General features: G+C 30.2%; 4 protein-coding genes and 1 long non-coding RNA gene across 5 annotated transcripts; 2 read left to right on the forward strand and 3 right to left on the reverse strand.

Annotated features, from left to right (window-relative positions):
* Positions 1-9,218: 9,218 nt before the first annotated feature.
* On the forward strand, positions 9,219-12,980 carry LOC146720956 (uncharacterized). The gene has a single exon (XM_085487574.1). It carries the CDS (start codon positions 9,219-9,221, stop codon positions 12,978-12,980), a length of 3,762 nt encoding a protein of 1,253 aa, XP_085343700.1.
* Positions 12,981-22,464: 9,484 nt separating this feature from the next.
* On the forward strand, positions 22,465-26,857 carry LOC114937895 (uncharacterized). The gene is made up of 2 exons (XM_085487571.1): positions 22,465-22,843; positions 26,208-26,857. Exons 1-2 carry the CDS (start codon positions 22,513-22,515, stop codon positions 26,855-26,857), a joined length of 981 nt encoding a protein of 326 aa, XP_085343697.1. The 5' UTR covers positions 22,465-22,512.
* Positions 26,858-28,828: 1,971 nt separating this feature from the next.
* LOC114937900 (uncharacterized) lies at positions 28,829-34,844 on the reverse strand. Its single transcript, XM_029311574.2, has 6 exons — positions 34,550-34,844; positions 34,007-34,205; positions 33,506-33,701; positions 31,365-31,553; positions 30,777-30,907; positions 28,829-28,891 (listed from the first exon to the last, which is right to left on the reverse strand). Exons 2-6 carry the CDS (start codon positions 34,040-34,042, stop codon positions 28,829-28,831), a joined length of 615 nt encoding a protein of 204 aa, XP_029167407.2. The 5' UTR covers positions 34,043-34,205; positions 34,550-34,844.
* A 223-nt stretch (positions 34,845-35,067) lies between these two features.
* LOC114932920 (uncharacterized) lies at positions 35,068-36,723 on the reverse strand. Its single transcript, XR_003819981.2, has 4 exons — positions 35,922-36,723; positions 35,636-35,829; positions 35,333-35,544; positions 35,068-35,184 (listed from the first exon to the last, which is right to left on the reverse strand). It is a non-coding gene; the product is annotated as an uncharacterized LOC114932920 (long non-coding RNA).
* Positions 36,724-44,297: 7,574 nt separating this feature from the next.
* LOC146720957 (uncharacterized) lies at positions 44,298-47,113 on the reverse strand. The gene is made up of 2 exons (XM_085487572.1): positions 44,844-47,113; positions 44,298-44,472 (listed from the first exon to the last, which is right to left on the reverse strand). Exons 1-2 carry the CDS (start codon positions 47,111-47,113, stop codon positions 44,298-44,300), a joined length of 2,445 nt encoding a protein of 814 aa, XP_085343698.1.
* Positions 47,114-63,797: the final 16,684 nt, after the last annotated feature.

A 63,797-nucleotide genomic window follows, 5' to 3' on the forward strand; every position in this document is an offset into this window, starting at 1 on the left:
TTTTTGTTAAAGCTCAAAGGTAGTGCAAATTTTAAAAATTTTTTTTGGGGGGAAAAAAAAATTTATTTAAAATATAAATACCTACCTCAGTTAAAAAAAATACCAAAGAATGCCCCTTTTAACACTCCGCGTCACACTCGGTATAAACGCAATGGCCCGTACACTTTTATTTTTCCCCGTTTTAGCTTGGGGAGAACATCGATGCAAACGCCCCTGATTCGTTTTTAAAAATATAGTAAAAAAAATTTATTTTATTATATAAAAATTTTAAAATAAAATAATATAGCCAATTCAAAACCCCAAAATTATATAAATTATTCAAAAAAATTAAAGCTTTAGTTTTTTAAATTTAAAACTTGATTTTTTATGAAACGCTAGGCTTTAATATCACTTTCCCAAAATTTTCCCTCCCAATTTGCAAAAAAAAATTTTTTTTTAAATTTTTTTTTAAAAATATTAAAAAATTTAAATATATATTATATATAAATTTTGTTTTGAAATACAAAAATGACTTTTTAAAATTAAAATCTAACATGTTTTTTTAAAAAAAAAAGAAAACAATTTAAAAAAATTTTTTTTTTATTTTCTCTTGATAACGATATGAAAGGTATGCTAATAAAAATTTTTTGAGAAAAAAAAAAATACTATTCTTTAGAAAAATTTTAATATCGGAGACGCGGTAAAGCTCGCAAAAAATTTTAAACTTTCATTCGTCAAATTAAAAAAATTAAAAAAAAAAAAAAAAATATATCGAAAGATATCAAAAAAAAATAGCGAAAATATCAAAAAATAGCAAAAATTTTTCCGGGGAAACCACGTGTACCTTTTAAACCCGGCGTCCGTTTTTTTGAAAACCTTTAAAAAAAAATTTGAAAATTTCATGAACGAAAAAATTTTTTTCAAAAATGACCAAAATCAATCGAAAGCGCGTTTTTTTTCCCATTTAAAATTTAGACCTTTTAAAAAAAATTGATAGCTCATTGGGGTTTGGGGATAAATTTTTCAAGTTATTTTTTGGTCAAAAGGGTCACTTTTTTTTTTAAATACGGGGTCGTACTTGTCCGCGGTCACCCATCCCCCAAAGTATTCTGTCCCAAGCTGCTTTCCCCTTTTTCCGCGGTCCCCACCTAGTATAGGGGGTTTTTTAGTTTTTAACCCTTTTTAAACCAAACCCCAAAAGAAAAATTTAAAATTTTTGCTCTCTCCAAATCTCTCTCTCTCTCTCCCCCCTCCCCTTCCCCCCTCCCCCCTCCTTTCCCCCCCCTTTTTTCCCTTTTCTCTTGCTTTCCCCCCGTCTTTTTTCGCTCTCCTCGCCCCTCCTTTTTTTTCCTTTTTTGTCTCTCGCTTCTCCTTTTTTTTCTTTTCCGCCCTCCCCGCGTTCTTCGCTTCTGCCGCCCTCTCGGTTTTTCTCCCCTCCTCCCACTCTCTTGGTTCTTCGCTCTCCCCCCTCTCGCTTCCCCCCGGTTTTTTTCCCCTCTTTTTTTTCCGTTTTCCCCCTCCCCTGTTTCTCCCTTTTTCTTTTTTTTTCTCTCGCCCCCTCGCCCCCTTTCTTTTTCCCCGGGCTCTCCCCCTCCCCTCCCCCCTTCTCTCGCGCCTCTCGGCCTCTCTCGGCCCCCCTTTTTTCCCCCCCTTTTTTCCCCCTCGTTTTTTCTCATTCCTTGTTTTTTTCCCCTTTCTCTCGCGTTTCCGCCCCTCTCTCGTTTTTCTCCCGTCTCTCTCGCTTTCTTTTTGCTTTCTCGCTCTCTCCCCCTTTTTTATCCTCCCCTTCGCTCTCTTCGCCCTCCTTTGCTTCTCTCGCTCCCTCTTTTCTCTGGGCCCTCCCCCTCCGCGTTTCTCGCTCTCCCCTTTTGTCTTCTCTCGCTTCTCTCGGTTTTTTTTTTTTTCCCCTTTTTCTCACGTGTTTTTCCCTCCTTTCCTCTTTCTCCCCCTCTCTCGCTTCCCTTTTGCTCTCCCTTTTGCTCTTCCCTCCTCATCGCTCTCCCTTTTCCCCCCTCCGGCCCCCTCTCGCTCCCCCCGCTTTTCCCCCCCTCTCTCTCGGGGTTTTTTTTTTTTTCTTTCCCCCGGGTTTCCCCGTCTCCCCCGTTCCCCTCCCGCTCTCTCTCGCTTTCTTTCGCTCTCTTCCCCCCCCTCCCCCCCCCTTTTTTTCCTCTCCCGCTTCTCTCTTCCCCCCTTTCCCCCCGTTCTCGCTTTCCCCCTTGCCCCCTGCCCCCTCTCTTCCGTTCTCTCGCTCTCCCCTCGCTTTTCCCCCTCTCCTGGTTTTTTTCCTCTCTCCCCCCCCCTTCTCACGTGTTTCCTTTTTCGTTTTTTTTCCCCCTCCTCCGCTTTTTTTTGCTCCCCCTCTCGCCCCCTCTCCCCCCGCGCTTCCCCCTCGGCCTTCTCGCCCCCCCTCGTCTTTCCCCACTCTCTCTGGGGTTTTTTTTTTTTTCTTTTTGTTTTTCTCCCTTTTCTTGTTTTTCTCCCCTCTCCTCGGGTTTCTTTCGTTTCTCGCTCTCTCCCCCCTTTTTGGGGCGCCCCTCTTGCTCTCTCTCGCCCTCTTTTTCCCCTTTTTTCGCTTTCCCCCTTCCCCTCTGCGCTCTTCCGGTTCTCTCGCTCTCTCTCGTCTTCTCTCGCTCTCTTTTGTTTTTTTTTTTTCTCCTTTTTCCCCCTTTTTTTTTTTTTCCCCGCTGGGTTTTTCGCTTTCTTTCGCTCTCTCCGGCCCCCCTTTTTCCCCTTTTTAAATTTTCCCCTTTTCTTTGCCTCTCCCCTCTCTCGCTGTCCCTCGCTCCCTCTTGCTTCTGCCCCTCTCTTTCCCTTCTCTCGCTCTCTTCGTTTCTCCGTTTTTCTCCCCGGTTTTTTTTTTTCTCTCTCCTTTTTTTTCCCGCTGTTTTCCCCGCCCCTTCCCCCTCCCGGGGTTTTCCCCCTTTCCCCTCCTCTCTTTTTCCCTTCTTCCCCTTTCTCCCCCTTTTCCCCCTCTCTTCCCCTTTTTTTTTTCCTTTTCCCCCACTCTCCGCCCTCCCCCTCTTATCGCTCTTTTTTCGCGCCTTCGGGGGCCCCCCGCTCTCTCCGGGTCCCCCCTTTTTTTCTCCTTTCCCGCCCCCTCTACCTCGGGGGGCCCCCGCTCCCCTTGTCTTTCCCCTCTCTCTCCCCTTTTCCTCGTTCTCTCCCCGCTTTTCTTTTCCCTCTCTATCGCTCTTTTTCGTCTCTTTTTGCCCCCTCTCGCTCTTTCTCGCTCTCTGTTGCTCTCTCCCGCCCCCCTTGCGTTTTTCTCCCCCCTTCTCTCTTTCTCCGCCCCCTCCCCGGTTTTTTTTTTTTGGGGTCTCTTCCCCCTTTTTCTCGCTTTTTTTTCGAAGGGCCCAAAAAAAACGAAAGAGTGTTAAAAGGGCATAGGAAACGAAGAATTGGGGAGAGCATAAAAGCGATAAAACGAAGAAAAAAAAGAGTAGGTTTTTTGGAAAAATTTTTCAAAAAAAACTTCGGTTTATATTTTATACTTTTGTTTATTTATGTTAAATTTTTTTGGGATAAAAACCCATAACCCTATTTTTATAGACGCAAATACATATTTTTTTTACGGGTACACAATTATTTTAAAAAAGGGATATTGCTTGTTTTTTTCTAACTCTAAAAAATCAAAACATAAAGATTTTTTTTAATTTAAAAAAGGGGTATGTAAAAAGCATTCCCCACCCTTTCTAAACCCTTAAAAAAAAAAAAAAAAAGTTTTTTTGTATATACGATATACAAGCATTCCTACATTTTATATTTACTAATCAAAACAAAAACATAAAAATTTTAAAAAAAAAAGAGAATGTTTTATCACTTTTCCCAAAACCGTGCGATAACGGGGGGACTCTCTCCACATTTTGGATTGTTAGTAAAGTGAAGTTTGGACTATAATATTGGTAAAAAGACAATATTTAAAGGAAAAATTTTTTTTTTTTGTTTTAAAATTTTTTTAAAATTTTATATATGCAAAATCTTAAAAAATAATATAAAAAATTTTCCCTATTAAAAATTTTTTTAAAAGTAAAAAGGGAAATTTAAAAATTTTCTATTATAAAAAATAATATAAAACCCCTTTAAAAAAAAATTTGTATGTAAAAATCGAACATATTTTATTAATATATTTTTAGATTTTTTTAAAAAAACCCCTAACTTAAAAAATACCCGGGGGAAAAAAAATTTCATATATAACCCAAAATAAAAAAATATTTTAAAAATATATATAAGAATAATATGATTATTTTTATACAAAAATAATGCCCCCAACGGTACCCTTTTAAAAAAAATTTATTATTTTCCCCGCTTTTTGTTAACTTCACCCCTGGGGCGAAAACTTTACTTTTTTTAAACGGCTTTTTAATTATAAAATTTTAAAATTTTTTTTTTAAAAAAAATTAAAAATTTTTATATAATAATTAAATTTTTTTAAAATTTTTAAAACTTTCCTTTTTTTTTTTTTAATTTCATTTCTCTACAATTTTTGTTCATAATTTTTAAAAAAAATTTTTTAAAAATTTTTGTATTTTTTTTAAAAAAATTTTAAAAATTTTTTTTAAAGGGGGGCGGGTTGGCATTTTATGCGATATTTTGGGGGTTTTGTTAAAAAAATAAGTACAGGATCAAGAAAATATTTAAAATTTTTTTTTTTATTTTTTTTTAAAATTAAAAAAAAAACAAAAAATCAAAAATGGAAAATTAAAAAAATAAAAAAAATTATCAAATTCCCCATAAAAATATTGTAAAACAAATAATCGGGGTTTTTGGGAAAAATTTTTCCCTATCGATGCTTTAAATTTTTTAAAATTAAAAATTTTTCTTCTTTTTGTCCTGGGGGGAAAAATGGAGGATTAAAATTTTCCCCCGGGGAAAAAAAAGAGCCTTTTTCGCTATGCAAGAAAAATTAAAATTTTTCCTAGCAGTAAAAATTTAAAAAATGATGGCCTGGGTTTGCACTATTTTTATAAAATATTATTTTATGTTCTTTAAAATTTTTTGGAAAACGGGGATGCTCATCATGAAAAATTTTTTAAAAAATTGTATCCTTTTTTTTAATTTTTCCCCCAAAAAAATTTTATTTTAAAATTTTTTCCCAAAGGGGAAAAAAAAACCAAAGGGAAAATGTTTTGGGGGTGGGGGGTTTTCAATTGTTTTTTCTAAAATCTTTTTTTTTGGGGGTTTTAAAAAAACCCCGAAATGATAAACTATAAAATTTTTTTTTTGAGAACCCCCTTTATTTAAAATTTTGGGGTACAAAAAAAAATTTAAAAACATTTTCCAAAAAATTTTTATTAATAACATTCCAAAAATTTTTTCCCCTTTTTTTAAAAATGTAGAACCCCCGAAGAGAAAAACCCCCTCAAAAAACAAAAAAAAAGAAAAAATTTAAAAAAAAAAAAAATCACACCAAACGAAAAAAAAATTTTCAAAAAAAAAATGTATAAAGTTTTAAATTTTTTTCTAAAAAAATTTAACCTTTAAAAAAAAATTACATCTAAAAATGACATAAGGGAAAAAAAATTTTTTTGTTTCAAAGATTTTTTTGTCTGTAAAAGACATCAAAATCAAATTTGAAAGTAGATAGGGGAAAAAAATATTTGTCTCCAAAAAACACGGATTTTTAAAAAAAGGGAGTAAATGTTTGTCTGAAAAAGGAAACCCCCCTCCAAAGTTAAGTGTGAAAAAAAATCCTTTTTGGGGAAAAAACATCACATCTGAAGAAATAAATTTTAAATAAAGTTTTTTGTCTAAAAAAAACATTTGCGTAAAAGCCCCCCCCTTTTTAAAAAAATTTTGGAAAAAAGTGTTTTTTTTGAAAAAGCCCCCATTTGAAAAAAACATCCCATTTTTTGGGAGAATTTTTGGGGAAAAAAAATTTTTTTTCTAAAAAAAACCCCCCGTTTTCCGGGGAAAAGTTTTTTTAAAACTAAATTTAAAAATAGGTGTAAAAAAAAGTTTTGTCTAAAAAACCCCCTTTCTGAAAAAAAATCAACTGCAGAATTTTAAAAGTAAAAAAAAAAGTTTGTCTGGGAAAAAACATCGTGTCTGTAAAACTTAAATTTAAAAAAGTGGGGGGGTTTTAAAAAAGTGTTTTTTCTAAAAAAATATTATGTCTGAAAAAAACATTACATTAAAATGATAATGTATAAAAGATTTTTGGGGTTTAAAAAAAGATAAAAAATTTTAAAAAATTTGTGAAAGAAAAAAAGCTTGGGGTCTCCCGAACTTTAAAAAGTGGGAGAAAAAAAAAAAAAAAGGGAAAATTTTTTCCCCCAAAATTTAAGACTAAAAATTAAAAAAATTAAACTTTTTTTTTGGGGTGAAGTAAACTTTTGTTAATGGGGGTTTTTAAAACCAAAAAAAATATTCATAAAATTAAAAAAAGCGTGCAAAAAACCCGAAAAGCATAAAAGGGGGAAATTTTTTAAGAAATGTACATCCAAAAAAATTTTTTAAAAAATTTTCCCAAAAAAAAAAAAATTTTAAAAACCTTTATCCCTTTATAAAAAAAGGGGCGTAATGAAAGGGTTTTTGGGGAAAAAATGTATTTTTTTGTTTTAACAAAAAAAAAAATTTTAAAATGTATAAAAAATTAAAACAAATTCCCCCCTAAATATTATAAAGCAAAATAATATGTTTTGGAAATTTTTCCTATCGATCTTTTTTTAAAAATTTTAAAAAATTTTGCTTTTTTTTTTTTGTCCTCGGGGGAAAAAGGGGGAGGAAAAAATGCCCAAAAAACAATAGACCTTTTTTCAGTTATGAAAAAAACATATAAAAATCTTGCATAAAAAAAACATCGAAATCTGAATCACTGGGTAGCGCTATTATGATCTAAATATATTATATATATGTTTTTTAAAATTTTATGGAAAACTGCATTCTCATCAAAAAATTTTTAAAAAAAAATTGTATCCTTTTTTTTAATTTCAATAAAAATAATTTAAATTTCCTAAAGAAAAACCCCAAAAACCAATGGAATAAATTGTGGTGTTTTTAAAAATTTTGGGCTTTTGCTATATCATTTTTTTTTTGGTTTAAAACCAGAAAATTATAAACTATTAAATTTTTGATGAGAAGTAAATTTATTTAAAATTTTGATATAAAAAAATTTTGAATTTTTCCAAAAAAAATTTTTTAAAATTTAAACTTTCCCAAAAAAATTTTTCCACTTTAAAAAAGTAGTAGAACGCAAAATTGTGAAAACCCCCCAAAAACGGTGCAAAGAAAATATGAAACTAAAAAACCCCAATATGACTTCGAACCAAAAAAAAATTTTAAATTTTAAAATAAACTTGAAAAAAAAAAAAATTTTAAAAAATCGTGAAAAGCAAAACGAAAGCTTTTTGCAAAAATTTTTATTAAAAATCGTGCAAAAAATTTTTTAAAAAATATGCAAATGATAAAAAGATAAGAGTGAAAAAAAAAAAAATTTTTAAAATTTTTTTACAAAAAAAACCCTAAAAGGGGGAAAATTTTTGGGGAAAAATATATACGTTTTCCCAAAAAAAAAATTATCAATAAAAATTTTAAAACCCCCACAAAAATATATAAAAAAAAAGCCAAAAAAATTGTATGCTAAAAAAAAAAATTTTTGGAAAAATATAAGCGATGTATTAAAAAAAAAAAAAATTTTGGGAAATTTTTGCAATCAGGGAAACCCATTTTTTAAAAAATCCTCTACGAAAAAAAAGGGGCCCCCTTCAAAAGAAGAAAAAAGACTTCAAGAAAAACGAAAAATTGGGGGGTGTATACACGCTAGGAAAAATACATAAAAATTTTTTGAGAAAAACTTTGGCTTATTAAAAAAAAAGCAGAAGAAAATTTTAAAAGGGGGTCGCGCTAAAAAATTATTATGATTTTTTTTTCCCCAAATAATTAAATCAAGCTTTAGGGGGTTAAAAAAAAAACCCCTACTGCTTCCAAAAAAAAAAATTTTTTTTTTAAAAAATTTAAAAATTTTTTAAATTTTTAAAGGAAGCATTAATAAAAAATAAAAATGGACAAGTAACAAAATTTTTTTTCCAAAAAAAGACAAAATTACACGTAATAAAACAAAAATTTTTTTGGAAAAAAGGGGATCTCTATGTAGAAAAAATTTTAAACATTATAATTGAACGTTTTAAAAAAATTTTTAAACCCAAAAATATCAAAGTGTTAAAAAATGAAAAATTTTCTAAAATTTTTTTAAACAATGAAAAAAAAATTTTTTATATTCATATAGACAATCAATAAATTTGGGGCTTCGAAAATATTTTACATTGATCCCAAATTTTGGGGAAAACTAAATTGTTGCTTTGCATTTTTTGTCCCCACATTATAAAAAAATGATAAAATACAAAACTTGCTTCTCGCTTGACATATTATTACGATAAACTTTTAAAAAATTTGGGCAAAATTTTTAATTTTTTGGTGATTTTAAAATTTTTTTGGAAAAAAAATTTTTGTAATATATGTAGGGAAAAATAGGGGTTTTCCGATTTTAAAAATCGAAACAGTTTAAACTTAAATGAAGATAAAAATTTTTTAAAAATTCGAAAGCTTTTACCAAAATTTCCCCAAAAAGGCCCCCCGTACACCTCAATTTTATGTTTATTTTGTAAAAAATTTTTTTTTAAAAAAAAAATTTTTTTTTAATGTGGGAAAATTAAGAAAAGTCTTTATATCAGGAAAACAATGGGAAGAAATTAATAAACTATTTGCATATTGATTTAAAAAGTACAGATTATATATTTGCCGATACTGTTTGACATACTTTCGTAAAGGGCACTTTACCACCAATATGTATTTGAATATTTATACGTTGACAAAACACCAGACGTAATAACTACATTAAATGAATATGAAAAAATTTTGATACAAAGAGCAAAAGCTTTTCAAGTTGTACAGAAAATGGGAACAGTATCAATCAAAGAAATACATTTACCACAATCACATCTTCAAAGTAAAGTTAAAGGCAGAACGTTTTCACTTACCATTGCCAGTAAATAAAAACGATAAAAAAATTTGTAACCCAACAGACGTATTAAATTATGATCACGAATTATACTTGTAGTTCGTGGTGTTCCAACTAAATCTAAATAATGTGGGAAAATTTAGTAAAATGTTAAAAAAAATTTATGAAGTATTAACATGGTTCAAAAAACACAATCCGTTATATACAGCAATTGAATTACCAAAATCAAATGATGATCTATTAACTGACAAACTAAACGACGTCGAATATCAATTGAATGATAATGTGGAAACAAATTCAGCAACTTAGTGACACAGATTACGGATCCGGACACGTATTACGAACAGTTTACTATTTATCCAATTATGATAAAAGAACAAATGAGAGTGCAACAGCGTTGTATCAAATGTTAAGAGTTGAAAATATTCCAATAGATGGTCGAGATAAAACTTTGGATCTTTTGTGCTTTCCCGATTTATATCCATTTGGAAAAAATGGTCAATATGAAGAAAGACCAATACGTCTGTCAGATAGCGAGTTTATCAAATCACGATTAATGTCCAAACATTCTCAATTTCGTTTAAATATACAGTATATATTTTATTTATTGAATAATGCAAATATTCGACAATTAAATAGTGGTATTTATCATAAAATGAATATAGTGAATTTGAGAGAACGATTTACAACAAAAAGCTTCTTGAATGCAATGTCAGAAAATAAATTAGAAGGAAACATAAGTACAATATTTTCAAGACTTCGCAACAGTGAACAATATTGGCGCAAACCTAGATGTGATTTAAGTTGTATGATCTATTATTATGGACCTGCTACCTGGTTTTTAACTCTAAGTCCAAGCGAATGGCTGTGGTCACATATGATTGAATATCTTCGAGAAATAAATCCTAATATGTCCACAAAATCTGCAAATGAACTTATTGCATCTGATCCCGTGTCCGTATCTAGATATATGGAAAATCAATTTCACGCTATGCTCGATTTCATATGTTCGAGTGATCATCCGATTGGTGAAGTAACACATTACTTTTGGAGACGTGAGTATCAAGGTAGAGGTACTCAACATTTTCATTTATTAGTATGGATAAAAGACGCTCCTTTAATCGGCGAATCTTCTAATGAAGAAATTGTTAAGTTTCTATTGAAATATATATCATGTAAATTACCCGATAAAGATATTTCACCTTTATTATATCGAAGAGTCAATACTCATCAACGTCACGTTCATAATAATTACTGTTTACGATGTAAGAAAAGTAAAAGGGGTGTTACTCGTGTTTGTCGATTTGGATTTCCACGTCCAGTCACCAAAAATCTAATTTTAAAAGATCTAGTATCGTCGATAGCAGGAAGAAGAACTTTAAAAGCAAAAAGCAGATTATACGATCTTCCACGAGAAGAAAAAGAAAAGAATATTAATGATTACAATCCTGTAATTTTAACTGCATGGGAAGGTAACATGGATATGCAATTTATTGGTGAAAAATCAACTTTGTTAAATTGGTACTGTACAAAATATACTACAAAATCTGAGTCGAGTTATGCAAATGATACATTCGAAGCAGTTAACTCTACGAAATCATTACGTAGTCGTCTTTGGAACTTTGCAATGCGTAATTTAAATAACAGAGAATGTGGTGCTCTAGAAGCATGTGACACACTTCTCGGTATATCACTATATGGAATAGATCCATGTACAACAATTAGATGGCTAGATGTTAATCAAATTAGAAGCCGAAAAATAAAAACACTTAAAGAAATTAAATTGTTGGACGCAGATTCAACAGACATTTTTTGTAAATCAATGATTGATTATTACTATCCAACTAGACCACAAGAACTCGAATCGTTGAGCCTTTATAATTTTGCGAAATGGTATGATATTACAAAGAAAATACCTGCCAATAATTTTTATACTTTGAAAGGTGAAGGTAAATATCCACATTATATTAAGAAAAGACAGCGTGGATATCTGGTGAATCATTATAAATACAATGTTGAAATGCAACCAGAAAAATATTACTATTCGTTATTATTATTATTCAAACCATGGAGAGATTTATCAGAAATAAAATCAGAATATTCTACTTATGCAGAAACATTTTTAAGTATATGTTCGCAACTACCAGAAGCAATATCTTATCATGAAAAAATTGTTAATGATCAAAATTACTTGAAAAATATTAAAGAAAATATTGAGAATTATTTAAATGAAATAGTAAAATCACAAGAGGAAAATAAGCAATCTAATAATGAAACAGAATTTCTTGCTTTGGAAGCAGGAAATGCTATGCAAGAATTTAGAGATGTTTTAGCTAAACCAGACGAAACAAATATCGATGATTTAATTTCTGGGCTAAATGATGATCAAAGGAAAGTATTCGATACCATTACAAATACCATTAAATCTGATTCGAAATGCTTGAGACATTATGTAAGTGGCGAAGGTGGAACAGGCAAAAGTTATCTCATAAAAACTATTAAATGTTGGGTGAAACAAAATTTAAATAAGGATGTTGCGGTAGCTGCACCCACGGGTATTGCTGCCTTTAATATTGATGGACTTACTATTCATAGACTTTTTCAATTACCAGTGGAGCATGGCTATATTCCTAAATACAGACAATTATCCGACGTTGTTTTAAAAACATTAAGAGATGAATTAAAGAATACTATTCTTTTTATAATCGATGAAATATCAATGGTATCAAATATCACTTTTATATATATACATCTTAGATTAACAGAAATATTCAACACGTTTGATGACGATGATGGATGGTTCGGGAAAAAGCACATATTATTATTAGGTGATTTATTACAATTGCCACCAGTACGCGAAGAGTCTGTTTTTATTAATATGAGTAAAGCTAAGACAGAAAAATATTTGGAAACATTAGGAGCTACAAATTTATGGAATGATTTGTTTACTTATGATGAACTTAGGATTAATATGCGTCAAAAAAGTGATATCAGTTACAGAGATTTACTTTCTAGAATTCGACTTGGAATTTTAACAGATACTGATATTGAAACATTGAATTCCAGAAAAATAAACTTTAAATCTACATCATGTAATGATAGATTAGAAGAATTATGTAATTATATTGCAAAATTGCCGTGCGATCCAGTGTGCTTGTTACCAACATGTAATTTATGTAATGTTCTTAATACCGCAATGTTGGAACGCATACCTTCTGAAAATATATCATTGTTAGCACAAGATAGTATTGATTGTCCACAATATTTAAAGAAAAAAATATTGAAAATTATTGGTGCAGATGATGAGGATAGTACGAAAACTGGTGGACTGTCAAATGAGATAATTGTGAAAATAGGGGCAAAAATTATGCTACGTAGAAATATCGACGTCACATTAGGACTTGTTAATGGAACTATTGGTACAATTACGAAATGTTTACGTGATATTGATAATAAGAATGTAAATACATTAACAATTGCTTTATCGAATGGAAAAGAATTCGATATAGAACGTGTAAGTGTCAAATTTGAAGTAATGGGCAAAGCATACATTATTCGAAAACAATTTCCATTGTCACTTAGTTATGGAATAACAATTCATAAAAGTCAAGGCTTAAGTTTGAATTCGGTTGTTATTGATGCAGGAAATCTTATTTTCAGTTGCGGTCAAACATATGTGGCATTGTCACGAGTCACATCTATAGAAGGATTACATTTGATAAATTTTGATCCAGGATCTGTAAAAGCTAATGAATTAGCCATTGTTGAATATAATCGTTTAAGAAACTTATATCGTCAAGATATAGAAAGCATTATTATGCAAAAAAATCAATGTAATAAGATTAAAGATCGACAATGGACAGTGTCTGTCCGATTTCTTGCTGGACAGGCAATTTATGAAGAATCAACAAATCTTGAAAATATTTCATTAACGTCCATTAAAGGCTTTATCAAAACAGATAATGTTTCCTGCTATGCAAATACCGTTTTACAATGTATTGTACATAATACTGTTATTAGAAAATTATTATTACAACACGATTAAACAGATGTTATGAAGCAATTAATTAACGATTATATTGGTGACAAGAATGTATTAAATAGTATGAGTATAAGACAATTTCTTGGTAATTCATTTTTACTGAATGTTCAACGAGATGCGGCAGAATTTTTAATAGCGCTCTGTGCAAAGATTACAATTCTTAAAGATATCATTGAACACGACTTTTCTACAACAATCCATTGCAAAAAATGTAATTACACAAACGTTAATAAGCAAAAAAATATAATAGCTACACTAACTATTCCCACAAATCTAAAACAGAGCATAGATATGCAATATTTAATGAAACACAACTTTTCTCATTGGATATCTGTCGAAGGAATGTGTGAAAATTGCAAAGAAAACAATCAATTGCTTATTAAATATGATATATGTTCTTTTAAAAAAATAATTGTAATGCAATTGATGATATTTTTATCAAATGATAAAGACACATCTAGAATTATAAATAAATGTAACATTAAAGGTCTTTCAACTGCCAAAATATCTATTGGAACAAACTTTTATAAAGTCGTTAGTGCAATATTTCATCATGGAAATAATTTACATGAAGGTCATTACACAAACATGTTAAGAGACTATAAAAGTAATAAATCAAAATGGTTTTATGTTAATGATGAATCCATTTCATGTAAACAATGGCCACGAGGTGGTAAGAATTTATATATATTGTTTTTAGAACAATGTGAGTAAATTTTATCTATTAATATGTTATATAATATTCTCACATATCAGTGATATTAATATATATGTATAAAAAATAGAGGAATTAATAGAATGTTTATTAAATTTCTAAATTATAATAATTAATAAATATTCCTTATAATTATAAAGATACACTAGTGCTCGATACAAAAATGTAAACATTTAAATAAATTATTAAGCTTCACGATATACTTATTAATGAAATCATTATTGATTAAAATCATACATTGATATGAATAATTTGACATTTTAAGAAAAAAAAATTAATTTAAAAAAAATGTGTAACATATTACACAAAGAATTTTATTTTGAATTTAAAAAATATACAAAAATCATTAAATAAAATCCACATGTATATATAAAAAAAGTAGTGTGTGCGTGTGTGTGTATTTATATAATTTTTTAATTGCACGCATGTATACTGACAATATATATACGTTTGTATCTTAAAACAATAAAATGATTAATGATCAACGATTATCCACATCATCCATGAAGTACCACCATTGGCATATTAAGTTTTTAAAAGTGAATTGTTGTCTGGCGCCATATACTACATTATATTATTTAATATTGTATCTAAGAGTAAAAGAAGAATCACAATGGATAAATATAAATATATAAATAATAATCCAATAAACAGTGGCTATCTTATCATTCATATATGACTTTTAAATTTTTGGGATACTATAAAACTTTTTCTTGACCAAAAAGATTATGAATCAAAAATAAAAAAATCAAGACAATATTTATTATTTCTGATATATTTCTAATATAAAATTCTAATGTGTGGCATATTTCCTATTTCTAAAACATAGTTTAAATTTTTTAATTTTTCCAAGTTCTAGAAACAAACATTTAATTGTTGCAGCCAAAGTCATTACAACTTTTAATAATAATTTTCCAAATTATTTGAAAATCAGCTTTTAAAAAAAGGATGTGATATTAATTTTAGATTTTCTAAAATAGATAGTAGAGAATTACAGCAATTAGTAAGTGATATTAATCTAATATTTGTGAAAAAATGTCTCGCGAGAAATTAATGAAAGAAGAACACGCAGGCATATTTAGAAATGTTCAAGAGAATTATCTACAATTTTGTATAACTGCTACCGAGGAAATTAGTAAAAAATTATCCATTAAAAATAGATTAAAAATTTTCCAACAAGATATAGTATTCTACATATAGTATTGATAAAGAAACATTATTTAATGATATTTTCTTTTTTATTTAAATCCTCGGTGGTATTAATAACAATGCTTTAAAAATTATATAAGGAATTATATAATATTACATCTACATTTTACAAGTAGCAGAAAAAGAACATTTATCAAAAATAAAAAATAAATAAATTTTGATGAGATGTGAAAATAAATTTCAAAACACAAGTATCTCAATATAAAGTTTCTTTTGAATGCTCTTAGATAACTTTCCAATTGTAATTCAGAAAAAATGTTTTCTATGCTATCAGATATAAAAACAAAAAAAATTAAAATAAACTTTTGTGCGAATATATAAATGTTAGTTGTGTGTTAAAATCAATGATAAAAGCAAGAAAAAAATTTCTTCTGGACATGAAGATTAATAAATGTAAAGCATTTGTTATAAAGGGTACAAATTATATTCTATTTGTCCTAAAAAAGAAAGCATAGTTCAACGTTATATGTTACCGATAATAATCCTAGTATTTCATTAGCTAATGATGTATAGAATGATATTTTTCAAAATAAAATAAATTATATAAATGGACATTATTATTTTTATAATGTAATAATAGTTTTGCTCACTTAATTATATATATGTATATAAAATAAAATTTGTCTGTAATAGATGTCGTACTTGTAAAAAATCAGTATGTAAAAATATCATCTTTAAAAGACATCACACTTGTCAAAGACAAGTGTGTAAAAAATATTTTGTGAAAGACATTACATTTATAAATAAGAAATATAGTACAATATTATGTAATATAATGTGGTATAATATGGCTCCAGGCGAAGGTCCATTTAAAAAAAACCTAACGCGCCATTGATGGTACCTCATATAGGTGGTGTGGAAAATCATCATTAATTTCGTTGTTTCTAAATACAAATGTATACATGTGTAATCCGTATATGTTTGTGTCAAAAAAGAATTAAAATTATTACATATATACAAAAATTATATAATATATAGGTAGTATTAAAAAATATTATATTTCATAACAGATTATTATTAAAATATAATTTGAATAAGTTAACTTTAATAAGTATTAATAAATATAACTTTAATATATGTATTAATATTAATAATCTTTTATCGCTTTACAAAAAGCAGAGATATAAACATATATTAAAATCTATTCTTTGTATGTGAGTATCAATTTGAATTGAATGTGAGTGTGATGTTATATTACTAAACATGATATATATATATTGTATATACTAATAATAAAAAGAAAAATAATGTCAATATTATAAACATACCTATTTTATTGTTCATAATTGCACTATTTCTTTCTTTTTTTCTTTATTTATTCTTTATCCTCTTTTATATTGTATGTTTAATTTCCTTTGCATTTATCCTTTGCATGTGTATCCTTTGTATGCATCAATTTAAATTAAATATATGATGTGTTAACTTAACTGAAAATAATAAAGAAATACAACATAAAGTATCCTTATTCAAATTAATATTCAAAGTTGGAATAGGATTGTTTTATAAAACTTATCTGAAGAAAATTCTGCTTTTTGATTCCTTCTTTTCTCTAATTTAATTTTGATAATTTTCTCTTATATATATAATGTGGACATACTGCATAATAAATCTTCTATTTCATATGGTACAATTTATCTTCTAATGTAATTTGTTTTGTTTTATATAATGAACACGTGAATATATTTCATTTACATAAATATTTTCATTTCATTAAGATTCTGAAATTAAATAAAAAAGTATAAAAAAAATATGATTCAGAATATTTGCGATAATAATATTACATGTACCTCTCATATAAAATAATAAAAAAATTAGAAAAAAAATTTTAACAGCATGGGGTTTTGAACCTGAGTTCTCATGGTTACTAGCCCCGCACTTATCCACTCCGCCATACAGCCCCAATCGAAAACATAAATTTTGTCGTATATTTTTTAAACAGTAAGTAGGTTAGAACAGGTGAGCCAATTGTTGAGTTTGATTCACCCTAGACATAGTCGTACGTATGTCGTACTATTTCACTTTTAAAAGGTGGCGGGCATTACATTTTGATTCAAATTCACTTTGTTTACTACGATTGAGGTAGCAACGCATAGATATGTCTCGTAAGTATAATTTATTATTAATTTTGTATAATAATTATAATTAATCACTTTTTTATCTTGCCGTACATCTTTTTTAAATAGAATTATGTAAAATTATTATATTTTTTTTAGAAAAATCAGAAGATCTATTAATGGAGACGGACAAAGAGCCGATGCTGCTCATTCTCCGGCAAATGCTGGAGGAGCAGCGACATACGCGGCAAGAGCTGCAGGCGATTCAACGCCAGCAGAGGAGCATTGCTCCACAGCGGCAGCTGCAGCCACAGCAACAGCAACCGCAGCAGCAACAGCAACCGCAACAACAACCGCAACAACAACCGCAGCCGCAGTCGCAGTCGCAGCCGCAATCGCAGCCGCAGCCGCAGCTGCAGCCGCAGTCGCAGTCGCAGCCGCAGCCGCAGCCGCAGTCGCAGTCGCAGCCGCAGCTGTACAATGAAAGTACGTGTTGTCTATAATTTTTTTCTAAACACACACGTATACATGTAATATATACAATTTTACTATTTCAGATTTATTCAGATATAGACGAGGAGCCGGGCGAGCGAGGGCCCGATGGTATCGGCAACGAGGGGGCCATTTTCATGGCCGTGGTCGCGGACAGAACGGCCGCGGTAGTCACGGTGGCCGCAGTGGTCGCGGTGGCCGCCATACAATAATTAAAAATTATTATTTAAATTAATATTATTATTATAATTATTACATTATTATTATTATTACTATTATATTATTACTATTATTATTACTATTATTATTATTACTATTATTATTATTACTATTATTATTACTATTACTACTATTACTATTACTATTATTACTAACTATTACTACTAATACTACTATTATTATTAATATTACTTTATATATTTACATTAATATTATAAATATAAAAAAATATACATTTATTTAATGCATTTTATTTAATAATCTTTGCAAAAATATGTGAAATCCCACAAAAAAAGACATCACAGATGTAAAAAAAAAAGCGCTAAGTTATATCTTTCGCCAGCAAAAATAGTTCTTTATATTGTAATAATAAAAAATATTATCTTCTCAAAAATTATGTTTATAGGAAAAATAATTCTTTGCAAAAACTAATCACCATCAAAAATATTTTCTCAAAAATTATATTTATAAATTATATTTTATTTTTGTTAATAATACTAGAAAAAAATTAAAATATTAGCATCAAAAAGTAGTGAAATCAAAAAATTGCGCTAAATAATTATATTGATAATACGAGAAAAAAGGTTAAAATATTAGCATCAAAAAGTAGTCAAATCAAAAAGTTGCACTAAGTAAGTGACAACATAATATATAATATTTAGATAAATTTCTTATAATGATACAAATGTATAATTATTGCTTTATTTTAAAACGTTTATAATATATACAATAACAAAATAAATTCAGTAAAATATATATATATATATATTTATTCATCTTTATATTTAAATAACATGAATAATTATGTAATTAATTTAAACTGGAATGTATATACATTGTAAAGTTATTATATATTTTTATAAAATATTTAGATAAATAGATATATATAAAAAATAAATTATTTATCTCTAAATAATTATTTAATTCAAATATATTTAAACGTATATTCAAAAAAGGTAATATAAGGCACAAAGAATTAAATTTAGGAAATTAAAAAAATTTAAAGTTAAATAAAAATTTTTAATTTAAATTAAAAAATAAAAGTAAAAATAAAAGTAAAAAAAATGTAATGTACAAAAAATACTTAGCGCTGTTTTTGTATTATAGCCCTTTGACTACGAAACGTCCTTAAAAATGATGATTAGTAACGAAATGTGTATATACAGAATATATCACACACAGAAGTCGCATCCTATCTTTGGAGAGTGAAATGATGAAGTCAAAATAAGTCGAAATTAAAGAATCATGAAATTATATTTGAATCTTTTTTATAAAAAAATTCATAATGAAAATAATGCGCTTTAAACATCTATCTCGAAACTTTGATTGCGATCAGGAAAACATTGCAAATGCTTTAAAACATGTATCAGAATAAAGAAATTTTTATTCATTTATATTTTGATTGATCAATTAAACACTTTGAAATGCTCCATATACATTAATTAATATATGTATACATCAGGGTTGGGAAAGTTACTTTGTAAAAGTAACTAGTTACAGTTACAGTTATTTCATTGAAAAAATAACTAGTTACAGTTACAAGTTACCGATTTTAAAAAATAACTCGTTACAGTTACAGTTACTCTAAAAGTAACGAGTCGTTACTTTTCAGTTACTTTTTAAAAATAATTATACATTGTTTTAAATATAAGGAGCTTACATTTTATGCACAATTACAGTCAAGTATTTAAAAAAATTCTTGAATGTAATATTGATCGATTTGCTTGCGACTTTGCAATTAACATCAATGTATGAATGATCTTTATATACAACAGTAAAAATAGTTATAGTAAGTTACTAAATGGTAATCGCAAAGTCGCAAGCAAATCGATCAATTATTACCTTTAAGAATTTTTTTAAATATTTGACTGTGATTGGTCGATCTTAATTATGTGTTATATTATTTTATGTACACAAAATGAAAATTTTAGGTAAAAGATTAAATCATATGAAGATCCATATGCTACTGTTATCAAAATTTAATTTAATAATATAACGGCTACCATACTTAAACAATACTTTTAGCGCATGTTTCCAAAAAAAGTAACTAATAAAGTAACTATTAAAATAGTTACTAGTTACTAAAAAAATGTAACTAAGTTACAGTTACAGTTACAGATGGAAAAAAGTAACGAAGTTAAGTTATAGTTACCGAAAAAAAGTAACTGTAACTGTAACTTCGTTACAAGTAACTCGTTACTTCCCAACCCTGGTATACATATATTAATAACATATATATGTATATGTATACGTCTTTAGCATATATTAATGTATAGTAAATTCATTTTTATAATTTTCACTTAGCCCATTCACATTGCCCAATCGTTGAATCTGTTTAATATGACAATTATTGCATGTTACATTATATACATATATTTCATACATGTATATCGATATGTTCAGCTAGCCACATGTCATTCGAATATCGAGCCACGTAATATGTTTATAGATTTCTATTGAAGCGTATTGCAGTAAAAAAATTAGTCTATACTTTGATTTATATTTTATTTTATTTACTAATGTGTTAAAATAACAATACAAAAACAGCGCTAAGTATTTTTTGTACATTACATTTTTTTTACTTTTATTTTTACTTTTATTTTTTAATTTAAATTAAAAATTTTTATTTAACTTTAAATTTTTTTAATTTCCTAAATTTAATTCTTTGTGCCTTATATTACCTTTTTTGAATATACGTTTAAATATATTTGAATTAAATAATTATTTAGAGATAAATAATTTATTTTTTATATATATCTATTTATCTAAATATTTTATAAAAATATATAATAACTTTACAATGTATATACATTCCAGTTTAAATTAATTACATAATTATTCATGTTATTTAAATATAAAGATGAATAAATATATATATATATATATATTTTACTGAATTTATTTTGTTATTGTATATATTATAAACGTTTTAAAATAAAGCAATAATTATACATTTGTATCATTATAAGAAATTTATCTAAATATTATATATTATGTTGTCACTTACTTAGTGCAACTTTTTGATTTGACTACTTTTTGATGCTAATATTTTAACCTTTTTTCTCGTATTATCAATATAATTATTTAGCGCAATTTTTTGATTTCACTACTTTTTGATGCTAATATTTTAATTTTTTTCTAGTATTATTAACAAAAATAAAATATAATTTATAAATATAATTTTTGAGAAAATATTTTTGATGGTGATTAGTTTTTGCAAAGAATTATTTTTCCTATAAACATAATTTTTGAGAAGATAATATTTTTTATTATTACAATATAAAGAACTATTTTTGCTGGCGAAAGATATAACTTAGCGCTTTTTTTTTTACATCTGTGATGTCTTTTTTTGTGGGATATATTTATACACATTTCTTCAGATGATAAAATTAAATATCTGCACTGACAAGTTATAATCTTTACTTTGTTACAAATATATGGCAGTTTCTAAAATATGTTATTTGGTTGTTCTTTTCTGAGCAACCTTAGGTTTGCTTATTGTTACATTTAATTGTTATATTTATTTTATTAATTTAATTAATTTAATTTAATTAAGGAATATTGTTACAAAAAATGTTTCAAGCATATTAGAAAAATTGAAATTTACTTTTATGATAAAAGCACGGTAATCTGTCCAGCACGGTAAACACAGTCTGTGTCTTTAAGGGGGAAATCTACTGTAAAATTTTCAAAAAATCAATTTTTTGTTTATTGGCTTAAAAATACTTTGAACCCTCTAAAATAAGGTACATTAGGTGTTATAGCCGGCTAAATTTTTCTTCATTGAAATTTCGACCTTTTACCGAAGTGCTCCGAAACGCGTACCTGCGGCAAATTCCTATCTGTTCAGCGGGTACAGCGTAGTGACTTGTAATTCAATTTCTAACATTTCTAATACTCCAAGTCGATCAACAGATGTCACTAGGTATATTTTATAGTCAGTTAGAAGCGATTTCAAGTATTTCAGTAAGGACGCCGGTAGTGCGTAATTTTAAGGGCCAGTGTGTCGAACAGCTGTCATCGTTTCGGCGTTTCCCGCGTGGCTAACGTATAGTTTTTACACTTTTATCAAAATGAAGCCTGCTTCTTTCGACCGAAAGGATTCACGCGAAACTCCCGATCGACCTTCACGACGTAGGAAAAGACCGCCGCCACCAAATCGCCATACGATAAAGAATGAAACGGAATCGACAAGTTCTTCCGCGAAAAAATTAAAAACGATATCGGTGGAAGTGGAAATTAATAATGGTTATGGATACCGTTTGATTAAATTTTTATTCTTGTTTCAAACGCTGGGTGAAATGATCATGTGCAAAACGTGCGGTGGAAATGTGACTTTTTCGGAAAGTAGTATCCGTGGACTTGGATTCAAATTAGTCGTTAAATGCAGTAATTGTGAATCTTGCTACATAAACTCCTGCCCACTTATAAACAACGCTTACGAAATCAACAGGAGCATCGTTTTTGTAATGAGAATCATTGGTGTCGGTTACGAAGGAATACGAAAGTTTTGCAGGTATAATGGATCTCCCGAAAATGTTCAATAAAAAAGTTTATTATGATATCGTCGATAGTGTTCATACTGCATCGCAAGCCGTTGCCAATTTACTGTTTTCTGCTGCTGCTGCTGAAGAAAAAAATTTGACGGAAAGTACCGAAAATGCTGACAAACCAACAAGAGGATTAACTGTTTCTGGCGACGGAACTTGGCGTAAGCGAGGTTATTCATCGTTGCAACGCGTAACGACTTTGATCGGACGTTATACAGGAAAAGTCCTCGATCTCCTAGTAAAATGCGCGTATTGTAAGCAGTGCGAGTACTGGAAGACACACGCTGACGACTTCGATGAATGGATGGAAACACAAAAATGAGTGCACTGCGAATCACGTTGGTAGCGCCGGAAAAATGGAGGTGGACGCGACTAAAGAAATGTTCATGAGATCGGAGAAATTACACGGCGTGAAATATACCTCCTATGTCGGTGACGGCGATTGCAAAACTTTCAAAAGGATAACAGAATGTAACTCTTACGGCGAAAATTGTATTGTCGAAAAAAAAGAATGCGTTGGCCATGTCCAGAAAAGAATGGGAGCACAACTGAGGAAACTAAAAAAAGATACTAAAGGACTGGGCGGCAAAGGAAAGCTCACAGCAAAACTAATAGATGAACTTACAAGTAAAGCTACCCAACTTTCACTCACCGATTTCTTTGTAACTTTTTATACATATACTACATTGAAAAATATTTGACACGTATTTTTTTATATCGGCCCAAACTGATGTTTAGACATTTAAAAAAAATTTTTAAGTTTAAGACCAAATTACCAAAAAAACAGGTCGAGTCGGAGTAAAAAAATAATATCTCTGCTTCTGCTTAATATTTTTTGATGCGGTAAACAGTTTTCGAAAGGTAATTAACTATTCTTTCTAATGAAAATTAACAATTTATTATTCCGTATTTCTGAATTAGAGGTATTTTGGATCAAAGATGAAATTTAATAGAACACCCGTTTTCTGAGCCTCGCTATTTATTCCAAGATAGGGTGGTCAATGGTTTATATTTTTTGTTTAAAGCTAGATCCATTACCTACAATCCAATGCTTACAGAATGCAAAAATTCCAAACCGTTTACCCACAAGCGCAATTTCAGTGAAGCCATAATCCTTTTTTCCCCCGAAAAAGGGAGAGCTCACTCGCTCTTTGCCGAACCCGGGAATAACCAACGTGGAGGTGGCGAGGACCTATTCCCTTTTGCTTCTTTTTTTTTTGTTTTTTTTTATTTTTTTTGTTTTTTTTTTATTTTTTTTTTTTTATTTTTTTTTTAATTGTTTCATTCTTTTCACTTTTTCGTTTGTCTTCTTTTTTTTAAATTTAATTTGATATTTTGTTGTGGTTTATTCGGAAATTAATCTAAATTATGTATTGTTCACAGTAGTGGGGGGTGCTTTTCAAGGAAACCGCAAAAAAGTGCTCCATGCACATAGATTTAGTGCACCAAGCACATTTAATTATTGCGGTATCTTCGCAAACGTCACAAATGGTACCACAGCCCTTTAAGCAGTACTCGACGGGTGTTTGGCATTTTTCTGGCTTCTCTTCAATGTAGCCACTCTTCCACCAAGCATATTTAAAGAGATTTACAAATCTTGGCGAGGAGAATTGGTTGTGAATCAGTGATTGGATTTTCAAAATGTTGTTCCTTAAATGTAAGCTGACGTCGTAGTTGTATAAAATAATCAGATCAGAAAATTGTTTCAAAAAGTTTTTCCACGGTCTAAAAGTGTAAACGTCAAGTGGCTGTATAAATCCAGTTGCTCCGGGTGGAATGGTTAAGATTTTAACTTTCTTCTGTCCTTTCTCAATGGTATCAAATATTGTATCTTTTTGTCCTGTCCAAGAATCCAAAAGAAGTAAAGAATTTTCTTTAGCGCTTGGCAGGAATACATCTCTGTACCAGCTTGTAGAAAGTTCTGAAGTCATTTTCCCGGATTTTGAAGCAAATGTCACAATATTTGGTGCTTTGTAAATAGTTTTTTCAACCAGTGGACCAAACTTACCTTTCGACTCCTGCAAAACTATCATTAAGGGGGACTTTAACTCTCCACTTGCCGAAATAATTGGCTGAATCGTGTAGCTATGAGTTAAGGAGTTAAGAGATTGTGCGAGAGATTCAACTTTTAATGTACCTCTAAACGATAAAGTACGACCTGCGTGTGACTCTAAATTAAAACCTGATTGATCAGAATTATAAACATTTTCGACTCCGATGTTCTTAATTTCTGATCTAACTTTCGAAACATATTCACTGGAGCTTTGTACTAATTCTTTTTTGTTCTCTATTTGCTTTTGAGTGACAAACTTATTAATTTTTCTAGAGACAATTCCGTGTTTTAATTTAAAATTATGAATCCATCTTCTCGAAGCAGTGAACTGTTGAATATCTAAATTGACTCTCACTCGTGCCTTTAAAGCCCACCTTTTCAGATCCAAATCATGTACAGCAACTGATTTATCCAAAGCATTGTTAAAATCTTCTAATACAAATTCAGAAATTTTTAATAACTTTTCATTTCGTGTTCCGCCCTCATCTATATGATGCTCCCAATTATATAAATATTTAATACTTGGTATCTTTTTAAATTTGTGTTGAACTACTTTGAAACTTCTACACCCTCCCTTTCCCGAGCGCCAAAATTCAACGGCTCTTTTTTTATATTCGATGTCAATATCGGAACACATTTTAGGTCTCTTGCTGTTGGGCTTGTAATCTTCAGAACTATAATCAATTTCTTCATCAACCATTTTTGCAACTGGATACACACTCGTATCATTGTAGTGTAAACATTCAAAGCTTTCAACAAAAAAATTGGTGTCAATGGAGTCTTTAATTAACCCTTCCAGATAAGAAGCGAGACATCTTTCTTCTTTTGTAATCACTGATTGCACTTCATATTCTGGACAGTCAAAACTCTGCTTCAACAGACTAATAACGTTTCTGGGATTCAGCGACATTATGTTAAAAAGGATACGTTAATAATGAAATTCCAACAGATATTGAAGTAAATTATAGTGAAATTCTGTAGAGTGAATTTGGAGAATTTGAATCTAGTATTATAGTGTGTATAGCATAAAACTGGTATCAAAGTAAAAATAGCATTTAAACCAAAGTAGCCACAGAATCGCGTCACAAAAAATTGGTAAATCCCCAATAATCGGTATTTTGTTTATTGTGGTAGTGAGTTAGTGAGAATGAGAACTAGCAAATGACTCTGATTGGCGAATGAAGGCTTGTGTTGATGAATGACAGCTGTGGATAGGTAGATAGCTGTGTCTTATCGGTAATATCGGTATTTAATCACGGCTTTGAAAAGAGCGATCTCAAAAATAGTTGGATAAGAATTAATCGTTAAAAAATAAATTATTTTTAAGCGCTGTTGCTTACGTAAGAAATAAAGATTTACCTGCTATTTTTCATCAATTCGGTTTGTTTTCTCTGCTTGTGCTTGGAAGAAGTGTTCAATACATTTAGGTACAAAGATCCGCTTTCGGGGGAAAAAAGGATTATGGCTTCACTGAAATTGCGCTTGTGGGTAAACGGTTTGGAATTTTTGCATTCTGTAAGCATTGGATTGTAGGTAATGGATCTAGCTTTAAACAAAAAATATAAACCATTGACCACCCTATCTTGGAATAAATAGCGAGGCTCAGAAAACAGGTGTTCTATTAAATTTCATCTTTGATCCAAAATACCTCTAATTCAGAAATACGGAATAATAAATTGTTAATTTTCATTAGAAAGAATAGTTAATTACCTTTCGAAAACTGTTTACCGCATCAAAAAATATTAAGCAGAAGCAGAGATATTATTTTTTTACTCCGACTCGACCTGTTTTTTTGGTAATTTGGTCTTAAACTTAAAAATTTTTTTTAAATGTCTAAACATCAGTTTGGGCCGATATAAAAAAATACGTGTCAAATATTTTTCAATGTAGTATATGTATAAAAAGTTACAAAGAAATCGGTGAGTGAAAGTTGGGTAGCTTTACTTGTTAGTGTTTATTACGGGTTAGCCATCCAAAGGAATAAAGATTCTATGCCGGATATGAAAAAGGCTATATGGGCTACGCTGAAACACAAAGCATCGACAAACGAGAAACCACAACATGAGGATTGTCCGCAGGGTGAAGACAGCTGGTGTACCTGGCAACAAGCCAAAGCTCAAGGTAATCTGTCCGATTATGAACACAAACCGGCTCTCTCTAGCGACGTGCTGAAGGCCATCACACCTATATACAAAGAGCTGAGCAACGAAAATTTGTTGACACGTTGTGTTGGAGGATATACACAGAACAGCAACGAGAGCCTGAATGCGATGATCTGGTCGTTAGCTCCGAAACAAACATTCAGCGGCGCAAAAACCGTCGATATTGCGTCGTATTGTGCTGCGAGCATTTTCAATGAAAGCTACTCCAGTATCCTCAAAATGATGGACGTTATGAACATCAAAATTGGACCAAACGCCTTCAATTTATGCAACACCGTGGACGAGCGCAGAATATCACAAGCAAACGAACGGTCGTTCGACGCTTCAAAAGAAGGAAGAATCGAAAGAAGAACGGCGCGATCGGCACTTGAAGAGAATTTTCTTGAAGAAGAAGATGTACTATATGAAGCAGGAATGAGCGATTAATGGTAAGAAGCTTAGAAATGATTTTTTCATTGAAAAAACTAATGCCGAAACTTTAAACGCGTTTTTCTCGAAACTAAGTTTTTCAATACGGTGTACACGATATCTCAAGTTCTAATGAATAAATCGACTTGAAATTTTAACCATATATTCTCTGGAATAGTGTCTCTCGTCTGACGGAGCATTTTTTTGATATCGTTTTTTGTTTAATTGTTATAACAATAATAACATCAAATTTGGGCAAAAAAATAGAAAAAAATTTCAAGAATTTTTTTTCGGCGCCAAAATTTTTTATCGACAAAATCCTCCGTCAGACGAGAGTCAATATTATGTAGATGATAACCATATTTTGTTTTTTGTTTCAGATCACCCAGACGTGAGATTTTATGTACACCGTTTGGGCACCTAAAAAAACGGACCTGCGCTTGAAGGAGTGCCACGACGGCAATTTTGAATATTTCGACTTGAAAATTTTTTTACAAATACTTGAATATATAATAAAAATGACGGTTTAATTTAATTTAATGTACAAGTCATATTTTGTTAGAAAAAAAATCCGGAAAATCGGCCTGTTTTTTCCCTTGTCACAGTAGACTTCCCCCTTAAATCGATTATGATGGATTCGAATTTCGAGGAAAAAATTGTCAAGCATATTTTTTTCGCACATTTATATCAACGATAGAAATTATATCTGTATATTAATCTATCAAATTGTGAAATCAGTTTCAAATTATTGCCGTAAAATTATTAATATTAATAAATATTGTTAAGTATACTTCATTTTTCTATGAATGCAAGTTTGAAAGTCATGGATTTGACAATGAGTACATGAGGTACCACGGGTTTTAAACAGCAACATCTGCAGAACGATTATAAAATAATTATTTGTCATGCATACGATATAAATATCTCTTTTCGTATACGGTGGTCACATTTTAAAACATGAAAATTTAAGATTTTTTATTTATTGAAAAGATACACACATAAAACTGTATCACGTAAAACAGTTCCGGTTGATTTATAAATATTGCTTGAATGCTACGATAAATATTTCCTCATTCCTATCAATTTACTAATTATATATACTCCGATGAACATTGGGAACAAAGTTTCCAAATCCATTACATTTCATCCTTTTGTGTTTCTATTAATATTGTTTAATTAAAAAAAGAAACGGATATAAACACATAACATTATATGTGCGCATATATATGTATGTACCATACATATACAGAATGTTCAAAAAGTATAGAAGCACCTGAATTATTCCAAAAATATACAAGATAAAAAAATGTTTTAAACAAAAGTTGCAGGACTTCAAATAAAGCATTATGTAACAATATCAGTATGACCTTGAACAGCGTCGTCAAGGTCACGTAAAGATCACTTTAAATTTTTTAATGGAAACTTTTACTTTTTATTACATCTTCTTAAAGTTCAGCTTTAGAATTTTTCAAAACACAATAATAAAGTATTTTTTTTAGTTATTAGATCTGAAGTTTATAGAATTTTAACATAAAATACAAAAAAAATCTGGTAAAACATTCAGTTTTCGGTAATTTTACTTTAATATTTTTATGTACAAAACAATGAGACCAATTAATTGATATAAGAAAAACACAGGGTTGATTTTAAAAAAGTAAGTAATTTGCAATATATTTGTTTTTATATGAATAAAAAAATATTTTGTTATAGTGTTTTGAAAAGTTCTCGAGCGAAGCTACAAGAATATAGAAATGCAGAGAAAGTTACATTAAATATACCGGGTTTTTCAGGAAGAATAATTAACATTCTAGAACATAATAAATACAGATTATTTTAAGTTTATATAAGCATGTATTTTGTTCTGGACGCGGTTATAAAAATACAACGTGATCAGTTTTAAGAACGAATGAATTTATTTAAAAGTAGCAAATTTTAAGTTTACAGTTATATTATACATATAAAACAATTAAATTTTATAATTTTGAATAATTAATAGTAACATTTTGAAATTCTTCTCTCTTTATTCTTGTTTGCTTTTTTCTTGATCTGACACTAAAAGATATTCTAATAAATAAATAAATAAACATATATGCACATATATGCATATATAAAATGTAATTATTGTATAATATATATGCAATTTTATATATAGTATTGTGTATATAGTTATATTATATATTATATACAAAGTGTTTCAGGAAGAATGATTAGCATTCTAAAGTATAGAAATATGAGATTGTATACCTTATTTTAAGCAATAAAGTTTATATAAACATGTGTTTCATTTGTGAACGTGGTTATAAAACTACAACGTGTTCAGTCTTAAGAACAAATACATTTTTTTAACTTAATAGAAGCAAATTTTATGAAACAATTACATTAAATTTTAAGCTTACAATTTTAAATAATTAATTTAAATTAATATTAATTAGTAAACAATAATTTAAATTAATTAACAATAAATTTGGCATGAGTGTAAACATAAAACATTTTAATTACACCAGAAACAAAAAATTTCAAATTAACGCAAAACTTATTAAATATGACCTAATGTTTACATTTGTATTCGGATAGTAACAGAAAACGACAAAAATTAAATAAAAAAAATTAATTAATTAATTAATTAATTATTGTTTCATAGTATTTATTTCTCCTAAATTAATAAATGTGTTTGATCTTTAAAATTGAACACATTGTATCTTTAAAACCGTCCAAAATAAGATGTTTGTATAAATTTTTTTGCTTAAAATAATTCATACAATCATGTTCTAGAATATAACCATAGAATATTGATCATTCCTTGAAACATCTTGTATATGTATATAGGATGTTCCACCAAAAATTCTCTTTTATTTTTTAAACTAAAAGAGATAGACTATAATATACATATCAAATTAAATGATCCAATCTGAATTCTATTGTAAGCATACCCAAGTAAGAAACAAATATATAAAAAATGTTTAAAACTCATTTCAAAGATATTTTTAAAATGTTAAAATAATTGGTTAAGTCCTTTTTTATATAAATCACATTTAAAAAAAAAACGTTTACCTTAATGTTAATTCAATATAAATATTTATTTAACATTTATTAAATATTTAATTAAGATATTTCTATCAGGCTCTCAATATTAAATATAATACATATGATAGAAAGGCTGTAAGAGCCGAACGCGGATGTTGCTGCGTGTATTCCGACGAAAATTAATTTTTCATCGGAAATAAATAATTATATGCACAAGGCACGAATTTTACTTGGTCACTGCCAAGACTTAAATATATGGAATAATCTCATCTTTGAGATTTAATTCCATTGAACCCCCTCTGACCCTCCTTAAAGAAATAAATGCGAGAAAAATATAGATCCGAAAGTGGCTGAATCGGGAATCGAACCCGAGAACCTTATATTTAAGAGAACCTAAATATTTAATATTTTATTATTAAAATATTAATAAAATAAATGTTTATTTAACGTTTATTACATATTTATTTTATTAATATTTTTAAAAAATATAAAAATTTATTAATATTTTTAAAAAATATAAAAATATATAAAATATTTAATAAATGTTAAATTAATATTTATAATACATTAACATATAAAAGTAAACTTTTTTTAATGAATAAAAAGGAACTTAACCAATTATTTTAACATTTTTTAAATAGCTTTTAAAATGAGTTTTAAACATTTTTTATACATTTATTTGCTACTTCGCAGTGGTTGCTTACTGAAGCTGTTTATGTAAACAAATGGAGAAGTTTGCACTCTCTGTTTCTCTCTACGCAGATATAAGGTGAATCAAAAATATTGTTTTCAAAATTTGTGAGCTTGTTCCTTTTTATGCAAGAATACACAAATTTTTTAAACATACTTTTGACTCACCTTGTACACACACACCGATTACACTTATTACTTTTAATGATGATATAATTTTTACCTGTTGTGATGAATTTTCTTCAAATTTCTTTTTCTTTAACGTGCGATTAACATTTATTATAGTAGTCAAAGACATTCGGTCTTCTAATTTCTTAATGTTTAGACTTTGTACTGAAAAGTACGGTGGATCAACTGTAAATAATTATTACACAGTTATTATATATAAAAATAAAATATATATGTATAATTTCGAAAAAGAATAAAGGTATTAATATATAATCATAAAAAAATTGCTGTGAAATGTGTGTGTATACGAAGGCAAGGGAACAAGGAAATCATTTTAAACAATTACTTAAATATTTAATAATGTTATTGAATTTAAAATTTGTTAATTTAATGTTGTTTGAAAATTTGTAAGTTCAAAAAATAAATGAATTTATCTATAATTCTTTAATTTAATTGATAATCGAAGATATAAATTTATTGACATTTTTTGATTTACAAAAACATTTTTAAGAAGCCCTTAAATTTATTATTATATTTTTTTGAAACACCATGATTACGAAATCAAAATATCAAAGCAGGAAAGTTTAAAATTAATAAAATTGAAATTAATAATAATAATAATAAATATTTAAACATTTCTTACTTGCATATTGCATCTCGCCAATTACTTTAATTTTATCTCCTTTCATAAGTTCATAATCGTTTTCTTCAAAACTTGTAATATGTACTTCTAATTTAAAGTACCCATCAGTGATGGATCCACATCCAATTTTCTTATTCAAATTAGTTTTATAAATTGGCCCAAAATTGGACTTTATATAGTCCTCTAATGCTATAAAAGAAAAAATATATAAACATATATAAATATATAAATATATAAACATATAAATATATAAACATAAATATATGTATAAACATAAAAATATGTAAACATAAATATATAAACATATAAATATATAAACATATATACAGAGTGAGTAATAGAAAATTTATTACGTTCTTCTAAAAAAGAAAAGGTTAAAGATAAAGGAAGATATAAAGAATAATATATATTACCAAAATTATAGGTTTAAAAATATCTATTTACAAATCTTATCACTTTGACCTTAAATGGTGTTGCCAAGGTCAAGACAAAACTTGAATTTTTTAAATAGAATCACCATACTTTTTTATACAAATCGATTTCTATAATATTCTGTATAAAAAGTTATAAGAGTAAAAAGGTCAAAAAGTGAATAGTTTACGATATTTCATATTTTAATTTGACATAATCTTACATAAATTATGAAATATATATATATATATATATATATATATATATATGTTGTAAAATATTCATTTTTCAATAATCTTATCCTAATACTTTTATGTACAAAATGGCTTCTAGTTGAAAATTACATATTTTTTCTTAAAAACAATTATGTATTTTCTCTAGACTAATCGATTTTTCTCATTATTTTATTCATAAAAATATAATATTAAGATAAGATTATCAAAAAATGAATATTTTAAGAGAAATTTCACAGTTCATGTGTAAGATTATGTAAAATTAAAATATAAAATATTTTATAATCTATATATTCACTTTTTAATCATCCTACTCTTTTATAACTTCTTATACAGAATATTACAAGGAATCAATTTATAAAATAATAAAAATATATGATGATCTTATTTAAAAAATTCAAGATGTTTTTACTTTGACCTTGGCAACGTCATCCAAGATCAAAGTGATAAGATTTGTAAATCGATATTTTAAACCCTAATTTTGAAAATAGATATTTTCTATATCTTCCCTTATCTCTAATCGTTTTTGAAAAAAACGTGGTGGACTTTTTATCAGACTCATCCTGTATATGTATATATTCAGGATGTTCGATTTAATCGGTCTACACCAATATTTCGAAAAATATAGAAAATACGAAAAAAATGTTTTATACAAAAGTTTTATGACTTTAAGGGGGACAGACAGAATATCATTGGTTTGATCTTGCATAATCGTTTGAATCTTACGTGAAGGTCACTTTCAATTTCTTAAATGGAAACCCTTATTTTTTAATGCATATTCTTGTAGTTGCTTATTTCGAGAGCTTTCCAAAACACTATAATAAAATACTTTCTTCTTAAGTACTTTTTGAGATATAAAGCTTAAAGTTTACAATTTTTTAACATAAAACATAAAATATATATATATATCTTGTAAAATATTCAGTTTTCCGTAATCTTACTTTAATACTTTTATGCACAGAATAATGAGACCAATTAATTTATATAAAGAAAACAAATAAGTATTTAAAAAAAATGTAAGTAATTTGCCACTGCAGCTGCACACTTTTTTTTAATGCAACTATGTATTTTTTTACACTAATTGATTAGTTTCATTATTCTATGCATAAAAGTATTAAAGTAAAATTGCTGAAAACTGAATGTTTCACAAGATATTTTGTATTTTATGTAACTCAAGAAATATTTAAGAAAAAAATATTTTATTATATTGTTTTGGAAAGCTTTCGAGATAAGCTACAAGAATAAGTATTCAAAAATAGGACTTTCATTTAAAAAATAGAAGTTGATCTTCATGTGATCTTCAAACAATTATCCAAAATCAAACTAATGATACCATTTTTCGTTTCCCTTGAAGTTATAAAACTTTGGTATAAAACATTTATATTTTCAATATTTTTCGAAATATTAAATAGTATTATAAGAAATGAATAAAAATAAAAAGAATAATAATAAACAATTCATGAGTATAAGAAGGCATAAGATTGAATTGTAATTTACCGACTCTTGATGATGTATTCATTACATCACAAAACTCCACAAGCTCCGGTTCGATTAAATTGGTTCGTTCCATATTATATTTCCCAAAATTGAAGATTGTTGTATTACTCTGGATCTGTAGCTCGTAGGGCACATTGCCGTTATTATATCGTGAAATTTTAGGAGTACGAGCCTGCACTCCGTCTAAATGAATAATCTATAATATAAATTTTATATTAATTAAAAATATACAAATAATTAACTTATTGAATTAAAATCAAATTTGAAAAATTTCTTAAATAAATAACATAAGTGTATACATATATATATATATATATATACATATATATATATATTTATTTATTTTTTATGTTCCTTTGGTATGTTTCTTTCGTAAAAAATTCGAAAATTTATATTTAAAAAATTCAAAATTTCATGAAAAATGATCACCAATCTTCATTAAATTTAATAGCAACCATTCTTTATTTTTTAATGATACTCTATTCAAGTAAAAGAATTTACCTCTGTTCGGAGTCCGTCCGAACTGTTATTCGGCATGATAGGCGCGTGATACTATACGACTCTCAAGCGTGAGCACGTCGTGATCTTCCCTGCGAGGCACGCTTGCCCCGTTTTTGGGTGAAATGCCTAAGCGCTCCGACCAGTCAGTCGTCCGAGAGACCCGAAAAGTTAACAAGCGAGTGATCCGCGATTACGAACCCTGGTGAATTTATTTTCTATAGTGACATTATTATTCAGTTTATAATCTTAATCAGGCTTTATTCTTACTTGTGTTTTATTCATTACTGTAAATTTACTCATTTTTTTTGTGCCAAAATAAAAACAAAGTTATACAGTCCATTATTTACTTGATTACGTGGCGTCCCACGAACAACCTCGATATGTCAAAATTTATAGAAGTTAGAACACAATCACAAACATTTATCGAAAAATTAAAATTGCATTAAAATTTAAAATACTATATAAATTTTAAAAATATTAAAAATTATTATAAATTTCTTCAGTTGCTATAACTACATAGATATAAGAGATAAATTAACTTACCACATTACCTTAAACATATTATTAATCGCTGTTCTGTCTCAATTAGCTTACGAACATATTGCCGGGTTATTCTAGGTACAATTGCAATAACTCTTCGCATTGAGTAACGATCATCCTGATGCATTTTCTTTTTTCCTTTGTGTATCTGTAGTACTAGAATGTATTGATTGTTTATTATATCTCTTTAAAGTATGTATATCAATAATTTTTTGCCCGATCTCATTATTTTTAAAATAATCTTTGTTTTCACTATCTGATGTTAAAATAATATCATTAGTAGATGTATTGAATTCAATCTTGCATTTATCTGAAATACAAATATAAATTAATGAAATAAAAGTAAAAATTTATAAAATAGAAGTAAAAATGAAAAATATCTTCAATAAATAATGTATTAAAAATAATATATATCTTTTACAAAAAATTAAGATAGCATGTTTTTTTTAATTTATTTTACAGATCAATATAGTGGACATAATATTATTATTATTAATATGATTAATAATAAATACCTTGTGAATCAATATTTTTTTTGTCGCTCTCATCACTTATAAGATCTTCATTATTGTTTGTGGGGTCTAATGTATCTAAATTTTCATTTGTAGATACTATGTCAAATGTAAGTTCACGCTTTTCTGAAATAAATAGAAGTTAATAAAATAAAAATAAAAACAAGAAGCAATAAGAATGAAACATTAATATTAGAAAATATTCAATAATTATATTGCAAAAAATTCAGAGGTCACATTAAATTAGGTTAATAATAGTTAATTGTAGATGTACCTTCAATCTCTAAATCTGTCATATTTGATGTAAATAATACTGGTGCATTTTATATTAGATATGGTGCTATATTAAGTACATCAGGATCAATTTTTGCTTCAGTTTCTTCTGGTCCTCCACCAGTTGCTAAACGCGATTGTTTTTCTTTAGTTAATACATCTCTCTGCGACTGCTTTAGATTTGGCCACAATTTTTTCAATTGTTGAAGTTCTCTATAATCAAAATATTGTGTAATATAATAAAGCGTATATTATTATCTGCTATATTAGGCCCTTCGCATAATCAAAAATATAAAGTTCTTACTTCTTGAGAGATTAGTGTCGATTGATTGTATTCTTTACATACTTCACTCCATGCAAGGTCTTTATCTTTTAATGTTGTGCCGTCGCTTTTTTTTTATTTCTATTACATGTTTTTCTAGTATTTGTAAGAATAATTTCCTTTCCATCAATGAATAGTGTTTGTTTTTGCTTGTAGGCTTCTCTTTGCAAGACATTCTGTAAAAAATATATATTTAATATCTACTAAAGTTTAATTTTACTCAATAAGATTCAAATATCGTCGTTCATTAATTACAAATATTTCAAACCTGTATATTTCTCGATGATTTTTTTCAATGAAGATTGAAAATTGAAGCGATGAAACACATCCGTACGAACGCAAGATAACAGCACACAAGAATACGTATATTGCATGTCTGCATGTATCATATGTGTCTCCGATGCAATGTTTCTATTGGAGGAAATGCTATGTTCCTATTGGAGGAATAATAGTAATATTACGAAAATAGCCGATTCGCGCGCGCGAAAATAAGCACAGGCTTAAGTATGTCTTCATCAAGTCAGTCTCAAATTAAATAAGATTTACTTGAGTGTTAACTTCTTCACGAAGATTGTCTTATTTCACGGCTATGAAATCTATGACGATTATGAAATCTATTAATCTTAAGACGATCTAGATTGAATAAAATAGACTTGATCATAATCATCTTATGTGTTAATTTGAGACTCGACTATGAATACGGGCCTTTGTCCCAACATTCCCAACCAGTCCAACCTCTTTTGACGACATCTTCGACAATCTCAGTTTGGGAAGAATTTGATATCACAATAAGCCACCTTCAAGGAATGCACAATCCCTCTACTGCAGCAATTATAGAGTTAGACAAATATTTGGCCGAACTCCACATTACCAGGACAAACGATCCTCTAATTTGGTGGGAAGCAAGAAAAAATCTATACCCAAATTTATATAAAATAATGCTCAAAAGGCTCTGCATCCCTGCAACTTCGGTCCCATGTAAAAGAATATTTTTTAAAGCGGGACAAATTTGTAATGAAAAAAGCCGATTAACAACAAAAAAATTAATCAAATTTTAGTTGTGCAACATAATGTTAATTTATTATAATTAATATATTAATAATAATAATAAAAATATATATAATAAAAAAAACAATTTTTTTGTATTTCCCAAACATTCATGATTTATATTAAGCTTAAATAAGCGAATATAAAAGATTTTTTGTACGAGAATAAATTTAAAAAAGATAAAGAATAATTATTTATAAAGAACCGATGAATCGTATAAAAGAACCGATTTACTTAAGAGAACGAACCGACTCTGAACCGCTAACCAAGGTGAACCGTCTTGTCTTTCTCTAAGTTAGATGAATGAAAAAGAAGTTAAATAAAGTAAAATTAGAATCCCTCAGGTTGAAATATTATTGAGTTATGGCGAAGTAAAATCTTTGATAGAATGTGCGAGCAATAAATAAACCCAGTAAATTAGAAATTTACATAACAGAAAGTGATTATATTGCCCACATCAAGGAGTCACATGTAAGGGGGGAAAATTTAAAATATATATTTTATTTTATATATTAATAAACTTTTTGTTTTCTTTCTCTCTTTTTGCTGTCACTATCGTAATCAACCTTAAAAGGCTAATTGCAAAAACTTCATACGTAACAACCAAAATTTATTAATAACTAAAAACGGATGGCAAGCCATAGTAATAATGAATAAAAGTGACTACCTTTTAAAAATGAGCTCCTTGTTGGATGATCGAACCACTTATAAAAAATTAGACAAAAATCATATTAAAAAAATTAACAAATAAAATTAATTCTTTGGTGCAATAAGTCTTGGCGCGATAATAATGTAATTGACGAATCAACGTATAAGGTATTAAATAATACAAATGGAAATCTCCCTCAATGCTACGGGCTGCCGAAGATACATAAAACTGGCGTTCCTCTCCGAATTATTGTATCTGCACTTGGCAGTCCTGTATACAATATTGCACAGTACATACATAAAATTCTACACAATACTATAGAAAAACCGAAATCGCATATAAAAGACGGTTGGTCATTTGCAAAAAAAGTAAAAAATATGATCATTAATGACGACAAAGTTTTAGTTTCATTAGATGTAACATCATTATACACCAACATCCTTAAAGAACTTGTAATTGAGGCGATTAAAAAGAGATGGAACACAATCTCACAGAATACCACATTGAATTTGTCACAGCTTACATTCGCAATAGAAACTATATAAGATTCCACATTTAGTTTTAATGGCCACTTTTATGAACAAGTTTTCGGCAGCCCGATGGGTTCTCCATTGTCACCCATTTTGGCAGATATTGTCATGGACGATTTAGAAACCTTTTGTTTAAATTCATTGACTTTTAATGTACCGGTGTACTATAGATACGTTGACGACATCTTCACGATTTTACCACGCTCTAAGGTTAATGAAATGTTATCAGTTTTTAATGCGTACCACCATCGCCTAAAATTTACTTATGAAATTGAAAAAGACAATTGTTTAAACTTTCTTGACACGAGTATCATCAGATGTAATGATAGGAGTCTAATCACTAATTGGTATAGGAAACCCACTTTTTCGGGAAGATATATCAATTTTCTTTCCCACTCAAATATAAAATTAATTGCATTAACAACTTGGTCAATAGAGCCATTCTATTGTCTGACAATAAATTTCACATTGACAATATTCAAATTATTAAAGATATTCTAACCAATAATAATTTTCCATCTCATGATATTAAAAAACAAATTAAAAAAAGATTACATGTAATTAATAATATTAATAATAGTTTTGACAACAAGAGAGATGAAAATAACAATAAAAAATTTGACATGTTTTTTCATATTGTGTTACCGTATATCAATAATCTGACTGATAACATTTCTAAAACTCTGAAGAAAAAAGGATTAAAAATAATTTATAAAAGATTCCAAAAAATTAAACACGCTAATTAAACGCGGTAAAGATGTATTACCGAAAATGAACAAAACGAATGTAGTATACAGACTAGAATGTAATGATTGTGACGCGTCGTATATAGGACAAACAAAAAGACATTTTATTTACTTTATTTATAGATTATTGATATATACATATAATTATTGATTACTAGAGTAAAAGAACATCAGAATAATATAAAGACATGAAACAAGCCACTCGGTGCTCAGTAAACATAAAACCGATTGCAATCATGACTTCCGATGGCTTGAATCATCAATATTTTACATACCGAGAAAAATAGACGAAAAAGAGAGATCGCTGAAATGTTCTATATAAAAAGACAAACAAATAAAATTAATTTACAAATAGACACTGATAACCTTAGTCCTATTTATGACAACATTATTCAAATGATTTAAAAAACATAATACCAGTCTACAGTAGCTAACTTGTCGATATGACAGGACAACTTTCGTGTTTCTATTTTTAATTATATAATTGCTGAATAAGAATAAGTATTAAGATATAAGACAGGCAGTAAGAGCCAACTCGCGGATGACAGTGCGTTATCCTAACGAAACTAAATTTTTCGTTAGGATTAAGTATCTGTGCATAAGGCACCAAATATTTTACTTGGTCACGGCCAAGATTTAAAATATGAAATAATCTCATATTTGAGATTTAATTTCAATAACCCTTTCACCCCCCTACGGAAATAAGTAAATGCAAGAGAAAAATATAGATCCGAAAGTCGCTGAATCGGGAAACGAACCCGAGACCTTTCGCTTGCCGGGCGACTGCTCTTCCAACTGAGCTATTCAGATCCTTTCGATTCTATACTTTTCTCTGCTATATGTAATAATGTTGGTAAACAAACGCGTTTTTAAGCCAGCGTGTATATAAATTAAGAGTTTAACAAGGCTCTGTAATATAAATATAAATTTTAAGATATAAGACAGGCAGTAAGAGCCAACTCGCGGATGACAGTGCGTTATCCTAACGAAACTAAATTTTTCGTTAGGATTAAGTATCTGTGCACAAGGCACCAAATATTTTACTTGGTCACGGCCAAGATTTAAAATATGAAATAATCTCATATTTGAGATTTAATTTCAATTTCGGGAATTCCCGATTCAGCGACTTTCGGATCTATATTTTTCTCTTGCATTTACTTATTTCCGTAGGGGGGTGAAAGGGTTATTGAAATTAAATCTCAAATATGAGATTATTTCATATTTTAAATCTTGGCCGTGACCAAGTAAAATATTTGGTGCCTTGTGCACAGATACTTAATCCTAACGAAAAATTTAGTTTCGTTAGGATAACGCACTGTCATCCGCGAGTTGGCTCTTACTGCCTGTCTTATATCTTAAAATTTATATTTATATTACAGAGCCTTGTTAAACTCTTAAGAATAAGTATGTATTACAGATCAAATTTAGTGTTAATGTAATGTTAATTTCGCTTGCCAAATTATGTATTTTTGTATTCTAGCACTTGAAAAGGAGACCACAATGTGGGTCGAAACGTAGTGTGTACTTATTTTCAATAAATGAATAGCCAGTTTTTTGTCGAATTAAATGGCATCTTATTATTTGTGAAAAATTTATCACTGGCGATCAACAATTAATTGTGAGGATTATTAATATTTTACAACAAATTAATATTATAACATTACTATTATTCTTATTGCTTATAACACAATATTATTTTCCTTTTAATTATATTTTTCAATAAAAACTTTTATTACCCTGAATGATATTTTAAAAGTAGTTTTCTATTCATTTGAGATATTTTCTTATAAATCAAAAGAGACACACATTGCTGCTAGTCCTATATACATTATATTATATCTTCACTAAAATTCTCTCAATATTCATAAAATAACTTTGATACTTCTGATACAAATGTATTAAAATCGAGAGTACTAACAGTATATACCTAAAAGGTACCACAAATCAAATATAAAAGTAATGATCAGAATTCAATATAATTTTTGTATAGAATACACATATTAAAATAATTAAAGAAATTGTCCAAAAAATAGACCAATTTTAAACAAGTTTGTTTCGCAAAATAAAACTTTAAATTTTGAAAGTTTTACACAGCTTCAAATATCTACTCTCGAAAAGTCATTTATTGAGCAAAAATTGTCTCGCAAGTAATCACAATAGGATCTCTCCTAATAACAGAGTATCCAATAATAAATTAGGGACACTCGCACTACGTATATATATGTATATAAACGTATACAAATATATATTCACAAATATTTCCGCCTCGCAGCGCGTGGCCTTATATCCTCACTCGGCGGAATTCTAACTGCGAGAAAAGACGCCGCGTAGCGGCAAAGGTACGAACGAGTGCACGACTTTACGACGAGAAAATTTTCCGCGAGTACTTTCGCGCGCAGTCTTGTCTGGTGGTGTAGCATATGTTACAGGCGTTTTACTGTGGAAATTGTGGCTTAAACACCATAATTATATTTTGTGTATATATTAATTTAAAATTTTCATTTATAAGAGCCATATTATACACTCTTTTATTTTACAAAACATTGATCTAATATTCAACAAATCGAAAATTAAATATTGAACTAATAAAAACAGTTTCTTTCAAATGATTAAATTGCTCAGAAACATATATAGTAAATGCAAAATATAAAACTACACTGACTTCTTTCTTAAAGATTTGAACGGCCAATTTCATATTCATTCGAAACATGATATGCCTTTTTTATTTTTGTGCTCTCCAATCCTCAAGTTGCAAGAATATATTTTTTAATAAATTTTTTTTATAACATAACTCTATTAATCTCACAACGCAATAATCGATTTAACATTTCCACATGAAAAAATATTCATGTAAATACATGTTTAGAAATATATGTAAATATTACATATATTTAGAAATATTTGTATGTATATTTATATTTTTTTATTTGTTATTGCTTTATAATCATTACTATATTTGCAAAATATAATTTATATGTATAAATTTATATTATATATATAAATTATATTATACAAATATGTATTTATATTAAATTTTTTATTTGTTATTATACTTAAGTAATAACTTACTTAATAAAGTAATAACAAATAAAAAAATTTATAATTTAATTTTATTATTATTCGACACATTTGGATAAAAAAATAAGAAATTCTAGAACAAAAGAACATTTTACTTACAGACAAGTAACGCAGTTTACTAAACTTATATTTTATTAACGCTCGTATTTTTATTTCTGATAATAATTCTTTCTAATTTGATAATAGATTTGTAATTAAGTACAAATATGTTAGAAGAAATTCTGCTCGAAATTCGTGTGATGATTTTACATAATGAAAGTAATTTTAAAAAAAGAGAAATGATTTTTATTAAGAAACACAGGAACTCTATTAATTTGCAACGAGATACGAAAAATATAAATGTAATTTATGACAATATTTTAAACTTAATTTAACAACTTTGACTTTCTTATATGTTTATTTATTTTTGTTCAGTTTGCTTCTTTTTACTTTATCCTTCAATAATGTCTCTTTTCTCGTTATCAAGGCCATTGAAACTAGATGGAGCGACATCGAAAATAATACTAGTTTTAGTTTTGATCAATTTAAATACGCAGTGGAGTTAATTTTAGATTCGACTAGCTTTTCTTTTAATGGGGTATTTTATGAACAAACCTTTGGTACACCAATAATTCACCTTTGTCACCCATACTAGCAGATATCGTTATGGATGATTTGGAAACAAAATGCCTCGATAAGTTAGATTTTCGTATTTCTTTATATTTTAGATACGTTGACGATATTTTAACAATGATTCCAAAAGATGAAATTGATGTCATTCTTAAGACATTTAATGAGTATCATGATCGCTTAAAATTCACATATGAAATCGAAACTAATAACAGGATAAATTTTCTAAATACTACAATAATAAGAACACAAGGAAGATTAATTATCAATTGGTACAGAAAACCGACGTTTTCAGGTAGATACATAAATTATTTGTCAATTCATCCAGAGAAATACAAAATTAATATCATTATAAATTTAATGGATTACGCGATTCTACTGTCTAACGACAAATTTCATAGGCAGAATATTGAAATTGTGAAGGGAATCTTAGTTAACAATTGTTTTCTATTGAATATTGTCAATCGCATTGTTAATAAACGCGTCGGATTTTTGAGACACAATATGAATAATAATGAACCGCGTTGTCAACAGAAATTTGACTTAAAATCTTATTTTACATTGCCTTACATAAACCATCTCAGTGACAATATAAAAAATTCTCTCTCAAAGTTTGGTTTAAATGTAGTGTATTCGAAAAAATTAAATAGGATTATCAATCACGGTAAAGATAAGATTTTAAAATTGAATAGAACTGAAGTGATATACAAAATTGTATGTAAAAATTGTACTTTTTCTTACATTGGACAAACAAAAAGACACCTGAAAACCCGCATTAGGGGGAACAAAAATAATATTAAATTACATAAAAGTAATTACTCTGTAGTGAGCAAACATAGAGTTGAATTTGGACACGATTTTGACTGGGATAATCCGCGATAATTTTACATCATGAGAAAAATACTAAAAAAAGAGAAATAACTGAGATGTTTTATATGAAAAAGTGTAATAATACATTAAATTCTTAGATAGACACTGAAAGGAGAATGTCCAAAAAGTGCGATTTTTTGACCTCGAGCGGAAAGTAAAATTCGAGTTGTTTTAGGTCTCATACATTCAGAATATTGTAAAAACCATAGTGGTTTTTCCTGGAAATGCAGGGAATATTTAAATATCATCATATGTTTAGAGAAAATCACGTAAATCAATATCTCGCAATAAATCGAGATTGCTTGATGTTTTAGTCGAATATTTTGGTAAATATTTTGGTAACACCAACTTTCCAAGATCATTTAGACCGATTTTAATGTCAGTTAATCATAAATTGAATAATATATATACAGAGTATTCTTAAAGCCCGACTTGGGCTCTTTATCTTGGAAACGACTTAAGATACGAAAAAAGTTTCAAACAAAAGTTGTAGGATTATGAGGGGGACATAAGATTGTGCCATTGATTTGACCTTGAATAGTCATTTGAAGGTTACGTAAAAGTTATCTTTAATTTCTTTAATGGGACTACCTATTTTTTATTACATATTCTTATATGTTATTTCAAAAGCTTTACAAAATCCTATACTAAAATATGTTTTCATGGAGTTCTTGTTGAGTTATAAAGGTTGTAAGTTAACAATTTTTTGACATAAAATGTAAAATATCCTGTAACATATTCAGTTTTTGGTAATCGTATCTTAATACTGTTTTGCATGAAATAATGAGACCAATCAGTTGGTGTAAAAAACGTAATATTGAATATTTTCCCATTGGTTTTTCTTACTGGCATTCAACTTTCTTACTTAAAAAAAAAAAACATAATTACTTATTAAAAAAGTATGCAACTGCATGTTGAATTTTACATTTTTTTAAAACAATTATCTGTTTTCTTTATACCAGTTGATTAGTTTCATTATTCCGTGCAAAAAAAGTATTAAGATATGATTACCAAAAACTGAATATTTTATAAGATATTTTACATTATTATTAACTGGCGTTCGGAACTCGAAAGTTTATTGCCACAAATACCAAATCTCGCCAATGTTCCCGTCCCTAAGCAAGATCCTTCCATTCGCGTCCCTCGTACCTCATTTCGTTAAGATCCATTCTAATATTATCTTCCCACCTACGTCTTGGTCTACCCAATGGTCTTTTCCCATTAGGTTTATCAATTAGTATTTTATATGCGGTTCGATCCTCACTCATACGCGCCACGTGGCCTGCCCATCTTAATCGGCGTGATTTTATTATACGTTAATTATATCTGGACTATTGTATAATCGATGTAATTCTACGTTATGCAGTTTTCTCCATTCGCTTGTCTCCTCATCGCGCTTCGCACCCATGATTTTTCGAAGTATTTTATTCTCGAATACTCTAAATTTTTTCTCGTCTTTTAACGTAAGTGACCACGTTTCGCTGCCATAAAGGACTACCGGTAAAATAATCGTTCTGTAAATTCTAATTTTTAAACGTTTAGACAACACTCGCGATCCGAGTAATTTATTAACCGAATAGAAGCAAGCATTCCTCAAATTAATTCTTTTCTTAAGCTCTTCTCTTATTTCATTAGTTTGGTTTAAAATCGAATCCAAATACTTAAAACTGCTGACCCGCTCAAACATTTTATCTCGAATGACCAAGCTTCCGCAATTATGAATACTCTGGATTCTATTAGTGATCATATATTTAGTTTTTTCAACGCTTACTTGCAACCCAAGTTCTTTCGTTTTATCTAATAAAGTTTTAGTGTTATCAATTAATGTTACTTTATTATCTCCAAGCAAAGCAATATCGTCCGCATATGTTAATAGCTGTGTTATACCGTTTAACCGCAGACCATTTTCACTTTTCTGCATTTCTTTAATAGCATATTCTAATACTAAATTAAACAAAAGAGGTGACAATGCATCCCCCTGCTTTAATCCGCTATGAATGTTAAAAGTTTCCGATATTTGGTTACCTATTTTTACTCTACCTCTAGAATCTTTTAAACAGATTTGAACCATGCTAACCAATTTTTTAGGAATCCCCAGCCGAATTAAAATTTCAAACATTTTCTCCCGTTTAATCGAATCATACGCTTTTTTGAAATCAATAAAAAGTTGATGTACCGGTTGACCAAATTCCCATTTTTTCTCCAAGATTTGCCGAATAGTAAAGATTTGATCTGTAGTCGATCTATTTCTTCTAAAACCGCATTGATGATCCCCACTTATTTCCTCTACATATGGTACAAGCCTCGTCAATAAAATGTTCGACAAAATTTTATAACAAGTAGGTAACAGTGAGATGCCCCGATAATTATTACAACTCATTTTGTCACCCTTTTTGAAAATCGGAATTATAATTGAATCTTTCCATTGTTCCGGCAATGCTTCTTTATTCCAAATTAAGATAATTAATTTCTGAATTTCCTCTATTAACCTACTTCCTCCCCATTTCATTAATTCCGCCGGAATCAGGTCGATGCCCGGTGCTTTATGATTTTTTAATTTTTTAATCGCGCTTTTTACTTCTGAAATTGTCGATTCGTTAATCAAAGGTTCCGCCGTGTGAAACTCAAAATTCTCTATTTCCCGGTCGCTTTCAGATTCAACATTCAATAACTGATCAAAATAATTTTTCCAAGTATTTAGTACTCCCGTTGAATTCGTAATTAAATTATTGTCCTCATCTTTTACCATTTTTGTCCTAGCTTGGAATCCCTTTCTAAAATTATTTATTCCCATGTACATACCGCGGACGTTACTGCTTTGACAATTTTCATCTATTTCTTCAGTTTTACGTTTTAAATATTGACGCTTTTTATTTTTAAACATATTATGAGTTGCTTGCCTAATATTAAGAAACTGATTCCGAGTTTCAGCCGTATTTTGAGTCAACCATGCGATACGCGCTTTGTTTCGTACTTTAACAGTTTTTACACATTCTTCGTCAAACCACGGTTTGTTTTTGTGTCTTTTACAAAAACCAACCGTGGCTTCCGCCGATTTTACTATCGAGTCGCGTACGTTTTCCCATTGTTTGTCAACCGCATTATCCTCCGATTCATTAATTTCCTTTAAGGCCGCGAATTTATTCGTTACTTCGACCGCGTATTTTGTTCCGTTCTCTCCCTTGGTAAGACTTTGCACATTTAGACGTTTGGAACCAATTAATTGCCCGTTAGTTTTGTTTAACGAAAGACGTTCTCTGATTTTGGCAATTACCAAAATGTGATCCGAGTCGCAATCCGCCCCCCTATAAGACCTAACATCGAGTACGTTTGTGTGGCGCCGTTTATCTGCAAGAACATGATCAATTTGGTTACGCGTATTTCCATCCAGGGAAATCCAAATTTGTTTATGGATATTTTTATGTCTAAAATATGTGCTTTTGACGATAAGATTTTTGCCGGTCGCAAAGTTAATCACTCTTACTCCGTTATCGTTACTTTCCTCGTGCAAGCTTTCAAGCCCGATCGTTGGTCTAAAAAAGTTCTCTTTACCGATCTTCGCGTTAAAATCCCCCAAGACTATTTTCATGTAATCATTCGGCAATTGGTCCACGAGGCGTTCAAGTTCCTCGTAGAATCCGTCTTTAATTTCGTCATCTTTATCTTCCGTCGGCGCGTGCACATTGATTATCGCGATCTTGTACCATCGGCCTTGCACAACGAGCAATCCTAGTCTTTCGTTTATAAATTTAACGTTTTTTACCGCCGACAAAATTTTCTTATTAATCATGAAACCGACGCCAAAACTATGGGTCTCCGACTCTCCATAGTGAAACGTATATGAACCCGCGATAAGTGAACCCTCCCCGGTCCATTTTGTTTCTTGCAACGCGACGACTTTTATCCCGTACTTTTCGACCTCTCCGACCATCGATTGGAACGCCCCAGGTCTGTAAAGACTTCGGACGTTCCACGTTCCCACTTTGATATCCCTCCCGCTTTTTGACTTTATGCGATATATTTATGAGATATTTTACATTTCATATCAAAAAATTTGTTAACTTCAAACCTTTATAACTCAACAAAAACTCTATAAAAACATATGTTAGTATAAGGTTTTGTGAAGCTTTTGAAATAACATACAAGAATATGTAAAAAAATCGGTAGTTCCGTTTAAGAAATTGAAGATGACCTTCACGTGACCTTCACATGACTATTCAAGGTCAAATCAATAACACGATCTTATGTACCCCTCGAAACCCTACAACTTTTGTTCGAAACATTTTTTTGTATCTCAAGTCGTTTCCAAGATAAAGAGCCCAGGTCGGACGTTAGACACCCTGTATATACATATATTATTCAATTTATTATTGACTGACATTAAAATCGGTCTAAATGATCTTGGAAAGTTGGTGTTACCAAAATATTTTCCAAAATATTCGACTGAAACATCAAGCAATCCCGATTTATTGTGAGGTATTGATTGACGTGATCTTTTCTAAACATATGATGACATTTAAATGTTCCTTGCATTTCTGCAGGAAAAACCACTATGATTTTGACATTATTCTGGATGTATGAGACCTAAAACAACTCGAATTTTACTTTCCGCTCGAGGTCAAAAAATCGCACTTTTTGGACATGTTGTGTGCTTCGGGTCGGGCATAAGGGGTCGCGCCAAATTAGGATAAGGATCCGGGGCGTCAGGGTTTGGATCGGGGTTATTGTATTAATTCACTTCACGTTCTCACTATCAAAGAACTTTTATTTGAACTAAACACTTGACGTTATCTTTATTTTCACAATATTACACTTTCTAGTTACTTAACTGGTTGAGCGGAAGCGATTACGTATAACTTCGCGAATTGCACGCGCGACTGCGATAAGATGTTATAGATCGCACGCGGTTAGCGAGGTTACTCTTAATTAACGACTCGAGAGCGACTGCCGGGCGCGCCTACTGCTTGGTTTTTATAGTATCGCTTTTTGGAAGTTCCTTGATCGAAAGGGGTGCCTGGCAACGGGCCCCCTCGGTCAAGAACCTAGGTGCAAGCGAAGTAAATTGAAAATCCTTCTGCTTTGCTTGCACGTTGAGCAATTTCGGTTCCGCGTGTATCTCGCAGCGTATGCATTTTTACGCGGTCAGTGCCCGTCGTCAAGCGGATGTAATATGAATAGTTATTTTTAAGAGTTTAACAAGGCTCTGTAATATAAATATAAATTTAACGTATAAGACGGGCAATAAGAGCCAAATCGCGGATGACAATGCGTTATCCTAACGAAACTAAATAATTTTCCGTTAGCATTAAATACCGGTGCACAAGGCACCAAATTTTACTTGGACACGGCCAAGATTTTTAAATATGAAATAATCTCATATTTGAGATTTAATTTCAATACCCCTTTAACCCCCGTACGGAAAATAAATAAATGAATGCAAGAGAAAAATATAGATCCGAAAGTCGCTGAATCAGGACCAGCAGTCGCCCGGCAAGCGAAAGGTCTCGGATTCGGTTCCCGATTCAGCGACTTTCGGATCTATATTTTTCTTTTGCATTCATTTATTTATTTTCCGTAGGGGGGTTAAAGGGGTATTGAAATTAAATCTCAAATATGAGATTATTTCATATTTAAAAATCTTGGCCGTGTCCAAGTAAAATTTGGTGCCTTGTGCACCGGTATTTAATGCTAACGGAAAATTATTTAGTTTCGTTAGGATAACGCATTGTCATCCGCGATTTGGCTCTTATTGCCCGTCTTATACGTTAAATTTATGAATAGTTATACCTTAATAGTTATATCTTTTGGGGTTTAACAAACATTCTCCTTTAAATATTATTTATAATAAGGTCATCAATACAGTTTAAATGTTTACACGACATATATACATACAGTTGTTAGCTAAACGTCTCAGTAGACATACGTGTTTTTACACATATTCAATTTTATAGTGATGACTATCATATATATTTTATTATAATGACATCAAAAAATCTTGCATTTTAACATTTAACGTTTGTAAGTTTCGCATATATATTTTTTACACATTTTTCTGTGTGTCTGTCTGTGGTCTTGAGTTAATTGTTTCTATAGTCTAATAACTATTATAAATTAATTTTATTTTTATTTTTATTGTATTTTATTTTTTAATTTATTTTATTTTACAAAAAGTGATAAATAAAAGGCCAACTTATCGAGCAATTATTAGAGTTGTTCAGTCAAATAAAATTTATTTCATGTATAAACTATTAAGCTACAATCATTCAATACTAAAACTTACGCAAAAATTACAGTCATTATAAAATCATAAAATAAACGTTTCAACCGCACGCGGTCTTCTTTAGTATAATTATTAAAAATATAAAATCATAAAAAAATTTACATAATGTCGAAAATTAATGTTAGTTCTTCAAGAATCGAGAATTTATAAGCAGTTAACGCGTGTTTCAATCCGTCATGTCCAACAAATGTTTGCCTCGATATGATCTTCGATTTTAATCAGATCTTGAAAAGTTTCATCGTTAATATGCAAGAAATTAAAACATTCCGTAGGCGCTGCGATTAATAAAAAATTAACGATTAACGTATGTCAAAATTAAAATATATATCCCCAACAATTAACAATATGCTTACTTGACATCGTTCTTCTTGACAATTTTAACCACGTTTTTTTGAAAAAGTTATTGAAGATGACACAAGACAAGACCAACAATATAAAAAGACACCTTATTTTAAACTCTACTTAGTCAAAGAATGTGCGTGTTTATATATGATCTAATACCTATGTTAATGTCCTATTTGTCTTATTATTATTTATTGTTCGCTAATTTATCCAAAATATCAAAATACGACTCGCTGAGTAACTCAGTATCTTTGTTTAAATTTAGCCCATTTTTTGTTCTTTAATATGTAGCATCTCAGAAATGAGTCTTTTATAATAATTATTTTCGTTGTCCAGAATCTTTGCGTTATCCCAATTAAATGTATGGTGTTCATTTTTTATGTGTTCAGAAATTACTGAATATTTCGTTGAGTCCAATCTGATATTATTTTTATGTTCTTTTAGTCTCGTCTGTAATTGCCTCTTCGTTTGGCCTACATAAGATGCATTACAATTATTGCAATTGATCTTATAAACCACATTCGAATTGCATGGATGTTTAGTTTTATCTTTCTGTGCTTTAATAATATTATCAAGTTTGTTGAGACATCTATATCCTACAATACACTCTGTATTTTTTACCGAGGAAACAATCATTTCTGAGATCCTATTTATATACGGAATGACAAAGAATTTTTTATTAACTGAGTCTTTTTTTATAATTTCTGTTCCTTCTATGTTAGCTTGTCTTTTTATAATGCTTTTTTTTATATATGATGTGTTCTATCCGATGATTAATTTTGTTAAAAATCAGCTCAAGAGGGTAACCATTGCTTATGAGTATATTAATGATTAACTCCAAATTTTTATTTAAAAAATGTGGGTGTGATAACAACAGACATCTGTCCACAAGGTTGTATATTATTCCAATTTTTTGGCATAATGGGTGGTTTAAATAAAATGATAAAGTTCTTTCTGAGAAGGTTTCTTTTTGATACCAGTCAATGTATATTGTGTTATTAATAATTTTAAGTGATAAATCTAAGAAATTCAAGCTACGATTAACCTCTTGTTCCACCGTGAATTTAAGTCTATCATGATAGTTATTAAAATTATTAACTATCTGAGTCATATTAATCATAGAAGTGACCAATATTATGTCATCTACATAACGGAAGTAAAACAAACATTTTAAATTTAACGCTTTAAGAACTGTATCTTCAAGATCTTGCATAACCAAGTCAGCTATAATTGGATAACGGAGACTCTATAGGGGTCCCAAAAGTCTGTTTGTAAATTATGCCATTAAATGTAAAATAAGTAGAGGTCAATATGAATTTTATACCACATATAAATTCGCTTTTCGGTATTCTAGTATTTGTTTCAATGTGATCCCATCTATCGTTAATCCCGTTAATCGCAAGATCTAGAGGTACGTTCGTAAATAAAGAAACCACATCTAAAGAAAACATCTTATCGTTCTCATCAATGTTTTTACCAGACAACATGCTGTACAAATCAAAACTATTATTGATATGACTTTTCGTTTTAGGTAGGCTAGTTTGTAAGATGTTTTGTAAAAACGAAGCCAGCGAGTATAAAGCTGTATCAACCGATGAAACTATGATTCTAACTGGCATTCTCCTTTAAATATTATTTATAATAAGGTCATCAATACAGTTTAAACGTTACACGACATATATACATACAGTTGTTAGCTAAACGTCTCATTGTCAGTAGACATACGTGTTTTCACACATATTCAATTTTATAGTGATGATTATCATATATATTTTATTATAATGACATCAAAAAATCTTGCATTTTAACATTTAACGTTTGTAAGTTTCGCATATATATTTTTTACACATTCTTCTGTGTGTTTGTCTGTGTTCCTGAGTTAATTGTTTCTATAGTTTAATAACAATTGTAAATTAATTTTTTTATTTTGTGACGACCCGTTTTGTCGTCACTAGAAGCCGCGCAAGCGCGAGGCCGACCGCCCGCCCGCACTCATACAAACGGCCCCTGTCGGGGCCACCACACGTCGAACACGTGGGAATTTGCCTTTTCGCCCCACCCGACCGAACCGCCCCACTCCAAGCTAGTTGGAGGGGGCTGACCGACGGGTATATAAGGCGGTACAGCCGAGACTTCGAAGAGTCCCGTCCTGGTCTCTTGAGCGTACTCAAGGACCACTCCTCACCTCCTAGCCATCCCGGGCGACGAGCGTTCTCGTCGCGTAAGCCGAGTGTCCTCGGTCACCGGATCCTCTCCGAACATCACCCCGGCCGACGAGCGTTCTCGTCGGGAAGGCCGAGTTTCCTCGGTCACCGGATCCTCTCCGAACAGCACCCCGGTCGACGAGCGTTCTCGTCGGGCAGGCCGAGCATTCTCGGTCCCCGGATCCTCTCCGAACATCACCCCGGTCGACGAGCGTTCTCGTCGGGCAGGCCGAGCGTCCTCGGTCACCGGATCCACTCCGAACATCACCCCGGCCGACGAGCGTTCTCGTCGGGAAGGCCGAGTTTCCTCGGTCACCGGATCCTCTCCGAACATCACCCCGGCCGACGAGCGTTCTCGTCGGGCAGGCCGAGCATTCTCGGTCCCCGGATCCTCTCCGAACATCACCCCGGTCGACGAGCGTTCTCGTCGGGCAGGCCGAGCGTCCTCGGTCACCGGATCCACTCCGAACATCACCCCGGCCGACGAGCGTTCTCGTCGGGAAGGCCGAGTTTCCTCGGTCACCGGATCCTCCGAGAGTCACCGACATCTTACGGAGCTCGCCCTTCTCAGGGCGCCCGAATCAAAGGCGGTTTACGGAGCTCGCCCTTTTCAGGGCGCTCGTATCCACGCCGCGTTGGGTAAATTTCGTCCGCCGCGCTACTATCTTAGTTATAAGTCGTGTCCGCGTCCGTATAATTTGGTCGCGTTTCACCCGTCGCGTTATTATTTGTAAACCTTAGTTATAAGTAGTGTCCGCGTCCGTATGATTTGGTCGCGTTTCGTCCGTCGCGTTATTATTTGTAAACCTTGGTTATAAGTCGTGCCCGCGTCCGTATGATTTGGTCGCGTTTCGTCCGTCGCGTTATTATTTGTAAACCTTAGTTATAAGTCGTGTCCATGTCCGTATGATTTGGTCACGCTTCGTCCGTTGCATTACTTGTATTCCTTAGTTATAAATCGTGTCCGCGTCCGTATAAGTTGGTCGCGGTCCGCACTTCCTGCGATTCCCCTCTGTACGCGTAGACTAGATAATAAGTCAACTCTCGAAGGGCGGCTTCAATAAACTCTGTTTTTACCAGAACGATTGGCGTGGTTATTGCGAACCTGAGTCTCCCCCTCTTCCCGAATCCTGGCACCGACGAGCCGATCCGTGGCGTCGGGAAAGGAGCCCCGTTACAATTTTTATTGTATTTTATTTTTTAATTTAATTTATTTTATTTTATAATAATTAAATGCTCTTTAATTCAAATAAAGTATTACAAATATAAGCGGCTAATAAAAGCAGATTCAACATCAAGGTTAAACAATTAATTTATTACATCTAATCCATGTATACTAATACAAAAAATACAGTTTAAATTAAAACTATAAAAATAGACTCGAAAATTGAAACAAATTAGGAAGCGAACGTTTCGATCCAATTTTTCGGATTTTCTTCAGCGCAGTATAAAAAGCAAAATTAAATTTAACAAAGTCTAAATGTTTTTAACGTATAAACGTCTAATAAACATATTTAAACGCCGTTACATCAGTAAACGAAATAAAACGTCGTAAGATTAATATGTGACTCTCGCTAAGCTATCACATTTACGTTACTGTGGGAAGCGATCCTCTTTAGTTTTCTGACTACGAGGTTGGCAGATGTTAGAATATAAAATATTAATCGCATCCTATAAATTAAAATAATTTTCTCAATACACCTCAATAATTATAAGATCTAAAGTCAAGTGCGTTATAAAACAATAATCTAACATATGGTATAAAAAAATGCTAATAAAAACTTACATGTATTTATGATGTGACAATATTTTAATTGTAACAGTAACAACGGTAACGCTAGTGAAATCCTCATGTCAGTAGAACGGCTCAGAGGAAACTGAAGCTCAGTTGGAAACGAAAAGTGACAAACAATTATAATCATTTTGTATTTGTTATTTAACCTTAGAGTTTAGATAGTCTCTTTATAGCTTCAATATAAATATCGGATAGATTTTCAGTATCAGTCTGTAAATTGAGACTATTATTTTATCTTTTTATGTATATCATTTCTGATACTGATCTTTTTCCGTAATAAATTTCTTTATCTAAAATATTAATGTTGTCCCAATCAAATTCATGGTTAAAATTAACGCGGTGGTCCGTTATTACTGATTTAGTATTAGTATTTCTAACAATGTGTTTCCTATGTTCAGAAATTCTTGTGGTCAGTCTTCTACTAGTCTGGCCCACGTAAGAAGCGTCGCAGTTTGAACAATTAATTTTGTAAACAACGTTTGTATTATTCATTGTAGAAATAGTATCTTTATGTACTCGTATGTATTTATTTAATTTATTAAAACTAAAGAAGAATAATTTAATATTCATGTTCCTAATAATATTTCTAAATTGTTCCGTCAATCCGGGTAAAAATGGAATAGTGAAAAAAGACGTTTTTTCACTATTATTATTATTATTATTGTTGTAACCGTTAGTTGTGGTATTTTTTAATTTTTTGAATAAAATTAATAGACGTTGGTTAATAGTATTAAAGATCACGTCAAGCGGATAACAGTTTTCTAAAAGTATGTTGACAACGGTAACGAGATTTTTATAATGAAATCGTGAATGTGACAATAAAATTGTTCTATCCACTAGACCGTATATAGTTCCTCTCTTTTGACACAAAGGATGCTGAGACAAGTAGTATAAATATCTCCCCGAGAATGTCGGCTTGTGATACCAATCAGTGATTATCTTGTTGTTTTCTAAAATTAGTGTCAAATCTAAAAAGTTTATTTTATTATTATCGTCAGTTTCCAGAGTGAATTGGAGTCTATTGTGATAAGAATTAAAAGTCATAAGTGTGTGGTCAATTAAAGTTAATGGAACAGTCAATACAATGTCGTCAACATATCTAAAGTAAATCGGGGGTGTGAATTTTAATAATCGTAATGATTTATTCTCAAGATCTTGTAAAACTAAATCTGCAATCACTGGTGAGAGAGGAGAACCCATGGGCGTTCCAAAGGTTTGGCGGTAGATAACGTTATTAAAAATAAAAAAGGTAGAATTTAAAACTAAGCTTATTCCATTTAAAAATTCTGATTTTGATAAGTCACAATTCTTAGAAATAAATTCCCATCTGGAGGAAATACTTTCAAGAGCCAAATCAATAGGAACGTTAGTGAATAGTGAGACAACATCTAACGAGATTAATTTAAATTCATTCTTAATGTGAATCTGTGACAATTTTTTTACTAGTTCGAAACCGTTGTCAACACGACCTTCAGGCACTGGAAGGCTTTTAACTATAATCTTGTGCAGGAAATTCGCTAAGTTATACAGAGGAGTGTCCACCGATGACACTATTAATCTGAACGGGCAGTTTTCTTTATGGACTTTAGGCAAGCCATATGCCCTGGGAAGAGTTCCATCAGTAAATAACAAAAGTCTGTATTAAAAATAAATTAATACAATTGTCGCTCGTATATTGAAAACAAAGTGATAAATATAAGGCCAACTTATCGAGCTGAATATTCGAGATGTTCAGTCAACTACCATTTATTACATGAATAAATTATAAAACTACAGTCATTATATTAAAACTAACGCAAATTACAATCATTCTATAAACGTTTCGACCGCACGCGGTCTTCTTCAGTATAATTATTGAAATATAAATTCTTACAATTCACATAATATCGAAATTTAATTATAGTTATTCAGAATCAAGAGTTTTTGAGCAATTAACGCGTGTTTCAATCCGTCCTGTCCAACAATGTTCGCCTCGATATGATCCCTGATTTTGTTCAGATCTCGGATAGTTTCATCGTTAATATGCGAGAAATTAACCCGTTCCGTAGGCGCTGCGATTAATAAAAAATTACCGATCAACGTATGTCCAAATTATAATATGTATCCCCTACAATTGGTAGTATGCTTACCTATCATCGTTCTTCTTGACAATTTTGCTACTTATTAACAGTTATTAAGGATGACACATAACAAACCAACAATACAGAAAGACAGCTCATTTTAAACTCTACTTGATCGGAGAGCGTGCGTGTTTATATATGATCTAATATCTATGTTTTACTCGTTAATGTCCTATTTGTCCTATTATTATTTCTTGTTCGCTAATATATCCAAAATATCAAAATACGACTCGCTAAGTAACTCAGTATCTTTGTTTAAATTTAGTCCATTTTTTGTTCCTTGATATGTAGCATCTCAGAAATGAGTCTTTTATAATAATTATTTTCGTTGTCCATGATCTTAACATTGTCCCAATTAAAAGTATGATGTTCATTTATTATGTGTTCAGAAATTACTGAATGTTTCGTTGAGTCCAATCTAATATTATTTTTATGTTCTTTCATTCGCGTCTGCAATTGCCTCTTTGTTTGGCCTACATAAGATGCATTACAATTATTGAAACTGATCTTATAAACCACATTCGAATTGCATGGATGTTTAGTTTTATCTTTCTGCGCTTTAATAATATTATCCAGTTTGTTGAGACATCTATACCCTACCATACAATTTTTATTTTTTACCGAGGAAACAATCATTTCTGAGATCCCATCTATATACGGAATGACAAAGAATTTTTTATTGACCGAGTCATTTCCTATACTTTTTTGTTCTTTCTATGTTGGCCTGTCTCTCTATAATGCTCCCCTTAGATATGATGTGTTCTATCCGATGATTAATTTTGTTAAAAATCAGATCAAGAGGGTAACCATTGCTTCTGAGTATATTAATAATTAACTCCAAATTTTTATTAAAAAATAGTGGATGTGATAGCAATAGACATCTGTCTACAAGGTTATATATTATTCCAATTTTGTGGCATAATGGGTGGTTTGAATAAAATGATAACGTCCTTCCTGAGAAGGTTTCTTTTTGATACCAGTCTATATATATTTTGTTATTAATAATTTTAAGTGATAAATCTAAGAAATTCAAGCTATGGTTAACCTCTTGTTCGACCGTGAATTTAAGTCTTTCATGATAGTTGTTAAAATTATTCACAATCTGAGTCATATTAGTCATAGAGGTGGCCACTATTATGTCATCCACATAACGAAAATAAAACAAACATTCCAAATTCAACGCTTTGAGAACTGTATCCTCAAGATCTTGCATAACCAGGTCTGCAATAATTGGTGATAACGGTGACCCCATAGGGGTCCCCAAACGTCTGTTTATAAATTATGTCATCAAATGTAAAATATGTAGAAGTCAATATGAATTCTATACCCCCCAAAAATTCGTTTTTCGGTATTTTAGTATTTATTCCAATGTAATCCCATCTATCGTTAATACCGTCAATCGCAAGATCCAGAGGAACGTTCGTAAACAAAGACACCACATCCAAGGAAAACATCCTATCATTCTCATCAATCTTTTTACCAGACAATATGCTGTACAAATCAAAACTATTATTAATATGACTTTTCGCTTTGGGTAGGCTAGTTCGTAAGGTGTTTTGTAAAAACGAAGCCAGCGAGTATAGAGCTGTATCAACCGATGAAACTATGATTCTAACTGGATAGTTTTCCTTATGGATTTTAGGTAATTCATACGCTTTTGGAAGGAGAGAATCACTACAACGTAATTTATAATATTCGTTTTTTGAAATATAATCTTCCTTAAGCCATCTCTTCAACAAATCATTCAAATCGTTCTCTATTTTTTTGCACGGATTTTTTTTAACAATAGTGTAAGTGTTGACATCTTTTAAAACGTTTTCCATTTTGTTAATATAATGAGATCTTTCCATTGCCACCGTAGCATTACCCTTGTCCGCGCGTGTGAATAGAACATTCGGATTGTCTTTACAAAATTTTATTAAATCTCTGTGTGCACCAAGTAATTTTTGTTGACTTACGTCATTTTTATCCTTCGTGTTTAGAAGTTGTGCAAATTTTGGAACCGCGATATTTCTGATCGTTGTGAGATTATTAATATTATTTCGTTTGCTATTACTCTCTATGTCCTTGATGAATTCATGTATCGCTGTTTTTTTACTAATATTCGGAAGACAGAATTTATCACCCATTTGCAACAGATTAGAAACGTTAGGCGGAATGTCTGTGTTGGAAAGATTAACAAACCATTTTTTATTAGTATTTTCCAAAGGGTTAATTGTATCATTGAGAAATTTATTGGCTTCTATGTGTATATTGATCTCCTTGGCATCATTAGTGATTGCCCTGAGAGAATTTTGTGATATTTTCGTCGGTTGTGAAGTTTCAAAATGTAAAGAACAATGTATATCTATAGGTTTGATGCTGTTGATATACTTATAGTGTTGTTTTCTCTTAAGCCAATTGAATTTCTTTTCGTGTGCAGTAACCAATCTGTTGTGGCAATTTTTAAAAGCAATGTTATGATGTTCGAAAATTCTATTCCACGCGAGTACAGGTAAACGATTAAATAACCCGCTGGTGAGATGAAAAATCCTATTTTGTAATGACTCTACCTGTCTATGCAAATCAAAGATTTCAATGCTCATCGCATTTGTTTTAAATTTGTACAACATACTATCTAGTCTTCTGATCGATCTGTGATGAGAAACGTTAAATTTAATGCGGCAAAAGCCTTCTAAATGTGTAGGAAAAGTATCGCCATTTTTACAATTTCTTAAAAATTCCAATTTTGCTCTCGCTCTTATTAACAAGTAATTCGCATTAATCCATTGTTTAAAATAATCTGCGGTTATTCTTCCAAAAACTCTATGAATAAAATTAAAATTAAAATAGTAATCAGTCCGTTTTGTGTTAAATTGACGCATTGTAAGGCCAGCGTATATTAAAAATAAATTAATACAGTTGTCGCTCGTATATTGAAAACAAAGTGATAAATATAAGGCCAACTTATCGAGCTGAATATTCGAGATGTTCAGTCAACTACCATTTATTACATGTATAAATTATAAAACTACAGTCATTATATTAAAACTAACGCAAATTACAATCATTCTATAAACGTTTCGACCGCACGCGGTCTTCTTCAGTATAATTATTGAAATATAAATTCTTACAATTCACATAATATCGAAATTTAATTATAGTTATTCAGAATCAAGAGTTTTTGAGCAATTAACGCGTGTTTCAATCCGTCCTGTCCAACAATGTTCGCCTCGATATGATCCCTGATTTTGTTCAGATCTCGGATAGTTTCATCGTTAATATGCGAGAAATTAACCCGTTCCGTAGGCGCTGCGATTAATAAAAAATTACCGATCAACGTATGTCCAAATTATAATATGTATCCCCTACAATTGGTAGTATGCTTACCTATCATCGTTCTTCTTGACAATTTTGCTACTTATTAACAGTTATTAAGGATGTACAAATTCAAAACAAATGCGATGAGCATTGAAATCTTTGATTTGCATAGACAGGTAGAGTCATTACAAAATAGGATTTTTCATCTCACCAGCGGGTTATTTAATCGTTTACCTGTACTCGCGTGGAATAGAATTTTTGAACATTATAACATTGCTTTTAAAAATTGCCACAACAGATTGGTTACTGCACACGAAAAGAAATTCAATTGGCTTAAGAGAAAACAACACTATAAGTATATCAACAGCATCAAACCTATAGATATACATTGTTCTTTACATTTTGAAACTTCACAACCGACGAAAATATCACAAAATTCTCTCAGGGCAATCACTAATGATGCCAAGGAGATCAATATACACATAGAAGCCAATAAATTTCTCAATGATACAATTAACCCTTTGGAAAATACTAATAAAAAACTGGTTTGTTAATCTTTCCAACACAGACATTCCGCCTAACGTTTCTAATCTGTTGCAAATGGGTGATAAATTCTGTCTTCCGAATATTAGTAAAAAAACAGCGATACATGAATTCATCAAGGACATAGAGAGTAATAGCAAACGAAATAATATTAATAATCTCACAACGATCAGAAATATCGCGGTTCCAAAATTTGCACAACTTCTGAACACGAAGGATAAAAATGACGTAAGTCAACAAAAATTACTTGGTGCACACAGAGATTTAATAAAATTTTGTAAAGACAATCCGAATGTTCTATTCACACGCGCGGACAAGGGTAATGCTACGGTGGCAATGGAAAGATCTCATTATATTAACAAAATGGAAAACGTTTTAAAAGATGTCAACACTTACACTATTGTTAAAAAAAATCCGTGCAAAAAAATAGAGAACAATTTGAATGATTTGTTGAAGAGATGGCTTAAGGAAGATTATATTTCAAAAAACGAATATTATAAATTACGTTGTAGTGATTCTCTCCTTCCAAAAGCGTATGGATTACCTAAAATCCATAAGGAAAACTATCCAGTTAGAATCATAGTTTCATCGGTTGATACAGCTCTATACTCGCTGGCTTCGTTTTTACAAAACACCTTACGAACTAGCCTACCCAAAGCGAAAAGTCATATTAATAATAGTTTTGATTTGTACAGCATATTGTCTGGTAAAAAGATTGATGAGAATGATAGGATGTTTTCCTTGGATGTGGTGTCTTTGTTTACGAACGTTCCTCTGGATCTTGCGATTGACGGTATTAACGATAGATGGGATTACATTGGAATAAATACTAAAATACTGAAAAACGAATTTTTGGGGGGTATAGAATTCATATTGACTTCTACATATTTTACATTTGATGACATAATTTATAAACAGACGTTTGGGACCCCTATGGGGTCACCGTTATCACCAATTATTGCAGACCTGGTTATGCAAGATCTTGAGGATACAGTTCTCAAAGCGTTGAATTTGGAATGTTTGTTTTATTTTCGTTATGTGGATGACATAATAGTGGCTACCTCTATGACTAATATGACTCAGATTGTGAATAATTTTAACAACTATCATGAAAGACTTAAATTCACGGTCGAACAAGAGGTTAACCATAGCTTGAATTTCTTAGATTTATCACTTAAAATTATTAATAACAAAATATATATAGACTGGTATCAAAAAGAAACCTTCTCAGGAAGGACGTTATCATTTTATTCAAACCACCCATTATGCCACAAAATTGGAATAATATATAACCTTGTAGACAGATGTCTATTGCTATCACATCCACTATTTTTTAATAAAAATTTGAAGTTAATTATTAATATACTCAGAAGCAATGGTTACCCTCTTGATCTTATTTTTAACAAAATTAATCATCGGATAGAACACATCATATCTAAGGGGAGCATTATAGAGAGACAGGCCAACATAGAAAGAACAAAAAGTATAGGAAATGACTCGGTCAATAAAAAATTCTTTGTCATTCCGTATATAGATGGGATCTCAGAAATGATTGTTTCCTCGGTAAAAAATAAAAATTGTATGGTAGGGTATAGATGTCTCAACAAACTGGATAATATTATTAAAGCGCAGAAAGATAAAACTAAACATCCATGCAATTCGAATGTGGTTTATAAGATCAGTTGCAATAATTGTAATGCATCTTATGTAGGCCAAACAAAGAGGCAATTGCAGACGCGAATGAAAGAACATAAAAATAATATTAGATTGGACTCAACGAAACATTCAGTAATTTCTGAACACATAATAAATGAACATCATACTTTTAATTGGGACAATGTTAAGATCATGGACAACGAAAATGATTATTATAAAAGACTCATTTCTGAGATGCTACATATCAAGGAACAAAAAAATGGACTAAATTTAAACAAAGATACTGAGTTACTTAGCGAGTCGTATTTTGATATTTTGGATATATTAGCGAACAAGAAATAATAATAGGACAAATAGGACATTAACGAGTAAAACATAGATATTAGATCATATATAAACACGCACGCTCTCCGATCAAGTAGAGTTTAAAATGAGCTGTCTTTCTGTATTGTTGGTTTGTTATGTGTCATCCTTAATAACTGTTAATAAGTAGCAAAATTGTCAAGAAGAACGATGATAGGTAAGCATACTACCAATTGTAGGGGATACATATTATAATTTGGACATACGTTGATCGGTAATTTTTTATTAATCGCAGCGCCTACGGAACGGGTTAATTTCTCGCATATTAACGATGAAACTATCCGAGATCTGAACAAAATCAGGGATCATATCGAGGCGAACATTGTTGGACAGGACGGATTGAAACACGCGTTAATTGCTCAAAAACTCTTGATTCTGAATAACTATAATTAAATTTCGATATTATGTGAATTGTAAGAATTTATATTTCAATAATTATACTGAAGAAGACCGCGTGCGGTCGAAACGTTTAGAGAATGATTGTAATTTGCGTTAGTTTTAATATAATGACTGTAGTTTTATAATTTATACATGTAATAAATGGTAGTTGACTGAACATCTCGAATATTCAGCTCGATAAGTTGGCCTTATATTTATCACAAAGTCTGTATTCATTAGTTGAAATAACCTTAGAATTTTTCCAACGAACTAATAAGTCATGAAGACTGTTTATCAATTTCCTAATAGGGTCTTTTTTAACCAACGTATACGTATTATTATCTTTCAACAAGTCTTCAATACTTTGTATATATTTATCTTTATCCAACGCTACCGTTATATTTCTTTTATCCGCACGTGTAAGGATAAGATTTTTATTTTCTTTTAAGAAATTATTAGTAATGTGATTTAAATGTAAAAGCGTATTATTTGCTTCATTCGTAGGATAAGAATAAGTCGAAATAGATTTTATCACATTACTTGTTCGATTTCTTATAATTGTACGTTCTCTAACTGGTAATTTTCTAATATTATTTTCAATGTTCTTAACAAACTCTATCGTTAAATTAGTTCTGTTGTCAATAGGTAAACTAAAATTACTCCCCAACTGTAAAAAAACATTGGATATTATCGGGAATATTAATTAAAGACTTGTTGATAAACCATTTATCTTTCAACTGTTTTAAATCTTGACATGTATTGTTGAAAGAGGACGGATCTATTTTAACGTCCGTTATTCTATCCGAGGTATTCCGCGTTACTTCGTTATTATTAAAAGAAACATAATTAGGACATGATTGTATTGGTAGCTTAAGTTTTAAATCTAAATTATTATTATCTAATAATTAAAGACGCGGGTTCGATTCCCGCTTCAGCGACTTTTCGGACCTATATTTTTCTCGCTTATTTCTCCATATGTAAGTTTCGAAATTAATTTATATGTGGAACTTTGGGATCTCAAATTGAGATACAGTTCCGTTTAATTAATTTTTCGTTTCGTTTCCTTGGCTCTATTGCCCAGCTTAGAAGACAGCATACTTATATTATTTATATTGAGAGCCGATAAAAATATTTATTTCTGAGTTTATTCACGCCTTGGGCTAATCACGGCGGTATTTACTAACATCTACTAAAAAGGCAAATGAAAAATATAGGATCGAAAGGGTCTGAATAGCTTAGTTGGTAAGAGCAGTCGCCCGGAAAGTGAAAGACGCGGGTTCGATTCCCGCTTCAGCGACTTTTCGGACCTATATTTTTCTCGCTTATTTCTCCATATGTAAGTTTCGAAATTAATTTATATGTGGAACTTTAGGATCTCAAATTGAGATACAGTTCCGTTTAATTAATTTTTCGTTTCGTTTCCTTGGCTCTATTGCCCAGCTTAGAAGACAGCATACTTATATTAACTAAATTATTATATTGATAATTATAGTGTTTCGGTTTTATGTCACAAATGTTTAGTTTTTTCTGTAATAAGAAATTAAATTTTTTATCGTATCTATTATTTTCTTTTAAAAAATTTTTTTTTTTTTTTTTTTTTTTTGATTTTGAGCCGTTCATAACATATATACATC

This window comes from Nylanderia fulva, unplaced genomic scaffold (genome assembly GCF_048542155.1).
Source record: "Nylanderia fulva isolate GAGA-0341 unplaced genomic scaffold, ASM4854215v1 Scaffold578, whole genome shotgun sequence".
In the NCBI taxonomy this organism is placed as follows: Eukaryota; Metazoa; Arthropoda; class Insecta; order Hymenoptera; family Formicidae; genus Nylanderia; species Nylanderia fulva.

Bases quoted from the DNA above. Each gene is read 5' to 3' on its own strand.
- LOC146720956 (XM_085487574.1), top strand. From the start codon at position 9,219: ATGTGGAAACAAATTCAGCAACTTAGTGACACAGATTACGGATCCGGA.
- LOC114937895 (XM_085487571.1), top strand. From the start codon at position 22,513: ATGAATGGATGGAAACACAAAAATGAGTGCACTGCGAATCACGTTGGT. The intron at 22,844-26,207 runs GTAAAGCTACCC...AAAGTTGGGTAG, and splicing joins ACTAATAGATGAACTTACAA to CTTTACTTGTTAGTGTTTAT.
- LOC114937900 (XM_029311574.2), bottom strand. From the start codon at position 34,042: ATGCCGAATAACAGTTCGGACGGACTCCGAACAGAG. The intron at 33,702-34,006 runs GTAAATTCTTTT...TTTATATTATAG, and splicing joins CGGACGGACTCCGAACAGAG to ATTATTCATTTAGACGGAGT. The intron at 28,892-30,776 runs GTAAAAATTATA...AATATCTTTTAG, and splicing joins AAGAAAATTCATCACAACAG to TGTCAGATCAAGAAAAAAGC.
- LOC146720957 (XM_085487572.1), bottom strand. From the start codon at position 47,113: ATGGTCGGAGAGGTCGAAAAGTACGGGATAAAAGTCGTCGCGTTGCAA. The intron at 44,473-44,843 runs GTATTTGGATTC...ACGCCGATTAAG, and splicing joins GAGCGGGTCAGCAGTTTTAA to ATGGGCAGGCCACGTGGCGC.